This window comes from Petromyzon marinus, chromosome 13 (genome assembly GCF_048934315.1).
Source record: "Petromyzon marinus isolate PM22_M1 ecotype Great Lakes invasive population chromosome 13, UKy_Petmar_22M1.pri1.0, whole genome shotgun sequence".
Lineage (NCBI taxonomy): Eukaryota > Metazoa > Chordata > Hyperoartia > Petromyzontiformes > Petromyzontidae > Petromyzon > Petromyzon marinus.
The window spans coordinates 10,078,264-10,150,352 of NC_133679.1; the positions used below are offsets into that span (position 1 = coordinate 10,078,264).

The 72,089-nt window shown below is 42.6% G+C and overlaps 2 protein-coding genes across 4 annotated transcripts in view; both read right to left on the minus strand.

The window, feature by feature from the left end:
• Positions 1 to 2,126: 2,126 nt before the first annotated feature.
• RASEF (RAS and EF-hand domain containing) lies at positions 2,127 to 34,630 on the minus strand. The gene is made up of 17 exons (XM_032953454.2): positions 33,323 to 34,630; positions 27,304 to 27,453; positions 24,762 to 24,852; positions 23,650 to 23,745; positions 21,923 to 22,000; positions 20,099 to 20,214; positions 18,529 to 18,597; positions 18,328 to 18,418; positions 17,240 to 17,337; positions 16,023 to 16,323; positions 13,549 to 13,689; positions 11,571 to 11,718; positions 9,502 to 9,583; positions 9,142 to 9,256; positions 8,723 to 8,842; positions 7,932 to 8,008; positions 2,127 to 3,887 (listed from the first exon to the last, which is right to left on the minus strand). The coding sequence occupies exons 1-17, from the start codon at positions 33,805 to 33,807 to the stop codon at positions 3,788 to 3,790; spliced, it is 2,358 nt and encodes a 785-aa protein (XP_032809345.1). The 5' UTR covers positions 33,808 to 34,630; the 3' UTR covers positions 2,127 to 3,787.
• An 8,551-nt stretch (positions 34,631 to 43,181) lies between these two features.
• The window catches only part of LOC116941990 (uncharacterized), a 29,837-nt gene continuing 929 nt past the window's right edge, over positions 43,182 to 72,089 (minus strand). The window contains exons 1-16 of one of the 3 annotated variants that reach the window (XM_076066850.1): positions 71,331 to 71,638; positions 70,526 to 70,606; positions 67,308 to 69,900; positions 67,041 to 67,146; positions 66,372 to 66,451; positions 65,910 to 66,146; positions 64,661 to 64,725; positions 63,878 to 64,019; positions 61,432 to 61,601; positions 52,153 to 52,307; positions 51,868 to 51,945; positions 50,147 to 50,336; positions 49,233 to 49,360; positions 48,619 to 48,735; positions 45,127 to 45,237; positions 43,182 to 44,987 (exon numbers count right to left, since the gene is read on the minus strand). In XM_076066850.1, the coding sequence (XP_075922965.1) occupies positions 44,879 to 44,987; positions 45,127 to 45,237; positions 48,619 to 48,735; positions 49,233 to 49,360; positions 50,147 to 50,336; positions 51,868 to 51,945; positions 52,153 to 52,307; positions 61,432 to 61,601; positions 63,878 to 64,019; positions 64,661 to 64,725; positions 65,910 to 66,146; positions 66,372 to 66,451; positions 67,041 to 67,146; positions 67,308 to 69,900; positions 70,526 to 70,561 (4,317 nt within the window). In that variant the 5' untranslated portion in view covers positions 70,562 to 70,606; positions 71,331 to 71,638 and the 3' untranslated portion in view covers positions 43,182 to 44,878. Of the gene's footprint in view, positions 44,988 to 45,126; positions 45,238 to 48,618; positions 48,736 to 49,232; positions 49,361 to 50,146; positions 50,337 to 51,867; positions 51,946 to 52,152; positions 52,308 to 61,431; positions 61,602 to 63,877; positions 64,020 to 64,660; positions 66,147 to 66,371; positions 66,452 to 67,040; positions 67,147 to 67,307; positions 69,901 to 70,525; positions 70,607 to 71,330; positions 71,639 to 72,089 lie in introns of those variants that run through there. The other 2 variants (XM_032953456.1, XM_032953457.2) reach the window with 2 other exon arrangements.

Sequence of the window (72,089 nt, forward strand, 5' to 3'; positions counted from 1 at the left end):
TTAACGCAAACGTTGCGGGTGCGTCCTATGGTCTGACAGGTGTGTGTATGATTTGTATATCTTATGTCACACCGGACAGGTTCAGGACGCCTCTTACTTTCCAGAGCGTTTTTTTTTCTTACTGTATGGAATTTACAAACAACGTGTACATCGTCTTCTTTGTGTTGTATACATTTTTTTTTACGTAATTCGTCGGTTCTAAATGCATTTGTTTTGGGTCACTGAAGGTCAGAGCCACCACTGTACATCATCCAACGACAATGCACACGGTGACTGCGTAATGGCACCACGCTGAGGCACGCGCGCGCACACACTCAGTCAGTCCCTGCAAATGCGAAGGGTTATTAGAGAATGGTTTGCCTGGAGTGGAACACTCACGGTCAACGCCATTCCAATCCCCCATTCTTATCCCGGAAAAACCCCTGGTAAGCCACTTTTACATTCGTGCAGGCCAGATGGCTATTTGGAGACCAGAAGAGGATCACAAAATATGTACGCACTTCTTCATGAAGCATGATTAACGAACGGCCTGTTCTTCGAATTCATTATTGTGTTACAGACCCACGATAATACGTCTACATCAGATTTCCGAGCAGGATATTCTACTGAAGTAATCCGAGTTCGTATCAATGTAGGATTTTTAATATCAGTATTAATAATCTACGTTAAAATAAAAAAAATATCGCAAAATTACGGATGCCAATAAAACACATGGATTTATGGAACGGATTCCTAAATTATCTTGGGAATACAGGTCCAATTATGACATTTAAATTAATAACAATGCAATTTCTAAAAACATATTTATCTGAGAATTACATATCAGCTCATGCAATATTAATTTTCGTTTAACGAATATTGACAGATGCACATTCAATATTCTCTTTAATACTTCTAGATCTTTATCGTAACACAAAATGGTCTTTTAACATTTCTCGCAGCTAGCAGCACATCACTGTCGAATGTGACACCAAAGTAAGACTTGGAAATAACTACAATTCTCTGGGCCTATCTCACAGAACGCAGTACCAGATGACATGCCGTCAAGCCTTCAAGTTGTGTAAAGCATGTTTATTGTATGACAGTAATAGGCTATATTTTTATTTAAAATTATTCTCAAAGGCGAGGATATGCTGAAGTACGTGAAGTGAGTGGTAAACTAAATTTAACATATTTAGTAAAACTGCTGCTGATCAGACCGAGACCATCAATTTGCTTTACTCCAAAAACGTATCTCACCCCCCCCCGCCACCCCCAGCTATTTTACTCTCAAAATTTGTGGTACCGACACGAATTTTTGTAATACTAATTTATCTCTCGCTTTTTACGGCACATTGTAGTCTGACTTGCTACATTAAACTAAACGCAACGTTCAACATGAAGACGTCATCGTGGCCGAACTTATGGTTGTCAACACCAGCATTTCGCTGCCAAAGCCATCCTCCCTATGCCAGATCCCGCAGCTGCTGCTGCTGCTGCACTGGAGACACGTGACCTCCGAGATATGCCCAAGCAATATCATCCCACCATCTGGTAACATTAGCATATTACTTGCATAACTCATAATCGATGTGTAAATGCACAGTTGTATGCGTGTATTGTGGGCATCATTTTTTTAAATAGATGACAAAATAAATAAGCAGACAATTCGCCTCCACCTATCTTTTTTTTAGACATCCCATCGGGCGCAAAGCCTCCTGGCAGTGTATAATTTCAGCAGCATTGCTTTTCTACAAGCAAACTCTGGACCAATTTTGACATTCAATGGAAAGATTGATCCATCAACATCATATCTGGTGGCTGGTCACATTCGAAACGGATGTCTCAGTTGTGCCCGCTCCGTGCTTGGATATGGGCATTACCCACAAAGTAACCATTCGTTCAATGTGCTTTTGTGATGATGCAAGTTCACGTGCGTTGTTAACTGCTCCTTATTACACAACATACATGGAAGAGGTTTATATTTTGTTAAAACAACAAAATACTTTGGCAGTTCATAATAACATAACCGCCATAATGGAGGGAACATTGTCATAAAAGTGTCACTTCACCGAATAGAACACATCGTAAATAAAAAAAAACACATTTACGTTACTTTGCAGACAAATTGCACAGTTAAAAACAAATAAGCAATGCGGTTTTATTTTTTTCAACTTAAACAACTGTTTACCTGTATGCTTGAAAGCATTCGCAATAAATAAAAACTTACATTTTAATTGAACCAGCACACGTTTCTGTTAATATTATAAAATATGCATAATGGCTGAAATGTGCTATTTGTACCGACACATCAATTCAGGAGGGTTTTTTTTTGCATAATTCATGTTAAAATTCCAACGGTGTGAGAATATTTCAAGGCAAGTAACAAGAGGAATAATAATCAAGCCTTGTTGTATGATTTACTGATACAGTTTGTAAATCTCTATAGGCAATATGCCAGCACGGAGTATTTTACGGACATCTTAGGCTCATAAACAGCCACGCAATTAAAGGAAATTGCGGGGTACAACCAGTGAAGAAATGCTGGCCTGTAAATTATTGGCATCCTCATTATCATCACTCTTGTGTCGGCCACCGCGAGCATGCATTACTGTGGCCCGTGTTACTACGGCCCACTCGGCTCTGGTGACATACGGGGCCGTGTGTATCTGTTCCTGCCAGCGTGTCACAACTTCTGCACCGCAGCGCGCCTCGAGGACATTTGGCCGCATAATAGAGCAACGCCGTCAATTGTCTTTTGTTCGATTTTAACGCAATCCTTAAAAAAAAACAGTGGCGATGCGAGGAGATTGCCAAATAAAGCTCATTCCTCCCACGAATCAAAAGGTAAACTTGCGTATGGCTTAGAAAACGTTTCGCGTCTTTTCATTTGTGTAACTGAAACACAATGCGTTTCTTCTGAACCAACGCACTGTTACCTTCTCAACCATTCTGGGTTGCTATAAATATCGAAATGTGTTTTTAACGTGCAAGCACTTTAGCCGAGCATGGAATCATACCCCCATTGAGTGTGTTGTACCTGCTCAGGCTGCTTTGCTTAAATGTCACAGTTCATCACGACGTTTTAACATTGGTAAAGGTGCAGCCCTGCAATTTCCTGCTCACACCACTGCTAGCAGAAGGGCCTCCGCTAAGAGAAGCACAAGAGATCCCCTCTTAGAGGGTACTATGGCCTACTCTTCCACGTTGGCCAGACATCTCGTTAATTAAAAAGTAAAAGTTTATCATTCCAAAATATTTCATAATCAAGAAACGATTTACATATTAATGACTTAGACTTTAAGGTGCATGTTAAAAAAAATTACTTTATTAAACAAGTTACATTCAATTTCGATTTAAAGCTTTCGTGACTGCAGGGATTCATCTTCTTGGTTCTTTCGGTAAAGTCACCACGTAGAAGGGAAGTAAAATAATAAAAATAAAACATAATACAATTATTATTTTATTTCCACGTGACTTTACCGAAAGAACCAAGAAGAAGTTACATTCATCAGATATTTTTTTATCTCCTAAAATATGCAACTTTCAAACATTTCTAAATCTATCTGCTATATATATTACATTTTTTATTGCACTTTGATCATAAACTTTTATTTATATACAGTACAATAGCAGGTCGGAATAAGTTATTTGCTGCAGTGAAAACATATTTAGAAGTTTTTTTCTTCCAGTTTTAAAATGTATTTGTCATCAGACTCAAGGTTAGAATTTCTACATCCATGTGTGAAGCAGCCGAGAAGCCCAGAGATCAAGTGGAGCGCAGCTCTCATCGAGTTCCGTGGAAACCTTATAATTTACAACACTTGTGTTTTTTATTTTCATCGTCAACTTCGACTCCTTTGGCAGGAGGTTCGCTGCCCGAAGAATTGGCCCTCTTTTTGACCTCCCTGTAAATTGCGGAGAGGAGACAACACGCTTTTAGCCACGATTATAATTTGACAATCCCGATAAATATGCAAGCACATTTCAAAAACCTCTCAACCCTCCCCCAGCCCCCCCCCCCCACTCAACAATGCAGTGTGTACACTTCCAGAAAGGCCTGTGGCAGCAGTACACACACTTCACACAGCTTCCATTAGCGTTATTGATGCATCGTTATCGAAATTAGCATCATGAATCTGCCATAAATATTAAGGAGTGTGCAGACTACACAAAAACAAAGCAGACTGATGCAAGCTATATCAACAAATCACTGGACAGATTCAGAGATGCATCTCCTCCGGCCTGTTTAGGATTCATAATTAAGTCTGTAACTTAAACATGGCACACTGATGAGCCCCAATATAGGCAAAAACGTGGACATTCGGCAGGCTTCAGAATGAAAGGTTGAGATTTATTTCTCAAACGTTATACGTTTTTCAGTTTGTTCATATTCATAGCAGACTGATGCAAGTGTTTTTTTCGGAAAGAGATGCTCTTGTCAATTCTAACATTCTCTAATAAAGTCTTAGAATTGCTTGAACCTTTAGATTATGAAGCCTAAAAACGCAGAACATGGTCACACAATCAGAAAAATACTATTTACAAAAATAACTGAACAAACATGCCAATAACACGACCTTAAAATGAAACAATATTGAATAACTTTGGGCTATTACGTATTATTACATTTTATAGTTTACCTTTTAAGGCTACAATATTGTATTTTACCTTGTAAGGCCACAGTGTTATTGATGATTGTGTTGATTTTTTTTACTTCTTCTTTAAATGATGCTTGTGTACCACTGCCAATGCAGCAGCATCGCCAAATACATCCATAGGAGTATTTTAAATACGATTTGCAGCACGGTTTGTGTTTGCACAGCATCTAAACCAGTGGTTCTTAACCTTGACTGCATCCTTGCATCTCTTTGTTTCTCAATCGTTAAAACATGTACAGTGTTAATAAACACACAGAGGGCTTGATGAAACAAAGTAGTTGTACTTAAGTGCCCGTGCTTAATTTGTGTCGAAGATTTACCTCCTAAAACAATCTGGCCTTGTCTAGCACCCCCAGAAAGGGCATGTTGCACCCCCAGGGGGTGCGTGCACCCCAGGATTAAGGACCACTGATGGAAACGCTACCGGATGTCAAGTCGCCGTGTAAAGCAGAGAGGGCCATGTTCATCGTGGGTATCAAACAGGGTGGCGGAGTGGTGCAGTGGCAAGGCTCGTGCCTCACAGCAACAAGGGCCTGGGTTTGATTCCCGGCTTGGGTGCCTTTCGGTGTGGCGTTTAGTATGTTCTCCCCCTGTTCTGCATGGGGTGCTCTCCAGTTTCCTTCCATAGCTAAATGAAACGCACAGTGTAGCTTGTATTGGCAAAACACGCCGAATGCTTAAGAAAAAAAAAAGACCTGCAAATTTCTCAATTTGGATTACACAGCAACACAGCTCCCGACTGTGAAAGCCTGGCAGGACCCTCCTGAAAAAGGGTCTTGAGACTCATCGAGGTATTGCTGGGTAAACAAGCATAATCATGATATTAAAATTGGCTCTTATATATGGTATGTATTTTAAGAGTGATTTGTCTTGCCGTGTTTTTTTCGGTTATTGCATCCATATAACAATGTAATGATGCATAACATTGCTTTTGCAAGTCATGTACGTTATTAAACTCGACCACTGTACTCAATGCTTTGCTTTGCAATTGCCAACATTTGCTCGCTCAAGACAGGAGTTCGAGCAGGGTGGAATGAAAAAAAAAGTAATACAATACTACGATAAATTGCCAATGAAAATGTACGTGGATGCCAAAATCCACCTATCAGACTGCATTGCAAAAAATGTGACGAAGAGTTGAGGTTATTCTTTAAACGTCCTCCCAATGCTGATGGAAGCATTCAGAGCAAATGCCCCTTTCTGACAATTGCTTTGCGTAATCTTGCGGAGAAGAATGGGAGCCTGGGAGTAAATAATTTAATCCTCCACAACTAACAATCACCAAGGGAAGCCTCTATAAACCTTCAATTTATTGATAATGGAGTAACCAGTTTGTGTGTATGTGCGTATAAGAAAAAAAAATCCTCATTTTTGTCGTGCAACAAAATGGATGCATTTTTCCAGTGTGACATTAATCTGCGAATGAACGTCAGGTCAATGCATTATTACTTTGACAGGATGTTTTAACACAACTGCATCCCAGCAAAGTAAACAAGTTGATTTTGAAAAATCGCTGCCGTCCAGGGGGGGGGGGGGGGCAAAGGAAGCGTTGCCTTGATCAGCCAATGAAATTACACAGCCGCTAATTGTCATGTGAGCAAGCCTGTCCAATCTAAAGTGCACGCATATCGCACTGCGCTTGTTCACAGTAACGGGTTTTCCCTGCTAGGAGCCCATGATTATTTATTCGTCATTGACCGCTCGCAGCAGCCGTCTCTCCTGACGATTTTCTCACTTAGCATCAATGTGCGGTAACATAAAACACCGTCACACAACACCACTTAGCGGGGCAGGTCAAACTAATTTGACAAAACACCTCACGGTATCATCGGGCTAAACCCGATGATACAAGGCCACACAGTACTCGGCGATACCCAGAGGGGATTGCAAAAACAATGCGGTTACGAGAGTGTCTCTCTGGTTCAAAACAGAGCTTCCAAAGCAATGATTGATGCCCAGGGTTACCACCGGTCCTGGTTTTCCCGGGATCGTGTCGTCTTTGGGAGGTTACAAAATCATTCCTCCCTCCCACATTCGTCTCTCCACATAGAAGTGAAATGTTTTGTTCTCGTTTCAAGCAACACACTGGCCAACACAGCCTTCTTGGAGTGCATCCTAGGAGGAGCATTGGTCCAACACACAAGCAAACTCGGGACCAGTTTTCAACATGCGGCGTTTCATCAGCAGAGACGAGCTTGCTTGAAGCAAAGCAGTTGAAACCGCCTGATGTTTTAAATGGTTCCATTTTTTAAGGTAATTGCCCTGAAATATTTGCGAGTCTTCCTGGGACAAAAAAAAACTAATCTCAGTTTTTTGTCAGTTGCATGTCCTAGTTTTGTTTTGTTTTATACCTTAAGAGGTGGCAAACCCTCGTGGATGCCCCCTGAAAGAGAAATCCAGGAATCTCGCAGGGGCATCCGGGACTGGGAGCGTTTATGGCGTCACGGTGCAACTTGGGTTTTATTTATTTCTTTGCAGAATGGCGCCATATGGTGCCATGCTAAATCTTTGGTCGCAACTTGGAAGAGCCTAATTTCGCATTAAAAACGCAATCACGTTTGTGCGCGTTTGCGTTTTTTATTGACTTGAAAACACAATTAAGGGACGTGCACATTGGCACCCATTAAAGGAATCAAATGCATCACGTTTTCCGTGTTGCACGCCGACGCGTTTCTCATTTTTACCGTTGTTTTAATTAATGTCGTAAACTGAATTGCAACCCGAGCAATCACTTGCAACAAATCAAATCAATTCAGCTTCATGTGTATGGGGGGAAAAAAAAATGTACGTAGCAAACAACACGTGTCTGAAACCTGTACATGTACCCGTGTACAAGGTAATCCACTGCCATACGTGGCCCTACCCACGCTGTGCGGGTTTATCATACTTCGCCATGCTTGTCAGAGTAAGTTTATCAAGGCCGGGGGGGGGGGGGTGGCATAGATATCGGCATGTAGGGGTGTCAGGGGGAGGATTCCCACCAATAGGAGGGTTGGTGGGACGGTGACAGGAGAAGGGGGAGGGGTAATCGAGGAGATATAAGGAGAGAACTGGCGGGAAGAGGGGGCCTTGGGCGGGAACGAGATTGAGAGACGGCTGGAGGGAGGTGTGGATGACAGAAGAGGAATGAACACCGAACCCCTTGCAACGCTTGTGTGTCGGCTCTCCTTTACAGCCACATAGAAATACGGTACAACACCCGATTTTGATGCAGCGCTCTTTGCTGCACACTTGCAGCGCGTATGCCTGCAGCCGACAACACTTGGCACTGCAAAGGTGTGTGGGACATACCGGGCCAGGTGTAGCACCGTCTCTACCACGTTGGAGCCATCCTTGGCGCTCGTCTCACAAAACAGGGCATTGTAATTCTGAAAAAGTGAAAGAGCGTGAACACGTTAACGGTCGTGTCTTTTTTTCCCACTCGTGCACCAACACACGCGAGATTACAGATGAAGCCACGGTTTTAGAAAAATGTGAAGACCGGGCCCCTCTGTAGTGTCAGAGAGCCTTGGAATGGGCGGACCCCCCCCCCCCCATCCCTCTGCTGCCAAAGGCTTAGCCCCTCTCTCCCAAGATGAGCATCAAAGCCGTTCCACATATATATAAAAACACAGGGAACCAGAGCAGAATGCATGATAGATACAAGCAGATTGTATCGTTACTCATTCTTGTTTAGCATCCAACAATTCTTCTTTGGTTCTTTCGGTAAAGTCACGTAGAATGAGAATAAAATAATAAATTGATAAAATAAAATAACACAATAATATTCTCACGACGTTTAGGCCACAAAACAAGCGGTCTTCATCAGGTGAAAGGACAGCGCTGTCCTACCAGACAGTCTCGTCCCTTCACCTGATGAAGACCGCTTGTGTTGTGGCCGAAACGTCGTGAGAATATTATTGTGTTATTTTATCAATTTATTATTTTATTCTCATTCTACGTGACTTTACCGAAAGAACCAAAGAAGATGAATCCTTGCAGTCACGAAAGCTTTAAATCGAAATTCATCCAACAATTGTTTAAAGTTTCACGTTGACCACATTGTGAGTTTGCTGCGTGCCCCCCCCACGTTTGTTGAATACCATCGCGAGCTTCTCTCCAAACGTGTGGGCCACGTATTTCTGATCGGCTCCAGGTGACATGTTCCTCATGTCACTCTTGTTTCCAACCAGCATCACAGGAATCGATTTTGGTGCGGAGTCCTGCGGGAAGGATTACGGGGGAGGTGGGGGGGGGGACCCGCGGTTAGCATTTTCAGCCGTAACCAAATACAGCGAATGAAAAACAGAGTCACCTTTATATTCTGGAGACGTTATGTAAAGGTGAAAGTATGCCGGGCGCATGAGGCTCATTCCACGGCTTGTGGAGGAACCTCTAATTTCCACGGGCATGAAGCCTACACATGCACACTGGGACAGATGGCTTCAATGTGATAGCAATGCCAACACGATACCAGATGCTTCATAACCCCGATATTAACCCTCTAATGACAACACTGTACCTCAATGATGTCAATCCAGTCCCTAACGTTTAGAAAGGTCTTTTCACAGGTCACATCATAGAGGAGCAACACACCATCTGCTCGCCTGAAGTACGACTTAGCAATGCTCCGAAACCTGGGGACAAAAATAAATGCAATGAGCTTAAATGCATTAAAGCGATATAAATGCATTCTAATGCAGTTACCGTCGGATGTGAAATGCATTTATTCTCTGAACACAGCACGTCAATGCGTATTAGCAATGCTCCAACGTTCAAACAACAGATTCTGCATTGGGTAATGTCACGGAATGACATTTTGTCAACATTGAATAAACATCGGCTAAGCAGCCGTAATCAATTCATGTAAAACTGGGCTCACCTCTCTTGTCCAGCTGTGTCCCAGAGCTGAAGGGTCATGTGCTCTCCATCTACAATCAGCGTCTTCATTTGAAAGTCCACTCCTGAAACATAGGATTTACACCGCATTATTGCACTGTCGGTGAATTATCGCCCGATGACACCGTGTGGCCAACACAGGTGGAAGATAGAGGAAGGATCGTTCCACCTGTGGCTGTGGAGGATGTAGCCACCTGCTGCTTGCCAATGAAGTCCATTGAACGGTGGGCAACCAAAGCAATTCATCAACTCACGAGCAGTGCAACTGGATGGCTACAGAACCCAGACATTGATGTTATAACATTTGTTGCGGTTCCAAAAATCAGTTGCTTAATCTCTGCAATGCTCCCAATACTAAATAAGAAGAAAGGCGCTATTAAACTGGGAACCCGTGTTTGATTCCTGACCGTAGCTAAAAGCAGGAGTGAGTGATATCTGAATAGTTCCTGGTATCCCGCCAACTATGAATCCCCACTGACCAATCTAGTGAGGTATGGCCAAATGACCCATCTGACGAAAAGATAGGAGTCCTTCACCAAGCAACGTATTGACAGTGGGAAGTAATATACAATTACTGTACACGTGATGCTTTCATACAAACGATCTTTGAATAAAAATGTTTTTTTTCTCTCCAAACATTATATCCACACAATCCACGAGCAGGCCAAAGGGTTAATGGCATCAGAATCAAGCATAACACGAGAATGTTGTTCTAACACCATTCACACCTCATTGCCTGCAATTGTTTTTCGAACACAAAGGTGAGTGATGATGTGGATGTGAGGACCATTTTTAATTCACAGCCCACAGCCCACACATTTCCACTTCACGTCAAAAAGTCAGCTAAATATTATCGTGTCCGCAAGGCCATTATCCCCCCCCCCCCACTGCCCCCCCCCACCTCCATAAAATATGAGTGTTGCAAATACATTATGATGAGTAAACATTGAAAAGCTACTGCTTATGGCTAAATATTTACTACAGTACAAAAAAAATAATGAAAAGGGTCATGACGCTATTTTTAAAACAGCACATTTCCTTTAAAGTATCACCAACTACAAGTCGCCACGTGTCACGGAAAGGGATGCGTTTTTGGAGAAACGTGTCCTTGGTATTGCGAAACGGCGTTGTGATTTAAAAAATAGTGTGAAGATGGAGCACACTTGTAAGGTTACATAAGCCCCCATGTGTTCGCCTCATTTAAGTGAATTTCTAGAGAATTTCAACCGCCGTGCCAACTTTGCTCACTTTCAGAGAGCATTGGGCAGCATCGCAGCTCGCACCACTACACACGAGGCTTGGAAGGAGGCCTAGTTGGGTGGCTGCCTTGTTTTAGATAAAGCTAAAAAGGGGACTGATCTACAGTGATTATTTATCTTGCCCGGGAGGCCGGCTCCAGTGGCACAATGCAAACGGTGGCACGGAGCGTAATTCTGCAAGCACAAAGGCAGCAGACACGGATGACACGAAGGCCTATAACCTGCAAGACACAAACATGCAGCATGTGTTTTTTCTCATGCAAAACACGGCGCGGTGTAGATGATAACGTTGCCTAGGGCACAAACACCAACCGTCACACCCTTTGATATATATATGCATGCAATATAGGGCTTCATTTGTCATGGAATATTTTCTGGGACACTGCCACAGTGGGTGGGAGAGGGGGGGGAAGCAGCAAAATATTTCTGGAGCTTAGCCCCAGACAGCTCCAGCTTAAATCAAGCCCTATATATACAATGTTTCAGTTCAGTCGGAAGAGTTGAGAATGCTGTTCTGGGAATTATTTTGGCATGCCGCATCTCACCTCGCCCTAGATTGTTCTCATTATTTATGAACGTGTTCACAGGATTGCAGGAATACTAAGTGCAACAATGTAGAATTATTGTGAAAGGGCGTATCTTGCTTTCTAGTGGCAGTGCCTTATGATGATCATCCCCAACAACAAGCGAGCCGAGCAGTGCTTCGTACGATAGCGATAAATGAAGCCCGATGTGTGAAATACTGTACGAGTGTTTTCTTATTTCGGCTGTGCGATGATTGTGTTTGGCTGACCCAGAGTAGCGATCGTGTCCTTCCTAAATTCGTTCCTGCAGAGGCGTAGCAGGAAGCTGGACTTGCCAACTGCGGCATCTCCAGCCAAGACAAGCTTGTAGACACGGTCTGAGTGGGAGGGAGCTCCTGCCCTCTGGGAGCTCTCTTGCTGACACAGTCAAGGAGCCAAAACAAAAACACGCTCGTTAGCCCCTCTCCCCGAGCAGCGCCCTATAAAAAGCATCTGTAATTAAGCCATAACATTTGAGCAGCAAAACACACACACACACGAATACACAAACACCACGTGCAAAGAGAGCAGAGGCGTGTTATTATTTTGTCACTCTTTATAATAATAATTCAACCATAAAAACTGTAATATCGAAAAAAATTCTGCAACAATAAACAAAAACCCCAGTGATTTTGGGGTACGTGCTTGTTAATAATTGGGTTTACAATCTACATTAATGCAACGCCCCCTGCAGAACATGTCTGAAAATACAAGTGCCATCAGACTGGATTTTGAATATCATTAAAAGGGAACAAAATAGACGCCCACAGATTGCAGACAAATTAAATTATGTAAAACTTTTGATTTAAATCTTTCGTGACTGCAGGGATTCATATTCTTGGTTCTTTCGGTAAAGTCCCGTAGAAGGGAAACAATAAAATAATAAAAATATAAAACAATAAAATTATCACGACGTTTCGACTGCAACACAAGCAATCATCAGGTGTGAAAACCACAGCAACTTTTTTCAAATTTTCTTGTTGTGGTTTTCACACCTGATGATGATTGCTTGTGTTGCAGTCGAAACGTCGTGAGAATTTTATTGTTTTATATTTTTATAATTTTGTTTCCCTTCTACGTGACTTTACCGAAAGAACCAAGAATATGTAAAACTTGTCGAATGTACCTACAGCTCTACAGTTCAGTTGCTAAAAACCAGGCAACATAATGAAGTTTAATCCGATCTGAAGTTCCTGGAGAGATGTTTATATTTATTTATTAATAAACCCGCAACCCGCACATCCCTTTGAACTTGACCGTTCGTCGCTCCCAGTCAGCCAGCCAGCAAATATATAGAACCACACTTTTTCAAAATGCCCCTCGCCTTCTCTGTACTGTTACATCCAGTAGAGGCACGACCTCAACAAGAAACACAAACCTGGGTCCACGCTGCGGGATGCGAGTGACGTCATCCAGACAGGAATCCAGCGAGCAAGCTTTTTCTAATATAATACGAATTGAAACACGGCGCTGTACTGGGCTACTAGGCAACCAGGAATGTGTACGGTCATCCATGTCTGGAGTTGGGCCACCACAAATTCAGCCCAACATAAAACGCTCAACTCCAATCAGCCAGAAAATTAGTTAAATTGGGCCATGTGCACCATGGTCCAACTCCAGGACCAGCTGACCTGGAAAATATCATCGTGGCTCAGCCCAGCCTTAAATGGATGCAATTCAACCCCTCTTCCCACTGGCACCTCCGAGCTGATATGGTGCAGTGTTCGCACGGCACAGATCGCCTTCCGTTGGCTATCTTCCGTGCTGAGCAGTAACCAAACGGTGACCCCAGCTGGCCTCGCCAGCCGTTATGAATCTACCACGGGACCAGGCAGGGCCAGGGTCGGGGCCTGATGACACGTTCAGCGAGCCTGACGTCGTTCAGTAGCACCGCGAGAATGGTCCGTCGCCGCATCACCCACGTGAGACTCTTTCCGGTCATCCTCACAGCAGCGGCTTGTGGCCCGCCATCGAACAAAGATTGTCACTGCATCGCGCACTTTCAGATGCGCTTCTGCGGCCGTCTGGAATGTTCTTCCATCCGATATTAGGAAGCCACTAAAACTATGCCCTTTAAAATCATTCAGATTGAAAACTCATTTATGAGCGCCTGGCTTGGCATGGCTCCGGGAACGCGGCTCAGGATGCGCCAGTGTAAAAGGAGCATCGGGGGGGGGGGGGGGAGGGGGGAGGGAGGGGGGGGGGTACCCGTTTGCGGAACGCTGGGATGAAGCGGCGGGACGAGGCGTTGGAGCCGCTGCGGTTGACCGGCGCCGATGGGGCCCACTCGCCGTGTGATAGGGCCGCGGCCTTCGCCGTCGCGGGCGGGTCCTCGACAAGCTCGGGTGCCTGCGATGGAGCCGCGCGCTTCATTAATTTCCGTGCCCTTTGCTCGAGCACCGAGTGCTCTCTGCACTTTGTATTGCACCGCGCGCACGCACGCATTTTGTTCCGCTTTTATTGTCTGCGCAGAGTGCCCCGCACGCACTTTGAGAACTCATTGTGCTTATGGCACTGGGGTGGGGGAAAAAAAGATTGATGAGTTTATGATAATAAAAGAAAATATACCCCGCTTTGAGAAATGAAGCAATCTGCTGACATTATGGATTGCGTGCCGGGGTTCACTTGGCCTAGATCTGAGAGTGCAGGTGTAAGCTCTAATTTTGTTTTCTGTTTTAGGTTATGAATGTTCAATTTCGGTTCATGCTGAATGTTGATCATACGTGCAATGTAGGCATGCTGCCTTAATTGTAATTATTATTTTTAAACTGCTCTTTGTGCCCGGTTGACTACGTACAGTGCGAAAGAAGTTCAACATACATACATACACAATGTGGAGAGCACTGGACTTGCAATTCAGAGTTCTCCGGTTCAACCTCCTGACGCGGCAGTTGAAACTATGCTACGAGTTTCTTAAATCTCCCTAACCTGCACACCCAGCAGTACGAAGGGGTACAGCACAGCGAGTCGATCGGCAGGCCGTCTGGTCAGTGTGGGAAGAGGAGGCCAAATACCCTGGTCGAGCGGCTCTCTAGAGCTCCCTCTGTTGGAGGCTCTTGCAGCAGCAGTGGGAATTAAAACATTTAAATGCTGGGCCGCACATTGATCTTTTACCTTACAAGCCACGTAATAGTATGTATTGCCGTATTGTTCCAGGTCACTTACAGATGACGAACGAACATACAGGGTGCTTCAAAAATGTTTTTAACACTCATATGGAACTATCGTTTTTAATGGAAAAAAACAAGGGATAATACACTCTAACATGATAACACATGTAATGTTAATAGCTTCAAAAACTCAAGAGTCTCCCACTTGCTCGCCATCGTTGTCAACGTGTGGCCTGGAATCTTCTCCAGGTGGTCTCCAGAGCCCGGAGGTGGCAGCACGTGCCATGTGGTGTTGTTACAAATTCTCTGAAGTGCTAACATTGTTTTGAAGAACCCTGTACTATACACCGTATATTTACAATTATAATAGATTTCAAGAAGAGCTGTTTTATATATGTTTGTAACAAATATTGTTAATTAAATGTGGTGTTGAAAGGTATACCATGAAAGGGAAACAAATCAAATCCACACTGTATTAACAATCCAATTCAACGGATGTAATTTATAACCTGTAAGAGGTAAATGCGTGAAAAATATCACACTTTAAAATTGTCAACATATGTTTGTGTCCGTGCGTCGCAGTTAGCGCGCTGGGCTACGAACCCGGTGACCCGAGTTCAATTCTCACTCATGGCCAACACCAGTGACGATTATCTGAACCGGTCTTGGGCCTCCCCTAGGTCGTATCAGCCTCATATGAGGAGCTGCTGTAGCATCTAAATATTGCAATTTGGGCATGGTGTTGGCCACTCACCTCCTCGTGTGCCGTCTCAGCCTTGATAGGTGCTCACTAACAGCATTTGCCCCAAAAGTCTGTTAAAGCTATATGGGGGAATCTTGTGTGTGTACACATATATATTGTGCATTTAACATAGCAATATTGAACCCTTTGGACACTTAAGGGAAACAAAAGAGGCAGGCAATGAACATTTTCAGAGATGTGTTTGGCTCACATTCACATTACATGTCCATAAATTTACAATTGATGATCCTTCTTTTATAAATCGCCGAGCCACGTTGCAGCATGGCTGGCATGGGCCCTGGCGCGAGGAACAAAGTGGAGCACCTCGTGCAGGTTCCCACCACAGCCCCTACAACCCTCCCCCCACCTCTCCACGTGGCCCGGCTCCTGGGCTCCTCCGACCCATGGGGCTCTCCAGCCGTGGGCCTCGTGGGCAGTCTCCCCAACCCGCACACTCGGTCGCTCCGCTGCGGCCGCGGGGCATGACGGCAGCCACTTATTAAAGTCTGCCAGGTCCGTGGAACTTTCTCTCGTGCAGGGTCCCCACATGTACTAGCCTCCGTAAATAGAGGTTTTTGGGTTAGATCGTGTAAATATATAAATGTGTCGTTAAAACCCGCCACCACCCGACACCGGTGTGTTGGAGAGGCCAAGCCACAACATTTACAAACTGAGTACGACGTTTCGCCAGTAATTACAACTAGCTTCATCAGGCGACAGCCAGATTTGTGGAGAAATGTACTATCCTGTAGTGCTCTTTCCACGTGGCACGTACTGGGCGCCAACCCGTGCCACCCTCACAACATGCCATGCAGACGAGCGGCACTCACATCGGCGTCGGACGAGTGCCCGGCGTCGACGAAGCTGCCGCCGACGTCGGCGGCAACGCGCCTCCTCGTGGCGGCCGCCTCGCGGGCCCGCGCGCCGCCCTCCTCCCCGTCCGTTCCGGCGTCGCTGTCGGCGTCGTAGCGCGCGTCTTCCTGCTGCGTCGAGAGGCCGCTGTCCGACCAGCTGACGGCGCCCAGGCTCTCCGTCTCGCCGCACACGCTCGCCCGCCGCGGGCGCAGCATGGGGTCGCACAGCGCCAGCGAGTCCGCCTCGTGCTCCAGCGGCGAGGGGAAGCGCGGGGACCTTGGGGGGGGGGGGTTGCAGGAGCGTTCGTCGGGGTCAGCGCGCCGGTTATTTTTCTTTTGTTGTTGTTGTTGTTGCGTAGTCCACGTGACGACAACCCATGGGGGTCCGGGTGGATTTCGTTTCGTCGTTCCAATATGGGCGTGATGGACGACGGGCGTCAGGGGTTGAATTTAGTCAAGCACAACCGCACTCTTTTGTGCCGGGCCTCGCGACGCAGTTGCCTTTGTACGCTTTGTACTCTGAATCCAAACTCTTACCGCACACCTGTGCCGAGGCCGAGAAAGACATTTATTTATTTGCTTCTAGTCATTGTTATTACACAAATAATAATTGGCAGCCCCCTTTGTCAATCCAGTGCTGGATGAACGCACATGCAGAAATGAGGCACAAGGCTTTGGTGTACCATCTTTCACCATGCTCACCGGTAAAGGAGGGCGGGGGGGGGGGGTGCCCAGAACCGGCTCTGACATTGCAGACCCGGGTGCAACAGGCACATAAATTCGGGCCTCTGGGTTAATTGCGGCCACCGCTGCTATAAATTGCCACGCGATAAGCCACTTGCATTGAGCTACCATTTGTGGCCAGGTCGCTTCTGAAAAAGAAGCTAACAGCTCATGGGGCTGGCTTTACCTGGTAATATAAAAGCAATTGTAAACTTTTATTTGTGTATACATTTTCAAGCTATTTGTTTACCCTTCCTATACTTTGCGCTCCGATCGAGTGCTTGCGTTGTTTGTCGTTGTAACGTTCTGGTTTTCACCCGCCCCTTACTCGAACATCTGTGGAAAAAAAAGAGAGCTTCGCAGCTCATCGGATTCCCCCTGCGGTAGAAAATCAAGATTCCCATTCTGAATTGCACACACACCGAGAGACGCGGCCGTCGCGAACGCCCCGCTCGAGCGAATGGCCTCACCTGCTGTCGTACGGCTGCGGTGATCGCCGGGGGCTGTGCTGGCTGGGCAAGAGCGGCGTGCTCTGGAAGGCCGTCGCATGAGGTGGGGGCGTCGAGTGCTGCCGCACACAAAAACAAAGATAAAGATCCCCCCCCGCCACGTGTAGCCTTAACAGACTGCTGGGGGCAAGTGCCGTGAGCGAGCAGCACCTATGAAGGTCCGGCACGGCACGCGAGGGGGGGAGGGCGGCCAACACCACGCCCGACCGCCTTTGTCTCCCCAGTGGTGATGTCTTTACACAATGCACCAGGTACTAATTTGAGGCTGAGTCGACCTAGGGGAGGACCAGGACTGGTTCAGATAATCGTCACTGGTGTTGGCCGTGAGTTGGAATCAAACTCGTGCTGCCGGGTTCGTGGCGCAGCGTGCTTACCGCGACACTATCGCTTCCCATCATACACACACACACACAACCCAAGTGATGTCCTGCTCAAGTGAGCATTGAGGGAGAGCTCATCTGTTTACAACCCTGAAGCCAGTGGTGGAAATTCCACATTCCTGTGCTGGCGGAGAGCCTAAACTAAAACGCGAAAGTAATTTATTTTTATCTTTTGTAAGTGACATGGCCACAGATGATAGCCCAACGAAGTGGCTTATCACGTGGAAATAAACTAAACGCAGTCATCACTCCTTACCAGGCAAGGGAGTTAACATCTCACCACAATGGCACCCCAAAGGAAAACTAGTGTTGACTTCCCTACAAAGTGGTGAAGTCAATTGTATCGTCATTTTATCAATCCCAGAGGGATGATGGGCTGGGTCAACCCTCATCTAGGATTTGAACTGAACATTCTCATTGCGAGCCCCTCACTTTGCCTCTAAGCCAACTGGATTCAACATTTTCCAGCAGTGCAATATTTTTGTCACAAGTTATTATTTTTTATGTAATTTTAAGTCGAAAGAGAGATCAATTGTTTCAAGCGAAACTAGCGTTGCTCAGGCATTGTGCGAGGCGTTTGTTTTAACCGTTAGAACTAATTTATATTGCCAACTGGCATATTATAAATTGGATAAAGATTTTTGTTTTATTCAACATCAAAAACCTTACATTGGAAGCTGATCTTCTTTGGGACGAAAAGCTGCTTTCCACCACGGACCTCATGCCATCGTTGCTGTCTTGAATTTTCCGGTTCGTTGCCCTGGGAGAGGGAAAATGTGTTCAGGGTTGATCACACCATTCCATAAATGCCATTTCCAGCATCGACATTGCGCGAGGCAGGAGCGCGCGCGGTAATGGGCGGTTTCTCACTGGAGGACTTCGATTTGTCGAAGAAGCCCGATCCTCTCCTCCGCCAGCTCTTTAATTGTCATCTGCTCCCTGGAAATGACAGATAACAAAAAAAATATCTGATATTAAAAAGGCACGAAAAAGAAGAGAGTGGAGCTCTCTCGAGGCCATACCTCTGCGTGTGCCACAGATGGCCCCGTCAGAAGCGGGCCCCTGCTATGACGAGCCGTGAAAAGGGGGATAAAGTTAGCACGTGTCCTCCAGCAGAGGCAATTAACTCAAAAAATCCCACGCAGCAGGATAATGTCGGAGGGTGGGCTCTTAACTCTCTCTCTCTCTGTTTCCACGACCCAGTCTGTGACCTGTAAAAGGGCAGCGTGAAGCTTCGTGCGCCGCTAGGACAAATGAAAGCGTGAGCCCTAAAGCGCTCGCTCAGTTGGTAATGAGAGCATACCAATGGTGAATGTGGTATTTGTTGCCTTGCGTATGATACACACTCGGGGAAAGAAGGCGCATAATACCACTTACATAGCGTGGCTCCTGCCAGATCCATATTGTGATGCAAGACTTCAGATAGCAGCAAAGCCTAAAGATAGATCAATTGCCATCTAATCTTTATCCCGCTGATAATCCATTATTTAATATAGAGCACTGTTGGCAATAACATCTTGTAAGCTTGCAGGATTGGTTAAAACTGGTCTGACTCTGCTGATAAGACCCTGAACATCAAACGTTTTCCAGAGTTTGCTTGCTTAAAGAATTGCTGCTGGATAAAGTTGATCTGAAAGCCAATCGGATGACAGTCTTATATTTTTTTTCATATGCGTGCAGAAACTGAACCGAATTCAGTTAATATTTGCATTTGAATACATAATATTTTCGTCATGTTATAGTTAATAACATAGTTCACATTGGAATGTGAAAAGTATGCACATTTATGGTTTTGGATGTGGGTTCGGAATCAAGATGTATTTATTTCAATACTTTTAGCGATACAAAAATGTACATATATATGAGCACGAGTCGGTAACATTATGAGGAGGAATGATAGCCAACAAACGACACTGGTCGAGGAACGGCACCCATAGGGGCGAACACAACCCAGAGAATGACCACTATGGAGATAGAGCTATGAGACCAATCCTGCAATGATGATGATAAAGACTATAAAACCAAACTATTTATTTTTATTTTACCAGGTAAGGCCCACTGAGTTACATAGCTGTTTTACAGAAGCCACCTAGCCACACATGATAGTTCATTGAAGTGGCTTAGTCGTCTAGGAATCTATAGCAGCCAAATACTCAAATCGCATGTTTCTAAATGTGGAGGGGAAACCCGGAGAAAAAATCCACACGACCACAGGGAGAGACACATGCAAACTCCAAATATACAGGCGTCAGGGTCGGGATCGATCCCACGCACTCCTGCGTAGGAGGCGGGGCAGATAACATCTCGGATGATTAAGAACAGCTAATCAACAAAAAATGCACCTGAGCCGGGAATCAAACTCAGGTGCTTTTTGGTTTGAGGCACAAGTGTTGCTGCCGTGCTGCCCATGACGATCATTGGGTGCTCTGATGCCATTTACTGTTCGAATGTGAGCGTCCGGTTCGTCATCTCCATCTTGAGGGAGTCCAGCTCGCTCTGGATGACCAACACGTTGGTCTGGGCCTCCAGAAGATTCTTCTTTAACTTTTGATTTTCCTAAAGAGGGAATGACATCGTATACAATACCATCACTGCTACATAAAGACAATGTTTTGTTCATGTTATCGGAATATATAAAAGGTAAAGGCGCAGCATCGCAACTTCTTACATTTCGATTTAAAGCTTTCGTGACTGCAGGGGATTCATATTCTTGGGTACCAAGAATTTGCAACTTCTTGTTCATGTCACTATTGGCAGGAGGGCCTCCACGAGAAGCGACTTCCAGACAACATTCTCGAGAGGGCATGTGGCCTGTACCTCCCTGCTGGACAGACGTCTTGGAAGAAGTGGCAGTACCCACACTTTACCCCACCAAAACACAACTTGTCGTCCGACTAACTGTGCTGTGCCTGTTTATACCGCTGCGTGGAAATATTTGAAGCAAATGTCTCAAAGATTGAATGTATGCTGCAGGAAAACAAACCACCTATTATCCTTTTTATTTAAAGCTTTCGTGACTGCAGTAATTCATATTCTTAGCTCTTTCGGTAAAGTCACGTTGAAGGGAAACAATAAAATATTTGTTTATTGTTTTATATATATTTTATTATTTTATTGTTTCCCTTCAACGTGACTTTACCAAAAGAGCTAAGAATACACCCATTATCCGACGTGCAAACCAATGCTATTTATGTAAAACACCTCAGCACGTGTTACTATGTTAATATACGTTATATACAGGGCGCTTACAAAAATGTTAACACTTATATGGCGCTATCGTTTTTAATGGAAAACGAACAGGTAATGCACCGTAACTTGACAACAAATGTAATGTTACTCGCTTCAAAAAGCCAAAGAGTCTCCCCACTTGCTCGCCACCGTTGTCAACACGTGGCCTGGAATCTTCTGCAGGCGGTCTCCAGAGCCCGGAGACACACTTCTCGTGGTGTTGTTGCAAATTCTCAGAAGTGGTAAAAAAAAAAACATTTTTAAGCACCCTGTACAGGTGATTATCGTTGCTTACGTTTTCATTATCAAAAAGGTTTGTTTAGATTTCACACCTCAAATTATTTGCTCTTCCCCTCAACGCTATCCCCCCGGCATGCTCTCAGCGCCATGTGATGGGAGAAGGAATCCATTCAGGGATCTCTCAGCGGCGCTTGATCCTCGGTCACGCAAGGCGTCTTCCGAAGAAGAATCCCTTCAGGTCGTCTTTTTTTTAGCTTCACGCATTTGGTTCGAACTTTTCCGCGCAAATCTCCTTGGAGGCGTAACACCGAGAAGAAATGCACTCAAGGAAGGCCGTTGGGCAGATGGGTTGGATACAAAAAAAATAGTTATATATTTTTATTTTTACGTGGAGGCACAGATGTGTGAAAGAAATATATTGTCCGCTTTATCATGACAGTTAAAGCGATATTTTAATAAACTATTTGGAGATGCTGCGTGATGACAGATGGCCTGAGTTTTTTTTCTCATATATTTTAATTGTCAGCGCTGTAATTCAGCCAAATTAGGTAAATAACCAATGTTACAATCGGGGCGTCATTAGGCAGTCATTGGCGAGCGGGGCTGAGACCACCAACTTACTGCACTTTGAGGACCCGGTCTCATCAGAGGCCACTGCCTGAACTTGAGCCCAGGTTTCTCGACGATGCTGGCCCCAGCGCTGTGACCCTCGAAGCTGACCCCACAGGTCTTTACTTTCCACGGTTAACGTTCAGTGTGTGTGAATCACACACGCGGAAGGCCAAGGGCGACTCACGAGAGTGACCTCGCCCATTCGCCTCTTCAGTTCCATCACGTCCTCTGCCGAATCGGTACTCCTGGCAATGTTTTCTAACTGCAAAATAGCACAGGAAATACATGCGCATTAACATTTTAAACACGTAGTAGGCTTTCGTGCCCAATATTATCCACAAGAAGGTTTTTTTTGGGTTAGATTGCATAAATATAAACGTGTCGTTAAACCCCGCCACCAACCGACACAGCCAAATGGAAAAGTTTGTCACGCAAACAAAATATGCCAATTCGTTGGAATGTTTTTGAGTCCTCGAAATGTAAATGTTGTGGGTTTACTCACTTTGCCTCTAAGCCAACTGGATTCAAAATTTTCCAGCAGTGCATACCGGTATGTTGAGCTAGTAACGAATTGGCATGTTTTGTTTACGTGACAAACTTCACTAATTGGCTGTGTCTGGTGGTGGCGGGTTTAATGGATTTCATATTTACGCTATCTAAAAAAAACTATATTATGAATGTATTAACACGTTTCTATATACACATACATACATCATGGTGGCCTTTGTGTTTTTGGAGACCTCAGTTGTGTGAACATACAGAATTATGTTTACAATAATTATTAAAATAGCCTCCTGCAAAACCATGACTGAATGGAGGGGAAGCCTCCCCATGGAATATGATTTACCCTTTCTGGCAATAAAACAGGTGTGTTAAGATGTTCAAACACCAAATAGCTCTTTGGTTCTTTCGGTAAAGTCACGTAGAAAATAAAATGAAATAATAGAATACGACGTTTCGGTTGCAAAACAAGCAACCATCATCAGGTAAGAATGAATGATTAAACACAGACACGGAAACAACACAGTCAGACACACATGCAGAGATAGAGAGACACACAAAGACACACCGAGTGAGACACACACCAAGACAAACCTTCTCTCTTCATGTGTCTGCCTGTTTGTTTCCGTGTCTGTGTTTCATCATTCATACTTACCTGATGATGGTTGCTTGTGCTGCAACCGAAACGTCGTATTCTATTATTATTTGATTTGATTTTCCACGTGACTTTACCGAAAGAACCAAAGAGTAATTCCTGCAGTCACGAGAGCTTCGAAACCAAATAGCTGCCTATTGCAAGGCATCAAGTCTGCATTAACCACACGTACTTGTGGCCAAACATTCACACAAACAGGGTCTGATAACATAGGCATCTTAACACCTGTTTTTATTGCCAGAAAGGGTACGAGCAAATTCGTATATTTTTCATTATTTTGATACTGACCAAAAGTTGCGAAAGATAGCAAAGATATCACTCGCGAATGACGGTCGGCCGCGGTCACAACTTGAACGGCTCTCATCAGGTTTGCGGCGTGGTTGACTCACCACTACACCACCACTCTCCTGCCATTACATTTACATATTCTACACATATTTAACGTATACAGTTCAATGCTGTAAATCAATCGTACATTATTTAAGGGTTTTCCTCTCCCAAATAACTTGCAGACAGGTAACAGCATCCCGCTTTAAAGTGCTGCTGTAAGAAGCATCAAAGGCAAAGATGCCCCGTATAGCCGTAACAGACTGTTGGAGCACGTGCTGTTGGTGAGCATCTATTAAGGCCAGAACGGCACACGTGAGAAACATCATACGAACAGACACACGCGGTGGGATTTGTTTATGGCCTCTTCTATTTTAAAGGGTGGGGGAATACATTGCCTTAGCTCGCGGGTTTATCAATCTGTGCACCTGCTTGAGCTTCTTGATTGCCAGCTTCAAGTCAGTGGCTTCACCCTCGTAGTGCCGTTTCAGGTCACCGATCACGTGCTCGGCACGTGCGCGCTCCTGGCCGACACAGACAAACACCCCCGACACGCTCGTCAACGACACCACCCTCAAAACGGAACGACGACGCTGACGGGCGAAGTTTCGGGCCGTTGGCCCTTCTTAGTAGCAGAGAGATTGAGAGGCCAGAGAGAGATGAGCGAGTAATAGTTGTAGGAGACTGCAGGATAAACACCATGGGGCCCCTGAACTAAGTGTCATTTTAAGATTGTTTTTAGGTGAACGATGTTAATCTTAAATTCGAACGTGAACGGTTACCCGTTAGGAATGGACAACCCCTTCAAAAATGTAAATATGTGCGCATAAACTCGGGGCACTGGAAAATGAAACCACCATCTGCAGATCGCGAGTTGGTGCCGTCATTTTACGAACTGGGGGGCTCAATTACTCCATGTTTGAGAATGGCCTGTGGAAGCAATGATCACAAAACCTCTTATCTATGCTAGGGGGTCATCAATTTCACACACACCTGCTAGGGAGAGTGAAATGTTCATCGCATGACAATCGAAGCAAGATGTTACATTTTCAAAGCCAGATTTTATCAAAATTAAGAGCAAAACTACATTTAATATGATTGGGTTTTTTGTTGTTGTTGTTCATTGTGCATTCATTTAGTGATCAAGCTGGGGCACTCAACTCGCTGTGCTTGAGAACAAATGTTATAATCACGGGTGGCTAAAACCAGATTCAAACCCAGGATCTCAGCGATACCAGCTTAGCACCCTGAACTCAGTCTGTGGGTCTCTCAACGAAGTCTGTGTGTTTTTTTTTTGTGCAAGCAAGCCAATGGGGTGACCAGGTTGAGGCCATCAACTCACCACACTTGACAATGCGATTTGACCGTTAGTTGGTAGGCTGAAATTTGTATTCAAACCCAGGATCTCAGTGATACTAGCTCAGCCCGTTGATCTCCGAGCCACCCGGCCCACTCGGTCACCTCTCGAAGCTGTCGAACTTAGCCCGGTGACACGAGGGTGGCACGGCAAGGCCGCGCGCTGAAAGCACCACGGTCTTACCTCTTTGCGGATCTTCTGTCCGTGCGCCTCAAGTCGCTGCTCCATCTCATCCTCCATCTCCCCCAGCCGTTCCGCCACCTGCTCCTGTGAGCTGCACCATCCCATACACACAAAAGACAAAGATCCCCCATGTAGCCTTTGACCGACTGTTGGGGCAAGTTCTGTCGGCGAGCACCTATTAAGGCTGGCACGGCACACCAGGTGGGTATCTGACACCACACCCAGCCACCTTTGTCTCCCCAGTGGTGATGTTCACACACCACTCCAGGTGCTCATTTGAGGCAGAGTCAACCTCGGGGGAGGCCCAGGACCGGTTCAGATAATCGTCACCGGTGTTGGCCGTGAGCGGGAATCGAACTCGGGTCGCCGGGTTTGTAGCGCAGCGCGCTGCACTACCACTCCCCTCATACACCCATACATGCACACACACATACGTTCAGACATACAGTATATATACACACACACATACGTTCAGACATACAGTATATATAAACACACACAATCTTTTTGCAAAACCAGGCAATAGCTCAATAAGACCACGAGTCTCAAAGGAGAACTGGGATACAAAAGAAAATACAAAAGCAGATATAGGGAAACAAAACAGTGAAAATCATTTATATATGTTTCCATGTGAAATATAAACCCTTAAACTGTACATCAGTTGAACGTTTTATAGCTTCCCAGTATATAAGATACCGGGAAGCAGTGTTAGCGCGCTGCACTATGAACCTAGCGACTTGCGTTTGATTCCTGGCAAAGGCTAACATCAGTGGCAAGTGATATGTGAACTGGTCATGTCCTCCCTTCCCTTCACCAACCTGCAACTAACCGAGTAGCATGGTGACGTATGACAGAAAATAGCCCATAACTAACAATGATATGGGGAAGCCTTGATCCATTGGTGGACTTAGAATGGCTGTAATTAATTAAGAGAATCAAGATATAAATTATTTTAGGTGTAAGACAATGATCAAAAGCATTTGCATTCAGATTGTCTAAGCGATGTATCAAAATGATCACAGGGACCTGGCCGATTAGGAACACGTTGTTTAAATGTTGAATACAGAGCTGTGGCATTGTTCCAGGTTTTGTGACGGTGAATGATTGGATATTCACTGAAGGCCCAAGCAGTCATTAAAGTGACGGCTGTTCCTTCCGCTACTCCCATCGCTCACTGCTGGAACAGCACAAGCTGTTATTACTCGTTCATTTATTCACGTCATGTACATCATTTTACTGACTTGCCTGGAGAGCAACATAACTTAAAAACACATTATGTTTTAGAGGTACATTTCCTAAGCCAACGTCTTTTGGCGCTTTTATTTGACAACACTTTAATACTGTAATTGTGTCTTAAAAGTATATTTTTTTCTAGAGGATGCTGCACTCGGACCGGTTGGCCACGTTGCTTTTTAAGAGGCATTTCAAGCGGCGTGAAAACAGGCTCTCGCGAGCAGACCCACGTAGGGAATTACACTCGAAAGTCTGCACAGATGGGTTCATGAACCCGCTCTCCGCACCGACTTTCCCTGGCCACATTGCAGCCCGGCGGAGTTCGAGAGTTTCGCCAATCTACGTGATCCAGCCACTTGTGGCGTCGCCTGCCCTTTGGGGACAAGAAGCGGAATTACTTTGGGACCCCCCCCCCTCACCTTAACATTTATAAAATCTTGCCCTTTGCTTTTCCCCTTTGCTTTTCTCGGTAAAGTCACGTAGGTTAAAAAATTAATAAAATGAAAACTACATTTATTTCATTCTTTTTTTGTACCTACGTGATTTTACCGAAAAAAACAAAGAGTATGAATCCTTGCAGTCACGAAAGCTTCAAATCTAGAATTTAGAAAATCCTCAGTGATATTACAGATGAGATATAAACACGAGAAAGGACTGTGAGAGAGATGAGAGACATGTGGACAAAATATCGAGGTGTGATGCACACGAGAAGAAGATCTGATGCAGGCAGCGATGAGAAGGAAACTATTTGGACACGTATGAAGGATGAACAACAACAGGAAAATGTAAAGTGTGTTGTTCGGGGAAAAAATGGAAGGAACCGGAAAGAGGGAATACCTCGCAGAGAATGGCTTGAGGATAAAGAAGATTGGTGCCAGATATATCTATCTGTGTGTGTGTGTGTGCTACTTGAGCATATTGGCACAAGACAAATGACGAAATGTACAGCGGACACCTACGGGGCTATCAGATGACAGAAGAGAGCTTCCAGATGAGATATAAATGCAGCGGCAGAGCGCAAATAAAATAAACACAGAGCGAAATGAGAGAACGGAGCTGCAGACAAGATAGGTATCCAAGGAGATGAATCAATTTGTTCATATTAATTGTCTCTTTAATGTTTCTTACGATCCAAATTCAAGATGATATCTGGTGAATGCCTACCCATGTTCACAATTTCTGGTTGTCCCCAAGCGTTTTGCTCGGCTTTCATCGAAATCGCAAGCGCCCTTCCCTGCCCGGCTCGGGCATGCCAGGCATCGACGTTGGACCCAGGCAAGCGGCAGACGTCGCGCGCCGGGTGTCGTACCGCTTGAGGATCGCCGCGACGCGCTCCGTCTCGGCGCCCTGCCTCTCGACGGCTCCGAGCAGGTCGCGCACGACGCGCTCGTAGCTCTGCAGGAGGTCGGCGTCCGAGGTGGCCACGATCTGCTGGTAGAGCTCGGCGATGTTGTCCTGGCTGCAACATTTTTTTAGTTTTTTGTTTTTTTTTTTAAACAAAAGCAAGAGGAACAAAGCGGGTTATTGGGGGGCATAAATGACGTCACGCGGTTTTTGGACGATTTTTGACCCACCCCCACACCCTCGTCGTCACAAAAAGTCAGACCCCCCCCTCAAATATGACGTCACAAAGCTCTGACCCCCCCCCAAAAAAACATGCTTCAAATCCCTTTAAACTATTGTCATTGCAGTGCGTATTTAATGTGCCGCTGCACTCTGATGTTGCAGGAGAAAACATTTATTAAAATGTCTATTTAATTAAGTAGAACGTGTTGTCTGTATTTATTTAAAGTTGCGCATTTTGATGTGACGTCACATTTCTCAAACCCCCCCCCTCGTCACACATCGTCACAAATGTCTGAACCCCCCCCCCCCCCCAGGTGCGTGACGTCATTTACGGACGGCCCCTTATCCACTCCAGTACTCAAGACTCCACCCTACTACCATGGTTGAGATTTCTGCGGTTACCAATCTCTTTTGTAGTCAAATTAAGCCAATGCACACTACACGCACCTGATGGTTGGAGATCGCAGAAAGCTGTGCCCGTACAGGGGGGTGGGGGGAACACAAGGACTGGTTTGGAGTGACCTTTAAGTTGCGTCGTTAAATTGCTAAATATTATCAGTAGAGGGCAGCAGAATTTCTCATTCCGTAAAGAGGTAACGCTGACCAATTCCATAAAATGCATTTCCCCTTAACTAAGCAATTTGTGTGCCAGCGTCTTCCGGTGAAACATCTGTACACATTCGGCGCAACACATCGAAAAGCACTTTTGGTCTGCGAGCATTCCTTCACCGTCACCATAATTACAGCAGCGGCTAACAACACATCATCAGCTCCTGCATGACTCCTTCCAACTTCACACCACGATGTTATCCATTTACGGTGTCCGTGAGTCAACAAAGGCTCTGCTCACACCATCCTATCTCACCCACACCCAGTGACAGCGTTATTGTTTGGAGCGTTTCTCTCCTGCTGTGCTGTTGCACTTGTAAATAGCAAGGGGGCAACACATTGGTATCACTGGGAATTAAAGTACACAGTCTGTTCTCCTACAATGCGTATTTGCATAACGCGGTTTGGTAATAACGCGATTCATGTAATTATGGAACACAGTTTTTTTACGACGCGGATGTGAATTGGACATCACGCGATTGAGCGAATAGAACTATGCCGCGCGAGTAGGAGCAAGCGGTTGGTTGTACGGCTGCCACGGCGCAGCGTCGCACAAGGCGGGATGCTGCTGGATGCTTCCAGATGCTCTCCACGCGCCTCAGTCTTTGTACAGCCTGCGTACGCATCTCACGCGTTATCGCGGACTGTGCTTTCACCCTATGGTATTTATTATAAACACGATTTTTTCACAAAGCGGTGTTCTTCAGGAACCACAACGACTGCGTTATAGGAGAACGGATTGTACCGTATTGGACGCACAAACGTTCCAATACACTGTTGTACGAATGTGTGAGTAGCAGGTCACAGTGCGGAAAAGTTCACCGATGTGCTGCTGTACTTCTATGCTCCGAACCTTCACCGAGCTGTTGTAGGGAATTGACAAGAGGGTGCACGCGTTACTACTCTGCAGTTTGGACATGGAACGAGAACAGACGGTGACAATCTGGAGTAAGTGGTCATGAAGGAAGAATTGAAAGGGAAACGAACTCGAGGTCGAACTGAGACGAGATGGTTGGATGATGGAGTGAAGAAGATTATTGGGAAAATACTGGAGGGGCGGAGGAAACGGAGAGACACGGAGGAGGGATGCTACGATCGTGAGAACTGGAAGGAAAAAAAACCTGCCAGAGAAATCGCTGAAGGTTGAAAACGACCTCCGTAGAATGAGCGGACGAGAGAGTGAGCATATAAAGATGAGGCCTTACGCTTAAAATTGGAAATGTCTCAACACATTTGGCTGCCCCTAATGTATATATACTGCTTTAGAGATGAAACCGACGTTGACATTATATAATAATATTCCATTCCACTGGACATCATTCAAGGTATTCTGAGGACATTTTGCCGATATGTGAGGCTGTCCCTGACTTTACACCCCCACCACGCTACAGCCACCGCCTTCCCACCCTCTACACCCCCACCACGCTACAGCCACCACCTTCCCACCCTCTACACCCCCACCACGCTACAGCCACCGCCTTCCCACCCTCTACACCCCCACCACACTACAGCCACCGCCTTCCCACCCTCTACACCCCCACCACGCTACAGCCACCGCCTACCCACCCTCTACACCCCCACCACACTACAGCCACCGCCTTCCCAGCCTCTACACCCCCACCACACTACACAGCCACCGCCTTCCCAGCCTCTACACCCCCACTACGCTACAGCCACCGCCTTCCCACCCTCTACACCCCCACCACGCTACAGCCACCGCCGTGCCACCCTCTACACCCCCACTACACTACAGCCACCGCCTTCCCACCCTCTACACCCCCACCACACTACAGCCACCGCCGTGCCACCCTCTACACCCGCACCACACTACAGCCACCGTCTTCCCACCCTCTACACCCGCACCACACTACAGTCACCGCCTTCCCACCCTCTACACCCCCACCACACTACAGCCACTATCTTTTGGACTTTGCCTGGTAATTTCTCTCTCTTGTAACCCCTCCTAGCAATGTTACCTCGGGTGGAACCTAGCGACCAGGGCTGTTAGCCTCCAAGCTCATGGGAAATGCCCACCGCACCCCTTTTTTTTCTAGAAACATGCACGCGTTTCACGAAGCCTATAAAAAAAAACGTCCGTGCCCTGTACGTGTGTTAAACCCATCGTAAAACCACGCGACGTCCATGAGCACATGCTGCGATTCCCACACCTATCTTTGTCGGCTACGTACGGCGCGTAAGAAGTCCAACAAACACGCAGTGCACACATTGCGAGGGTGAGGCATGCACTTTGGAATTGTTCATGTACACCGCTAGTTTCAACCCTGGCAGTGTTACACTAAGCGACAGATGAAGGGAACCGTGGATCCATACGTGTATTGTGACCTTATTTCAATTGGGGGTCATGCCAAAGCTCAGTGTGGGGAGGGGGGGGGGCACAGCCAGCGTTAAACAAACGCTGTGCAGGATGAGCAACGACACGACCGCTGATTTCACATATCAACGCACATTCCGCTCCCGGCTCGCATTCCCCTGTGTCTAGCGAGGGAATGGCTGCCACGCACATCGCCTACTACATTTGTGATCATTGCTTGACTCTAATAATTTAGTAGGAGGGCTGATCCTTCAGCAGGGGGCATAGCCCCCTCCGCCTTACCCTCCGCCTCCCCTCCATGCTGTGAGGCTGTTCATGGATCAGTGGGGGGAGGGGGGGGGGACACAAATCAGAGACATCAGGACTACAATTAAGAAAAGTAAATAGGTTTGGGCAGGGCACATCACGAGATGGGATGAAGTCCCCCCCCCGCCCCCCGATTTGACTCGGCTGCTGACGGAGAGACTACCAAAAGAGTTAAGGCATGCAGTAGGACGACCGCTGCGTGGAGATGGGATGATGATATCAGTTCCTTGAGCAGGAGGAGTGAGATGGATGGGAACGAGGTGAGCAAGCCCTCGTCCAGCAGTGCATAGACAATGGGCTGATGAGCATCATTATTATTATATTACGCTGTCCGTGCAAGCGCATGCATTGGACATTTTGCGGAGGCCGTTTCTTGCAGCTGTTTCAGATGTACTGTATTATCCATTTCACGAGCAAAACGAGAATTATATAATCATGATGATCAACTGCAGCAACTTTAAGCGGAGTAAAAACATTTAAATTATGGAAAGTGGCGACTATCTTGATCAATCATCTGTAAAGTCTGAAAAGACAATCTGGAAAATTGCCTTCAAATCCCCAAGTGCAACAAGCAAACGGTTGTAATCCATGCTGCATCTATCCAATTAATAAATAAATTCCAGCAGTGAATTGAAATGTTAAATCTGTCCTAAGTGTTATATTAACTCGTAACGAGTGCTGCCATCTGTCCAAGAGCTGCCCATATATCTATTTTTAAGGATCTTTTATTTGTTTTGTTGATCGTGGGAAAATTACCAAGTGTGGTGTGATGTTTGCTTTACTATGTCCGTGTACTGACAGATCACTTTTGCGTGGTTTCCAGATTTATATTTTAGTCAGATTGTGCCCATATTTGTATATTAATTGTATGTAAATAAGTATGAATATACAATTACGTGTTTAAAATTCCAATATTCCGCATTTTGTTAATTTTCACAGTGACCCATACTGACTAAACATTTAACATATGTTACTTAATTCGGGGAGTAATTTAACATTTCTGAATCTGACATTGTTATTTTGCGAGTAGGGTTTTCTGACCCAAAGCAAATAAATCGCCAAAACCTCTCAGAAGTGTCCCAAAAGGCAGCACGAAATTGGATGGTGGATTTGGCCAAATACAACTCAGTTGCAAGCGATTTAACCATTCAATGGCTAAATTACAGCTCCAAATGCCGCCTTCAAGTTCATATTTGAGGCATCGTCCATGGTCTGGCGTTCTTGGCCACAGTCGCACGCTGGAGAGATTCTCTTTTATGTATTTTCTCCACTAGTGCATTAGGTACCCTATCTTCCGTGGTGGCATACGTAACCATCATAAAGAAGAGCACACAAATACTATCAAACACTACAACACCAGGCAAATAGCATGCCATTGCCCAGAGTGGTATCAAGAGTACAGCGTCAACATATATGTTGGGCTTCTTTCGCACCGTACGTAGCCAACCGTGCAACAACAAACTATATCATTCTATCATCCACAAGTGATGCTGCCGTGGTGACATGGTTTGCAAACTTCATTTGTAGTCCAGAGCATGCCAGTTTGATCTCCCGGCCGGTATGGTACTTAAAACAAAGAACACGACAGTTTTAGTGCTCCCGCCTCCGTTCACCCAGTCGTATACATATGTACGCCGCAATTCGTCCATAGAGAGGTGACATGATGTGGGATAAAGTGTGGGTAATGCCACATCTTTCGAAATGCTTAATCAGCATAGAAGAGTAGGCCAAATATCCTCCATATGGGCTATTCTGAGCTGCCTCTGGAAAATATACAGGGTGCTTCAAAAATGTTTTAACACTTCTATGGAACTTTCGTTTTTCATGAATAAAAGAACGGATAATAGACTGTAACATATTCTTGGTTCTTTTGGTAAAGTCACGTAGAAGGGAAACAATAAAATAATAAAAAATATTGTTTCCCTTCTACGTGACTTTACCGAAAGAACCAAGAATATGAATCCCTGCAGTCACGAAAGCTTTAAATGAAGACTGTAACATGATAACAAATGTATGTTAATAGCTTCAAAAGGTCAAAAAGTCTCCACTTGTTCGCCATCATTGTCAACGCATGCCTGGAATCTTCTCCACGTGATCGCCAGAACCCGGAGACACATTTCTCGTGGTATTGTTGCAAATTCTCGGAAGTGCTAACATTTTTTTAAGCACCCTGTAGTTCCAGTCAGTGCAGCATCAAAAGTGATATGCAGCACCGTAGTTACATATCACAAAATCACTTAACCAGTAGTAGTGGCATTCAATCAAATAGCGTTGAACTCTTGGAATATTTTTTGGTGGAATTCAGGCCAAAAACAAAAAATTGGCCTATGAACCAAAATTAATACACATTTCAATTTATATGTGGAGGCAGAGCACCGAGTTGTGCTTAGATTCGTTGTTACCAATGACCCTTGGCTATGCTGCTGGCTCAGTGCTCATCATCCCGGAGCGCACATGGGGCCACGGGGCCAAATGAAATTCTAAAACGCCAAGGAAAAAAAAAAATTCCACCGACCCGCTCATCGTGCGCAGTCCGGTCAGTGTGTCCGCGAAGTCGTCCCACGCCGCTGGGTCCTCCAGGCAAGACGGCGCACGCTCGAGCCTCTTACAGGGGTCTCGGGGCGACCCGGACTCGCCCTTCCCCTGGCCCAGGGACGCGGCGATGCAGCGGAAACCCTGGGAGAACTCGCGGAAGTCGATGGCACCGTCGCTGTCGGCGTCCAGGTCTCGGAAGAGCGCGTCTGTCTGAGCCGGCTGAAGCCGGAGCTCGTTGCAGATGTCGGAGAATTCATCGTAATCGATGTCCCCCGAGTGGTTGGTGTCGCAAGCCTGGAAAAGTGAGTTGAGGTCCACGTCCTGTGGCTGCTGCTGCTGCTGCTGCTGCTCATGATGGTGATCGTGATGGTGGTGGTGCGGTCGAATCCGATCATGCCCCATCTTCGCTGTGTCCATGTGCCCATTGGCTCGTCGACTCCGCTTAGTTGAAGGTCTGTCTGCCATCAGAATCGAGTAGTGCTTAACGTAGCGTAGCGTATGGGCGATTGTCGTCGGTGCTTGTTGTTGTGTGCGCTGCGTAATGCTCCAATGACTTCCTTTTACGCAAGCGGCGGTTGGATTCACGGATCCACGTCGACTCGCGTCCCTTAGCAGTCCCACCGCGTTCAACTTCGCTCACTAAACTCTACAGTTGCTGGACTTCTTACACTCTTAGACAACCCCTCCGACAGTACCCACGTACACCAGTTGTGCGCGAACAAGGCAAGCGTAGCGTTGTTGCGGCAATTACAACTTTGAAAACAGTTGCTGCTTTCAAACTCGCCGCCTTGGCCGAACAGCGCCGTCAAATGTTTGCCTGTCTCATAAAACAGCCTCTTGGGGGGGGGCGGGGGGGGGTGTCCCTGTCTGCCTCTATCGTTTATTTACAGTTCAGCTCAAGCAAGAAGCAGCAACAACCCCCAACCACCCACCCCACTCTCGCCGTGAATGCGAATTTGTGACAATTCTCGTTGCTGAACGCTCGTCTCGAGTGCGCATCGAGCCAAGCCAGCGAGTCGTGGCGTTGTTGTTGCTGTTGCTGCTGCTGCTCCTTAGGTCCACGAGTGCTAAATAATAGCACGACACACACACACCCACTCGCTCCTTGACGTCAACAATCACCACGCAAACAAGGGGTGTGGTGTGATGCACGGCGCATCACCCCCCCACCACCACCTCCCCGTGCCCGCTGAAGACGGACGAGGAGTGGGAACCTGGGACGGAGTTTTAGTCGACGGCAACGCGGTGACATTTATCGTCAAGGGGCCGTTCATAAATGACGTCACAAAGCTCTGCTCACCCCCCCCCCCCAAAAAACATTTCCATTTAGAAAATAAAACATGCTTCAAATCGCTTTCAACTATTGTCATTGTAGTGCGAATTTAATGTGGCGCTGCATTCTGATGTCGGAGAAAACACTTCTTAAAAAGTCTATTTAATTAAGTAGAACGTGTTGTTTATAAAGTTGCGCATTTTGATGTGACGTCACATTTCTCAAACCTCCCCCCCCTCGTCACACATCGTCACAAATGTCTGACCCCCCCCTCCCCCTCTAGTTGCGTGACGTCATTTATGGACGGCCCCTAATAGGGGGGGGGGGGGTGCACGCAGAGTTTGTTTCAGTGCGGGGGTGGTAATGTGAGTCAAGTGCCTAGCGGCTGAGCAAAAAAGCAAATACGGGGTAAACCGATCATGGCACGACCCCCCCCCCCCAGCCCTTCCCACCTACCCCAGCCCTTTTACGGCGAGGCGGTTCCACAACTGGCCCGACTTGCCAGACGTGTTCTTGGTTTGTTTTATTGTTGTCGAACAGGAAGGTCTCCGAACCCACGTCCCCACGCCAACCTGCGCGTCTCGAGTCGCGAGTTCCGCCTCGCGCTGCTTGTCCACGTGGCCGTTGGCGGGTCAGCCGCCAGAGAGACGAAACGTTGGGACAATGCCCGGTTCATCACGTAGGAGTGAGTTGTAGGACGAGGACTTTCGCGACCAATATCATCCATAATAGAGGGGTGGGGGTTAGATCGCGTAAATGTAACAGGTCCCTGCAGGGTGGGCTGGTAGGACAAGTCTCTGCGCTGTCTGTTGCTGATTTTACACCCAACAGCACGAGATTTCACTTCGTTACAGTATTGAAAGAGGACGGACGGACGGACACATTAATCTATTGCAGGCTGGTACACTCAGTTTACAACTTCGTTCCTACCAGTATAAATATGTCATAATAGGGGTTTTCTCTATTTTTCTGGCAACAAAACTGAAACCTTTTTACAAGGCTCAAAAGAAAGCCGTGTCTGGTGTGGACCAATCCAGTTTCAAGGACAATGCATATATTATCAGAGTGTGTGTTTTTGTTTGCATTTTGACCACAAGTATTGTGGTTAATGCAGTAACATGATTCCTTGTAAAGGGGTTTCAGTTTTGTTGCCAGAAAAAAAGGGGAAAACCCCTATTATTATATTTTGGTACTGGCAAAGGAGGTCTAATGATATGAATGTGTCGTTAAAACCCGACACCACCCGACACAGACAACTAGTAAGGGTTGTCACGTTAACAGAACGTGGCCAATTCGTCACTAGTAAAGCACACCGGTGTGTTTGAATTTATTACTGTAATTACTGGCGAAACGTCGTACTCAGATTGTAAATGTTGTGGCTTGGCTCTCCAACACACCGGTGTGCTATACAAGTGACGAATTGGCCACGTTCTGTTTACGTGACAACCCTTACGAGTTGGCTGTCGGGTGGTGGCGGGTTTTGACGACACATTCTTATATTTACGCGATCTAACCCCCACAAAAAAGCCTCTATTATAGGGACAATGCCGTTTAAATTTTAAATTTAGGAAGTCAAAAGGCGTATAACAGCTTTGTCGGCGCACACGCATTCCATCACAGGCCACGGTTAATCCACTGCTGGATGAAGACCTCCCCAAACTGGTCGCCACCTTCCACGATGTGACTGATGATCGAGCTGCAGCTGTCGCCTCTGCATGCACGCAAAATGATTTCATCGCTTCATATACTGGGGGAAAGTCCTCGGTACAGACGTGTTCTGTTTCTTGGATGTCCGTGACGTGAATTATTGCTGTTGTCGCTGATATGAACACACACTCACAGTAAACACAACTTCCGTTCGTGTTTATGAGGTTTATTTGCATGAAACCGCGGATTACAGCTCTGCTTAGTTGATGGTTAAGTTCGGTGTTGCACAATATAAGTTTATATTAGTCCGTAAACGTGTGAACAGCTTTCAACACTTGCGCCTCATTCGAAACGGACACGGGTTGAATATTTTTTTTACGTTTAAGATATCTGGATGTTAACGTTAATCAGGGAACCTCACTTGCCGGCGTGATCAGGGTCGCGTACGGTGCGAAAGAAGTTCAACATACACATGGTAGGGGACTAAATACACAAACGTTAACGATTTATAAAATGAAAGAGGTTGTCATAATTATGAACACATGTGGCCGGATGAGAAATAGAACAGGTTGTGATAATTAAGAGCAGGTGGCCGGATGGCTAACATCTGGAGAGGTGTCTAATTAAGGGCGCTTGTCCAAGACGAAGACACCAGAGAGGTGACCACAGAGATGTGACAACACCACAGAGATGTGACAATACTACAGAGATGTGACAATACCACAGAGATGTGACAAGAGAGATGTGACAAGAGAGATGTGACAAGAGAGATGTGACAACACCACAGAGATGTGACACCACCACAGAGATGTGATAAGAGAGATGTGACAACACCACAGAGATGTGACAACACCACAGAGATGTGACAAGAGAGATGTGACAAGAGAGATGTGACAACACCACAGAGATGTGACAAGAGAGATGTGACAAGAGAGATGTGACAAGAGACATGTGACAAGAGAGATGTGACAAGAGAGATGTGACAACACCACAGAGATGTGACAACACCACAGAGATGTGACAAGAGAGATGTGACAAGAGAGATGTGACAAGAGAGATGTGACAAGAGAGATGTGACAACACCACAGAGATGTGACAAGAGAGATGTGACAAGAGAGATGTGACAAGAGAGAGGTGACAAGAGAGATGTGACAACACCACAGAGATGTGACAACACCACAGAGATGTGACAAGAGAGATGTGACAAGAGAGATGTGACAACACCACATAGAGGTGACAAGAGAGATGTGACATCACCACAGAGATGTGACAAGAGAGATGTGACAAGAGAGATGTGACAACACCACAGAGATGTGACAAGAGAGATGTGACAAGAGAGATGTGACAAGAGAGATGTGACAACACCACAGAGATGTGACAATACCACAGAGATGTGACAAGATAGATGTGACAAGATAGATGTGACAAGAGAGATGTGACAAGAGAGATGTGACAAGAGAGAGGTGACAAGAGAGATGTGACAACACCACAGAGATGTGACATCACCACAGAGATGTGACAAGAGAGATGTGACAAGAGAGATGTGACAACACCACAGAGATGTGACAACACCACAGAGATGTGACAAGAGAGATGTGACAAGAGAGATGTGACAAGAGAGATGTGATAACACCACAGAGATGTGACAAGAGAGATGTGACAAGAGAGATGTGACAACACCACAGAGATGCGACAAGAGAGATGTGACAAGAGAGAGGTGACAAGAGAGATGTGACAACACTACAGAGATGTGACAAGAGAGATGTGACAAATACCACAGAGATGTAATAAGAGAGATGTGACAAGAGAGATGTGATAAGAGAGATGTGACAAGAGAGATGTGACAACACCACAGAGATCTGACAAGAGAGATGTGACAACACCACAGAGATGTGACAAGAGAGATGTGACAAGAGAGATGTGACACCACCACAGAGATGTGACAACACCACAGAGATGTGACAAGAGAGATGTGACAACACCACAGAGATGTGACAAGAGAGATGTGACAACACCACAGAGATGTGACAAGAGAGATGTGACAACACCACAGAGATGTGACAAGAGAGATGTGACAAGAGAGATGTGACAACACCACAGAGATGTGACAAGAGAGATGTGACAAGAGAGATGTGACAAGAGAGATGTGACAAGAGAGATGTGACAAATACCACAGAGATGTAACAAGAGAGATGTGACAAGAGAGATGTGACAAGAGAGATGTGACAACACCACAGAGATGTGACAACACCACAGAGATGTGACAAGAGAGATGTGACAACACCACAGAGATGTGACAACACCACAGAGATGTGACAAGAGAGATGTGACAAGAGAGATGTGACACCACCACAGAGATGTGACAACACCACAGAGATGTGACAAGAGAGATGTGACAAGAGAGATGTGACACCACCACAGAGATGTGACAACACCACGGAGATGTGACAAGAGAGATGTGACAAGAGAGATGTGACAAGAGAGATGTGACAAGAGAGATGTGACAACACCACAGAGATGTGACAACACTACAGAGATGTGACAACACTACAGAGATGTGACAAGAGAGATGTGACAAGAGAGATGTGACAAGAGAGATGTGACAAGAGAGATGTGACAACACCACAGAGATGTGACAGTAGAGATGTGACAAATACCACAGAGATGTGACAAGAGAGATGTGACAAGAGAGATGTGACAAGAGAGATGTGACATCACCACAGAGATGTGACAACACCACAGAGATGTGACAAGAGAGATGTGACAAGAGAGATGTGACAAGAGAGATGTGATAAGAGAGATGTGACAACACCATAGATATGTGACAAGACCATAGATATGTGACAATTCCACAGATATGTGACAGGAGAGAGGTGACAACAGAGAGGTGCCCACAGTAGGGCTCTCCTCATCGCGGAGCTGTGAACAATCTCCACCTACGCAAATAAAGACTGACAATCGTCTCCAAGGAGCTGCTGAACACCTACGTACACCAAAAGGACACAAGCAAAATCGTACAGTAAAATGACGCAATTTGAAATCGGAGCAAAAACAACCGCGTCACAGAAGAAACAACACAATAATAACGTCCATAAGAGAGGCTTTTTGGGTTAGATCGCGTAAATGTGTCGTTAAACCCGTCACCACCCGACACAGCGAATTAGTAAGATTTGTCACATAAACAGAACATGTCAATTCGTGACTAGTACAGGACGCCAGTGTGTTGGAGAGTTAATCTACATTTACAATAACGTAATCATGATGATAATAACGTGAGTGGCAGCCAAGGAATGGAAGGCGTCCCAGAGGACATCAACTGTGGAGATGGAGCGATGCGATTAGTTTCGAGTGTAGATATTAAGTGGATTGAAACACAACTTGGCAGAACCCTGCTGGAAAAAAAAATACTTGAGGCTTTCCTCGGTAAAACAAACGTGAATAAAGGGCCATCCATAAATGACGTCACACGATTTTGGACGATTTTGACCCCCCCCCCCCACTCGTCACACGGCGTCACAAAAAGTCAGACCCCCCTTAAATATGACGTCACAAAGCTCTGCCCTTCTCCCCCCAAAACCATATTTCCATGCTTAAAATCGCTTTAAACTATTGTCATTGTAGTGCGTGTTTAAAGTGGCGCTGCACTCTGATGTTGTAGGAACAAAACATTTATTAAAAAGTCTATTTAATTAAGTAGAACGTGTTGTCTATATTTATTTAAAGTTGCGCATTTTGATGTGACGTCACATTTCTCACCCCCCCTTCCCCCATCGTCACACATCGTCACAAATGTCTGACCCCCCCCCCCCCCCAGGTGCGTGACGTCATTTGTGGACGGCCCCTAAATAACAATATATGGATCATATTCTTGGTTCTTTCGGTAAAGTCACGTAGAAGGGAAATAATAAAATAATAAAAAATAATATTTTTATTGTTTCCCTTCTACGTGACTTTAATGTTTTTTTAATTATTTTATTGTTTCCCTTCTACGTGACTTTACCGAAATAACCAAGAATATGAATCCCTGCAGTCACGAAAGCTTTAAATCAAAATATATGGATCGTGAAAAGTGACGGCGGTTTGGGTGGGCCTTCATTGGTTCATCCAGCAGTGGATTGACGATGGTTCACGAGCACGTGTTTAATGAACACAACGAATGCCAATCATAATATGAAAGCGACTACACAGTAAATCGGCGGCAATGAGCGCTGCTTTCAAGTAATGTAATGCACTCAAGCTGTGGTTTGTGCTTGTGTGTGTGGAGACTACGAAGTCGAGCAGTGAACGGGCTATGGGTTAAACCATTGGCACAGCCTTTTAGGAATCAGACTCTTTATTTGTACTGGGGCCATCCGATGAGCGAGACATCTCCTTTTCACAGATGTCCAGTAGGGGCGGGTGAGAAAGTTACAAGAACAAACAAAACGAAAACACGACAGGAACGCAGAGTATAGAGGAAAGATTGCCAAGTATTTTATCAGTGCACTGCTGGATTAAGAACCTCCCCCCCACGCCGTGCCGGTCATGAGGCGTTGTTTTACCATTGGGGCGGTTCATAAATGACGTCACGCGATTTTGGACGATTTTTGACCCCCCCCCCCCATCGTCACACGACGTCACAAAAAGTCAGACGCCCCCTCAAATATGACGTCACAAAGCTCTGACCCCCCCCCCAAAAAAGATAAAACATGCTTCAAATCGCTTTAAACTATGGTCAATGTAGTGCGAATTTAATTTGGCGCTGCACTCTTATGTTGTAGGATAAAACATTTATTAAAAAGTCTATTCAATTAAGTAGAACGTGTTGTCTATATTTGACGTCACATTTCTCAACCCCCCCCCCCCTCGTCACACATCGTCACAAATGTCTGATCCCTCCCCCCCCCTAGGTGCGTGACGTCATTTATGGACGGCCCCATACTTCACCACACTGGTTGGGCAAAGGGGTCAGATATCGCTCAAATTGGTTAATTGAAGTATATGCATTCGCAGGTTATTTTCAGATACTCCGAGAGGCTCGAAAGTGGATTTGGTGAATATGGGTGACGTGTGTTGTTGTGATGCTGCAAGTTTGAGCCATAGAAAGAGTACACTAGTCATTGGCGTAAAATAAAATAAAAAGTTTCGCTCCGGATGACCGCTGCAAAGTATTATCTGTATTTTGATTTAGTGTGCTGATCTTAAAGGTGCATGGAAAAATTTGATACTCCGACTGATGCTTCTGTTGTTTGTGGAGTGACTCATGCAGCCAGCTATGGCTCTAGGGTTTGGTGTTACATGTTATTTATGCAGTTTATTGTAAAAATTAGGTCAGAGTCCCTGTGATCACTGTTACGTTGCAATTATGGCTTTGTTTTTGGATTTCGAAAAGTTTTTTGGTTTGGACATGTTTTTTTGTTGTAGTACGGAGTTAGACTGATGGCCTTAATCTAAGTTTTTCTTGTGGTTGTTGTTGTTTGACTTGCATCCCACTGGGATTTTTGCACACAGCGTTGGTGTACGGTGCTATTTCAGGAATATTTTACTGTTTTTTTCATGGATTTTCTGTTTGCACAGTCACAGTCACATAGGTACTTTAAGATGTTTTCTTGTTCGTGTTTTTGTTTTTTGTTTGGTGTGGTTGCACCCGATTCAAGAGCCGAATGGCTCACAGGGCTATACCAAATAAATCAACTAAATAAAAAAATAAACACATTGACCATGGGCTCTCGTGCAAGGCAATTGGAATAAGACAAAGCAGGTGTCCGGTGTGTGTTTGCATCGCTATTACATCAGCTGAGGAGGAGGTTGAGCCGTGATAGCGTTTAATGGAAACGCAATGTTTAAAGTGGTTATAATTAACGATATCCATTTCGCCTAGATGAGGGTATTTAGTAACAAGTGGATCGCGAGAAGGCTACCGTTTCTCATCCACCTCATTCGAATAAACATCTCTGTCCCACGTCCTGGCTTTAACATTCCTCGAACACGCTGGTGGAAACCATTAACCGCATGAGAACATCAACTCGCCCATGTGGACATCTCCTTCTTACGTGGAAAATTAAAGACAAGTCACAGCAGTGTGCTTGTGGTCATGCAACCCACACTACGGAGCATATAGCAAACCACCTTTGTCTGCGCTGCTTTAACGGAAAAGCAAAACTACACGAAACCTCTCCTGAAACTCTCTCGTTACTACCTCGACATTGGCAATTATCTCCTGAACACATTGCCATCATACGCAAGAATAGAATGAAAGTGGCGAAGGCACCAGGGTTTGTGGAGAAGTGGGGAGTTGCTTAATAGGGAGTGTACGAGGCGGCCGTTAAATAATTTTGAGCCGATGACTGGAAAGCACGCCAGTGTTGCCTGTTTGTCTTAATGTGGATAAGCTAGAAGCGTTTGTGGGAAGGCAAGTAGGATGGATGGACAGGAGTGAACGAGGGATTGGGGATTTTCAGCATAAAGATGGGAGGTTTGACTTCTGAGGACTGAGATGATGAATGATCTCGGGGAAGACATGGAAACCTGTGTATCACAGAGACGGGCAGACTTGAGTGTGAGTGTGCGGGTAAAGTGGTTGTTGTGAAGACGTGCTGTCTAGTGGTGTGAGAACACTGGGCAGATGGGGTTGGGCAAAATCTGGAAGCTGTGATGGGAGTTATGGTCAGAACTTTCTCACACAGGGCTGTGCAACAAAGTCATTGTTAATAAATGCAGTTAAAGCTTATCCATTGCTGTGGACGTTGAGGTGTTGGGTCTGATATGGAATGAAATGTGAGTGTTATGTTAAAAATGTTCATGCTCTCAACGTTATATTAAAAAGCACAACTTTTCCAAACAATCAGACATTTTACTGTCATCAAGGAAGCATGCATTAACATATGTTGTGAGACTCAAACAGATTTAATGAAAACAGAAACATTTGAGATTTTCAAACTTGTTTTAAATGTTCCATTCCTTTATTTTGCAGCACTGGGTAATATAATCAGAAGTTAATGCAAAGTATACAATCATAATTTAGTATTTAATATTTTACATAGAGATGCAAAACACTACAGCTGACAATGAATATGTAAAATCTTTCCTGATTCATGTAAAAGTATATTACGATATCAAGCAATTGACACATTAAAGTCACACTAACCACACAAGCAACATTTATATCTCGGGCAATGTTTCGTTTCTAGATAAAGCACACGCTCTTTACAAAAATTGGTTCATTTAACAGTTTTAAGATGCAGATGCAGTACACATGTAGATATACCCCTTTAAAGAGTTTTGCGACGTTTCATCATATTTCCCAATGAGCTAAAAGTGACAGATGAAACTCAGAAAACTTGAATTTTTTTTAAATCTAAGGCCAATTGATGGCACAGACGATGTCGTGAATAAAAAAAAACTGATTTTCACCGAGTCTGCTCCATATAGCCGTGTAACAATTAGCCCCCCTTTGAACTCCATGAATTATCACAAATCATGGTCATTACAAAAAAAGTTTTTTTTCATGAATAGCATAACTGAATAGAAAATAATGAAGTCGTGCAAGCAAAATTAGATGCACTAGCATGAATATTGGATCTCATTTAAATCGATAATTGATGCATTGTTACATACCGAGCTCGGTCCTATTTGCATCTTATAATCACAGCAGCCTGAGAGAATTTGCCGAAGTGGCTCCAATCAGGGGCCATAGGCTGGGTAACATTGGCCCCATGATGCCCACATTCCCAAGTGTCAACAGCCCATTAAGTGGGACATGACACATCCCATAGGGCAGCGAATGTGCCTAATTACTGAATATTCTTAATAATCCTAATGGTGCTCTATTACTGCTATTGTTGGTGTATCCACGTTTATATCTTGGCTTCTCCATTTCAGATTGTTCTGCCTCCCTCTGTTCTCTCAGTGCTGTGTCTGTATGCTCTCTCCTGGGTTCTATTATTTATTATTTCAATTGTCATCTGGGACCCTGGATCCATCAGCAGGTCAGCCAAATTTACAAGACGTGAACTGCAACCAAATTATCGTTGCATCTCAAAAGCCAAATAAAGGGCGCATATGCTAATGATGGCCATGTGTGCAATTCACATATTTTGCTGCATCTCAAGCAGATATGACAAAAAAACAACTCAGCCAATTTCTGCCCATGTGACAATTTACCTCCCAATAATTGTATGCATTGTAACAAATACCTAGCTTACCTTTGGAGATGCGAATTGGGCATAGTGGGCAGATCACAAATATACTCAGTACATATGTCCAATGTTTGAATTAGACTTAGATCCACAGTGATTAAAAGCCCAATTCGTGTCCTTACGCCTGATTTGGCTTAATTGCTTAAAAACAGACTGCTCTGCCAGGTTTAAATGGTCCTTTGCGAAAATGTGATTAACATCTCTGTCTTTTATACACTGCTGAACAACGATTGTTTCCAAGTCATTATAATAATAGTGAAGATATCCATTGTAAAGTTGTCATATGTAGAACATGGGGTTGGTCATTATATTCCATTTTAGTGATAGTTATTTGTGGCTCTTTAGCAGAGCGTAATCTGAACATCATGCTAACCTATGCAACAGACTTCATATCAATTAAATATGTTTGGAAGTAATCTTATTGTAGTGTGCTCTTAAATCATTTTCTGGACTGTAAATCGTGGTGGATCTCGAGAGAGGGCCTTTCTCTCTGGATGCCATTGAGGTCTTTGACAGCACGGCACCCATACAAATGGAGTAGCTTTAGCCTAAACACAAATCCACAAAAAGAGAATAAATATCATAAAACAAAAAACAAAGTACATCCATGCAATTATATACTAAATATGCTTAATATAATTATGTCAATGCATGTGTGTATATGTTTTACTTATATAGAGATTATACCTATGACAATTCTCCACCAGTTTATGAACTGCATTTTCTGTGATGTCCTGACAGAAGCTGAGCTTGACACTCTGCAAAGAATCACGGCAGTAGGATCCTAGGAGGCACACACTGCAGGGGATGGGCCCACGCACAAGCAGAACATTGAACACAGCAAGCAGAAATGACACATAAGTAATGAAATGCAATTGATCTTTTATATGGCGCATACATTCCAAGTAAAGGTATGGTCGGAATGGTCATCTGATAAAAGACTGCACCCAGCCCTTATCAAGGCCTCAACTATTTAGTGGGGTAATTGCCGAACTGGTAATATAACACAAGTTGTATTGGTGCTGTGATGAAGCTTAGACTTTGCCTCTACATTTGCAAAATAAATAAATTAACGCCTACTTCCGCAAGCTAAAACACTGATAAGATATTATGTAAAAGCATGCATGATCCCCAACTTTGCATTTAGGAAGTACAACACAAAGGACAAAGGTAAACCACGATATTTGTTGCTATGTTTGCTTCTCTTTATATGATCGATTTTCGACAACATTTAATAAACATACTTCAAATATAAATTATCAACAACATCAAATAACATTTAAATGCAGCATATTTATGAATTATGTTTCATTATCGATAACATTTCATGCAACATGTTTAGATTTGTTTGATAATTGTACATGTTTGATACCTGTTAATTTGTCCTCGATTATCAAACATATAAAATATTATTTATTGTCGATAATCAAACATAAGACTTGTTATTTATATTAATATGTGCAACAAACGTAACATTTTTTTATAATTGAAATGTATTTAATACGTTGTCGATGATTGAGGATATACGATTATTAAATATTTTGTCGATGTTTGAACATGTATGAAGAATCAAACGTAGCAAGAAATATCACGCCAAATAAAATGAAAGTCCGTCGAGCCAAATGGCTACACCAAGGTGAAACTCACGGAGGTTTGTTTTGTGTTTTTTTTGCCAATACTGTAATGACATTACCTATTCAGACAAGGGAATTAGATGTAAAATTGAGAGGCTGTGCTGAAAGTGAAAGGCACCATTGAGAATGAAACACCGATTTCCATGACAATGCTAAAAGCATACACTTCTGGCATCCTGGGCAGGAACACACTAATTACTGGCGGAATTTGTAATTTAAAAAATACGTATATTTCTCAGTCTAGGTAGTTACAACAGTACACTCTCCTTAGATGACAACACACATTACAAATAGATACCACATTTTTGCACGCACGTGTTGTTTAGGTGACAAAACTTACTAATTGGCTGTAGGTTGGTGGCGGGTTTAACGACACATTTATATTTACACGATCTGACCCCAAAAATCCTCTATTATGCACGCATTTCCGTTTGCATTTGTCTGCATATTACACAAAAACAGTGCATGGAGGCAATGGAAATTGTTGTCAAATTGAGTCAAATGTCAGAGGTCCTAACATGAGAGAATGCTTTGTGGTCTAATTGAACACCTACATACATTATGCACATTGACAATGAAGGCACGTTGCAGCCTGCTTCTTGACAAATTATGATTTGTAATAGGATCATTAAGGCTTACCATAAATTTTACATGCAACTAATTCGCTGATATTTTAATCCGAGTAATATAATTAAGGTACTCTAAGGAAAAAAGACGATATTTTGGAAGACGTTCTTTATATATATCAATTATAATTATTTATAAACATAAAATACTAAATATGCTTTGGAAATATAGCATGGAATTTAAAAGTGAATATTGTAAAATATATATCAAGCCAATTATAATTAATTTTAAAATTCAAATACCTTTCATTATAAACCTCAGATTGCATTAAATGGGTGTCCAGCTTCTACCAAAATTAACATGCTTTATACAATGAAAACAATGTATATCTGTGACTATAATAGACACAAAGTAAATGTATCAAGATATTCAAGTGCTACATACATTTGAAACTTGATAAACATTGAACACCAGCAAATATTATCCAGGGTGGTCCAAAAGTCAGAACACATAGGGTTATTTATTTTAATAAATCATAAAGGGTTCTTTTATTTACATATATAAAAAATGCTCAAACTGACTTCCACAAACATGAATGCATGCATGAATTATATTTTTAAAATTAATTTAGGATGTTGTTGTATTTTAAATATTACGAGTGTCACCTTTGAAAGCTCATCAATTACGTTTTGTCTGAATTAATTCGGGGTCCTTGGTCGAGTTTTAATAAGCAACGGATTTGAGGTGACCCCAGAGGAAAAAGAAGAAGAAAACTAGATATTAAAATAAAGGAAGTAACCCTATGTGTCCTGACTTTTGGGCTACCTTGTACATCTCACTTGTGTAATGTCTTCATAGTTGTTGAGGTGATAAACCAAAGATAACTTTAACCTTAAAATAAACACCGTTAAGAAGTGAATGTAATATGTTCTCCTAGCAACAAATCAAACAAACTGTAAACTATATGTACAAGTATATAAATTACAACCTGTCTGGTTAAATCCCATTAACAAGTATTGCCCCTTCAGCTAACACAGTTGTCACCATTAAGGCCACGTAATATTGTGATTTTTTTTAAACAAACATGTATTGCGATAATTCCTATGAAAAGGGACAGACTTGGATTTTAGCACTTTTATGTCCACACATTCCAATTTCATTGCTTTCAAAGCAAATGTTGTAAAGCACTGTTCAAGAAACTTTCAAATATTTATTAAATAATCCATTAACTACTGCCTACTTATATTTATGTAAACCTTTACATGCACTGTTCAAGACCCCCACATTCTCTATCTTTTGAAATTCAATTTATCACTAACTACTAGACACTTATTCTTAACAACATGTGCATTGAATTGAATGCCCATGCACTTTTTTATCTGCCCTCTATTATTCTACAACACACTTTAGTTTGAGCGACAGTACTAAAGAGTTTAATGATGCAACAGCATGCACAATAAGCATACCCAATAATAACAGCCATGTCAAACGGCCAAAGACATTACCTATTAATTACACGTATTCCTCTTTAGAACAGTATTATTGATGAGATTTATAATGGAGGAAGTGACCAGGATTGCAGTTAACGTGTTTTAAAGTGTCTCTGACATACTGAGAAAATACTGAGGGCAGAGTTAGTATAACATGGATATAAAAAACGCCCCTTTTTCTCAAATTTTCTTGCTGTGGTTTAACACCTGATGATGATTGCTTGTGTTGCAGTCGAAACGTCGTGAGAATTTTATTGGTTTATATTTTTATTATTTTATTGTTTCCCTTCTACGTGACTTTACCGAAAGAACCAATAATATGAATCCCTGCAGCTACGAAAGCTTTAAATAAAAATTGCTAGAGTCGTGAACAGCTCCTTAAGTTAAAAAAAAAAAACGAATTCCGTTTTACAGCTATAGATCTCAAGCCTGTAACATATGGAGTTCTACACCCCGAAGGATCTCCATGACCCAGTAGGACGAGGTACCCTCGTTTGGAGATGGAGGTGGAGCTTAGGTCCAGGGTGTTTAAGAGGCGGCAGTTCATGGCCAGAGCCTGCACTCCGACATCAGAAACGCGCCTGCATCCACTCACATCCAAAGAGCTGCAGCAAGAACAGAGTACAAAGGAGCCAATTTACTGGGAATTCAATAGCAACGTTTGACACCACTATTTTATTCGAGATACAATTGCTCTCCTGAGCTTATAATCATGGTGAGCAACATATTATAACTCAAGGATATCATGAACAACCCCACAAAAGTACATATTTTGTTCAGAGCTATATTGAATGCAGATGTACAATTAGTATATTTCCACCATTCTTATCAAAACGTATTTTTTGTAAATGTTTAAGAAAAATAAACCTATTGAGGATTATTAATATTTTCTGACGGTCATTATCGTTTTTTACTTGTATTTAATAGTGTAAACACAATACAAGATAATTTGATATATTGTTTCATGTTAGATGTTTATCACGTGTTTATTCATTCAAATAAAATGTAAAAACAAATGTGTTGTGCCTTTGTCATACTAATGGAAACTGAAGCAATGCATTTAAACGTTTTATCAGCAGCTATTATAATTTGTAAACATTACCATATTTTAGGAAGGTAAGTTGCAATCTCCACCAGCGATTTATCCGTTATCTGGAGGCATGATGTGAGGATGAGATGTTGTAGATTTGGACAGTGTTGAGAAAAAATGTGAACACTTTGATCCCTGACCTACAAAATATGACAATACAGTAACACTATCAAAACAAATTCCATTATGCTTCACAAAAATGTTTCACAAAAACATATATAAAATAAACTATGTTCTTATGATCAACTACAAGCAGTCCATCATGACTCATTACAATACACAGTTTAATACCACAAAATATATTCTTGGGTCTTTCAGTAAAGTCACGTAGATAGGTTCAAAGAAAATAACCTATCTACGTGAGTTTACCGAAAGACCCAAGAATATTAATTCCTGCAGTCACGAAAGCTTTGAGTCAAGATTTAACCACAAAATATGTTGCAGTATTGACTTGTGTTGTTATATGGGCAGTGACACGGCCTAGTGGTAGCGGGTAAGCCACTTGTTGCAGAGATTCAGGGTTTAATGGCAGCGGTTGATATGATTATTACTGTGGGTGCAATAGCCATAATACTAAGCGCCGTCTGCTTCACAGTGGCCGTCAAAGATTCCGACGTCATTCGTAGGAGTAGGCCAACTACGTGCCTGCGTCAGTGTAAATTTGCAAAATTCGAACAACTCAATTAGGAATATACAGAGCAATTATTGTTCACTATTGGCAGACTAATGCCCGTTTGCAATCCAGGTGCTGAGTCACCTTGTGCCCACAGGGACTGCTGCCACTGGGCATGCCCTTTTAAATGGGTTGAGATGAGATGTGATGTCAAGTGCTCTGGGCCGCCTTGACGTATAGGGCGCTATATATAAAAAAAACAATCATTATAACCGTTAACGATGTGAGCAAGAATGAAAAAAGTATCACCAACAGCAGTAAGTGCAGTCAGGTTTAAAGTCTGCAAAAGCTGCATGCTGGTGGCCAGTCGCATCAGGCAGGTGTCCGTAGCCTTGGGCACTCGGCCCAAATTGAGGACCCGCAGTGAGGGGCACTTCTGTCCCAAGTGCATCAAGCACGATGGTGTTAGGGCCTGGCACCCAAACAGCTCCAACTCTGTCAAACTGCAATTCACAGGCAGAGATAATGTATTACTTCAACAAATAAACTGATGAGTCGATTTCCCAGATAAAACGCAAAGCTAGGTTAGGATCATCGCCATCCTGATGAGCTATAATCTATCCACTGCTGGATGAATCCTTCGGTCACCACACTCCAAGCCATGATTGGCATCGGGTTTGGCCGCTGGAGGGAAACCCATCTCATATACGAATCACATCTCTGTAGACATGGGTTGAAATAATAAAACACTATAGAATAATAAAATTGCTTTACATAATCCTTAGCAACACCACCACAGGAACGCTGTTTCCCTTTCCCTGGCAGGTGGTGGTGTTGCTAGCTTGTGCAACATCCTTATAGTCAATAGTTTAAATAATGATGAACAGTATTATGAAGAACTATGAAAAATATATCTGCTGCAGGAGCTAAACATTTACAATATATTAGAAGCCTACTTTGTTGTATAAATGTATCCCCTCAATCTTTTATGTAAAACGCTAAATTAATATAGGCTGATAATTTTACTCTTTGATATCCTGGATTAAGCTAATTCATGACTTTTCGAACGTTTAATCCACAAACAACTTTACCAGCTCTCTGGAGAGTATTTTGAAAGCATTTTCCGCTCTCCTGCTGTCACCCATACTCAACCTGCAGAGCTGAGTGCATCTAAATCAACAGAAAACACCAATTCCAGACAGATTTTATGTGCAGTCATTTGTAACCTAGCTGAGGCCATCAAACGTGCTGCACACAAGAACAATCTCAGACCAAAAATGACAACATTCATTTTTCGCTTCATCGCTTCAGGGTTTTAACCCAGTCACTTAGGTGCCAGCTCTTAGGTAATGGCTTTTAGGTGACGGACCACTCAACTTTCTCAGTTGTGTTTTTATTTGGAGCAATCGTGAGAAAAAAAGGAATATGCATTACTTGCATGCATGCAAAAAGTCTCTACCAGAACAATGCTGTCGTAACAAATACTATCTAGAATTGACAGATAGGCAATAAGCATTAAGCATTTCAGTTGACATTTTTTTGACAAGAACTGCATTTTGCAGAATTTGAAGATACAAATCTTTACAGGCTGTTCCATTTTCTAGAAATCCATATTCAAAAACTTTGATACACAATTGGTGGTCTATTCACATCATGTCACAAACTGCAGACGATGCCATGGTGAGTATCCTGAATAACGCCTTTTATTTACCGTTAAATAAGGTCATGGAGCTTATTTTATGTGCAGTTATTGCTAAATCATCTGAACATAGCACATTTATGTCAGGCTGCAGGATATTAAAAGTGGCTTAAATATTATTGCACTGCTTACGTCAAACAAGTCGTTAAATCTGTCGCAGAAATTACGCTCATCAGACATGACTGCCATTAAAAACGAGATGCTACAGATAAACATCGAATATGAATGAGGGCATGTGTACTTAACTTTATTTATATTCTTTGATTAGACAATAACACATGCTATATATTGTCCTTTAAATAACCAATCACAGTGTACACTTCTTCTCAGCTCACCACTGTCCGTGCAGCTCCAGCAAAATGTTGATGGCTTCATCAGTAACCGGACATCCGTTTAGATTCACCTTCTCCAATCTACACGTGTAAAGTTACATAAAAACATATATCCTTTATGAAGTCAATGGGAGGAAAGCCTCGTAGATTAGAGCAAATCTGCTAATTTGTAATATTACAACAAAATAGAGTAAACAGCTGTTGAGCGGATCGAGAGCAGTGAGTGAACGTGAGTGAGGAGGTGTGCGTGTAGAAGAACGGCAGCGTGGGCGGACGATGGCCTCTCACCGGGACACGGAGCGGGCGAGCGCAGTCACCCCATTCTGCGTGGCTGCACTCCAGGCTAGGTTCACGGTGGAGAGGTTTCTGCAGTGCGTGCTCGCATGTAGCAGCACCGAGTCACCCGTCAGGGTAACGCCAGCAGAGTTACTGACATCCAGCGCCTACAAAATACAGCAGATTGTGATAAAAAAAACCATATATTTTTAAAGCAGCAGCCCCACAATTGCTTGTTTATGCTGGTGCTGCCAGCTATGCCTCGACAAGAGGGGACAGAAGAAAAGCCCCTCCAAAAATATATTTGGCCTCCAGTTCCACACTGGCCAGACATCTTGGAAGAAGTGGGATTGTCTCCACCTTTCTCCACCACGCGTGGCCTGCCGATGCCTTAACTGTGGTGCAACAATCTATACTGCTGGGTGGACAGAGGTGGGAGGAATGAAGACACTTGTCCATTGCTTCAAATGCCGTTCTGGGAGATCGAAATGGAAATCTCTGGATTGCAAGTCTAGTGTGCTAACCATCATACCATGACAGCATCCCAAAATGTGATAATCGTTCAAGAATTGCAATTTTTTGTATGTAAATATCGTCACACGTTGATCTGCGTGTTTCATCTCTAACAAAAATACGATGCATGACACAATGTCAACAATGCGGTGTTGTATTTATGTATAGATGTAACTGTGACATATCATCCACACGATGAGTCATGTGAAAAATATCTTTAAACGGTCACACAGAGATTTCCAAATGGATGCTTTTGTCTCAAGGGCATTATGCTGACAGCACAAATGGAATGAGCTGCTGAGAAAACAACAACAAAAAATGTCCCCCAAAATTGTTCCACGTGTTGGTATTATACTTTGTAATGTCATGGACAATTATGTTTTTGTGGGTGTCCATTTACTTTTGTTCACACATAATAAACAAAAGACTGACAATATACTTAGAACCTTTTAGCAACTACTCTAATTAAAAACAAAAAAGCATTTCACCTTAAACAAAATGCATTATTGTACATGTAAACACGTGCAATGTATTGATATAATCCTACAGAAATATACAATGTGCATCATACAAACATTAAATGCATTATTGTAGATATGCCTAGCACCACCTTTCTATCCCACTTGAGGACAAGATTGCAGTGTTGGCCTTCTAAAACCTTGATGAAATTAATTCTGTCATTTCGAGATATTGAAGAATTTCAGGACATTCTCTTTAAATCGATCAGTCTTTGATATATTGTGGGTATAATCAAGGATGGAAGAATAATTTCACTTCATGAGCAGAAATATTTCCTTAAGCTTCAAATCTACAAGAGATATGCTTCACGAACAACATGTGGTTTTCCACCACGACCACCCCTAAAATTGGTAACATGCTTGAATAAATGTATTTGCATACTGACAATGCACAGAAGCCCAGCCATTACATTTCCTTTTCCGTTCGTGAATGCCAATTATAATTAGCAATCTGAAATTAAAGAGCAATTTTAATTAACACATCACTCTTTGTACATTATGCGCAGTGTCAATGTTCACACATTTTCTCAACTTGTTTTTTCTACTGCAGATTTGCTAGCTATTGTTATTTCACAAAGATAATTAAATTGCGTTAAATACTAAAGGTTCTTTTGAAAATGTTATATTTAAGAAACCATGTAAAACCCCATTGAAATCAATCCGGAAAGTAACCATCCAAATATCTGTACCTTTTACCAAAGAGGAACAAGATACATGTGTATAGATATTTCCAATATTTTTTAAATTAACCTTACAAGACGTATTTTTAAAGTTATAATGTGTCAGTTTAACACATAGGCTTTCGTGACCAATATCATCCATAATATAGGTTTTTCTTCTTTGGTTCTTTCGGTAAAGTCACGTAGAATGAGAATAAAATAATAAAATAAAATAAGGCAATAAAATTCTCACGACGTTTCGGCCACAACACAAGTAGCCTTCTTCAGGTGAAAGAACAGAAAGACGCTATGGTTTACTTTATAATAGTTGGTAATTGGAGGCCTTTAGCGTCCATATACTTAATGCCTCTGTGGATATGTAAACTTTGACTTTAACACAGCTATTTCTGTCACAAGCTAATCCCTCAGTTTATTTTCAATGCTAAATTCTCCTGCTTTGATATGTGAACTCCTTTTTCAAGGCTCGCCACGCCTCTCACCGAGCTTAAAAGACGCTGCGAATCTTAGCAGCGTTAATTGAAGCTCCGTCGTCCCGACAGTTCTGTTCTTTCACCTGAAGAAGGCTACTTGTGTTGTGGCCGAAACGTCGTGAGAATTTTATTGTCTTATTTTATTATTTTATTCTCATTCTACGTGACTTTATCGAAAGAACCAAAGAAGATGAATCCTTGCAGTCACGAAAGCTTTAAATCGAAATCTAGGTTTCGTTTGCACCCACAAATCTGGCTGACTGGCTGATGATGCCGGTTTGTGATTACTGGCGAAACGTCGTACTCAGATTGTGAATGTTGTGGATTTGCTCTCCAACACACCGGTGTGTGCTGTACTAGTGACGAATTGGAATATGTTTACTTGACAAAACCTTGTCTGTGTTGGGTGGTGGCGATTTTAACGACACATTTATGTTTACGCGATCTAACCCAAAAACCTGTATTATGGAGTTATAATGTGTGTTGGCAGGCAGCTGTAAACGCCTCTGTTGGAAAACTAAAATGTCAAGAGCTCAACTTCTAAGCCGTCATTGTGCTTTCACTGTTTACAGGCAAAGTTCAACAACAAATAAAATATGGGTGCAACTAATCAGGAGACGGAGCGGCATTGTAACATAATAATACAGAACTTGAGTGTCTTAGGATTTACAAAATAACAGCAAGACAACAAAGTGCACTTATAACCAGGGTGTTTTGGTGCGGTCACAAACTACGCAACATATCCATGGGACCCTTTTACCCGTGTTAAGAATTGATGTCTTATAATAGGCGTCTATTTGGCGTTTTGAACATCTTAGCGCCTGTATCAGGCAATACAAACAATTCGGTTCACCGGATACAACATGGATACATGTCATGTTGTTTGGCTTTATAATATGCCTTGTAAGGTTCATATTAATGACAATAAAGCGATGACCTCAACGACTGAAATCATGTCTTTAGAACTGCTTTTTAGGTTTAGTTTGTTGTTTTTTTCCCCCTACACCTCTGATTAGCACGGTTGTCTACGTACGGTGCCAAAGAAATTCAACATACATACATCTATATATTATTTAGGAATAAAATGGGAATTGCTATTATATTTTAACCAGTGCTAACGTAAAAAAAAATACATACCCTGGAGTGTCTATTAAAGTGATTTTAGAAACATAAAAATAGTTATAGGCAAGCTTGAACATTAGAACACTAGACCTCCAGCATTGCATAAGACCCCTCGAGTCAGGAATCACACTGCCACAAGATCAACTGCTTTTCCAGGACAATTGAAAAAAAAATCCTATATATAAAGGAAAGCGTGTTTTTTTACTGTATTCGAGCATTATTTGTGCTTGATTTAAATGCATGTTAGACCATGGATGGATTTTTTTCATGGTAAAATGCCGGACAGAGTAAGAGAGCAGCAATGTCGGTCTTGTCTTGATGCAAAAAAAAACAGTTCAAATTATCCGAGAACAAAACGTGTCGCATGTCTGGCAGTTATGTATGTGACTGTACCATTTGTGTCAAATATAATTTGCACAGCCAGGAAAATATTTGTGAAACAAGGCAAATATAAAATGGAGGCACAAAACACCGGGTTTCCCAGGCCATTGTGTATTTTTTAAGTGTTGTCTTGCCTCAACTTGTCCAGATCATTTGTATTCAAGAGATCCATTCAGTGCCATCCAGCATAACTATTTGCACACGAATTCAGAATAGAGTCCACAATATGTATGCCTCATGAGATGACAGACAAGAAACGTCTGCACCTCCGATAAGCACTGTCAGCTACCTACGGTACTAAGAGGTTCAACATACATACGTATAAACACCCAAATGATCAATTGGTAAAAAACTTTATAAGAGTCAAAGAGCAGCTCTTCAAAATCACAATATGTATTTATCCTGGAGGAATCCGATGAGCTATGAAACTCTTTGTCCCAGATGTCCGGTAGGGGCAAGTAAGAATGTTACAACAACAAACAATCTATCAAAATCTTACAAGAGCGATAGCAGAGACTGCAACATAAAAAAACGTCCTAGAAATACGCAGGACCTGAAAACTAAGTGTATGAATAATGTTAATTATTTAGTGATTCTGAGTTGGCACTGAACATATTTGTCAATATCACTGTGGTCTTAAAATGAAAAAATATATATGTAATTGGTGACGTTTTGAGGTAATGGATCTTCTTCATAGAACACAAAAACACATTTTAAACTTCGTCTATTATACATGTTTGTGTTAATAACAAATGAGTAAAGTTTTCACATGAATAACACGATCATTGTTACATTATTTGGATACTGCATTCTGAAAAACATTGACCCGACAAATAATTGACAAGCATTTGATATTCAACAACTATGAATGGAAGTAATATTTTTAGAAAGCCATTAAACAAACAAAACACATACACGTAGACACATGTCATTCTGCCTTCGTGCTTTGAATGGTTACATAGAAATGGAGAACATATGTTAAACATTCACAACAGACTTGTTTTTGTTGCAAAAACGTACGTTCAGTGTAACGTTTGGTACCTAGGTCCCACATTAGAGGCTTTTGGGAGTTTGTTTTATTACCAGTAACTCATTTTCCTTTTTTCCCTGGTTGATTGTGTCACTGAACAAGTTAATTTTCACCGTGCCATTAAACAAAGTCCCTTTCTGCCTCCAGATGGTCTCCATGGGAGCAGCCTCCCGTTACAGCTGAATGTCACTCTTTATGAGAAAATAAAATCACTGTTCACACAAAGCCCTTCTGTTTACAAACCTTTATGTTTATTCCATTAATTTAACATTCTGATTTCTTCCGCACATTTCAATTAGTCCCCAGCAGGCATATAACATGCATTGATTTAGTGATTGCAATAGATGCTTATGTTCAAGATACACGTATTAAATTGCGCATCTAAGAATCGAAATTCACTATTTAAGAACATTAGATGCACATGTTATGATAATGATATATTTAGGCTTACGGAACAAACTAAAATGTATGAAATAATATTATGAAAAAATAAACAATGCAAATTACATGGTAAAATGAGACGAAAAATAGTCAATTCTTGAATCAAATCCAACTCATCCCATCACTACATGGATAACTATTCCATGCCTTGTGCTCAGTATGTAATGTACACGGTAGACATGCAAACAATTGTTGCAGCTGCATGTTATATTTGGCAGAGGAACTAGAGAAGCTGAATACAAATAATTCTAGATTTGAAGCTTTCGTGACTGCAAGCATTCATACTCTTTGGTTTTTTTCGGTAAGTCATGTAGGTAAAATAAAAGAAAAGAAAACAATCAAATCACGACGTTTCGGAGGCAACACAAGCTTCCGTCTTCAGGTGGAACAGTCACAGCAGAATATCTGTGTCAAGTGCACAGCTCTGAGACGATCGGATTTATATATATAGGTTAAGGGGGGGGGGGGGGGGGGGAGGATCCAGAAAGGAACGTGGTTTTCAGTGGTGGTATGCCAAACTTTAGCTGCTTCTTTCGTTTTCAAAAATGGGGCGTACTCGCACGCCATCGTCTCCCCCCGAACCTCCCTGCAGCATAACAAAAGGGTTTTACTCGCATGTGTTGGCAGTCCACCACACCCTCCCCCGAAACCCCCTGCAGCTTAACAAAAGGCGGCTTAACTCAGCCCTCCCACCCACCCATGTTCCTTTCTGGCTCCTCCCCCCCCTTAACCTATATATAAACCCGATGGTCTCAGAGCTGTGCACTTGACACAGATATTCTGCTGTGACTATTCCACCTGAAGACGGAAGCTTGTGTTGCCTCCGAAACGTCGTGATTTAATTGTTTTCTTTTATTTTATTTTACCTACGTGACTTTACCGAATAAAACCAAAGAGTATGAATACAAATACTTTAGGAAAGAGGTTGTTTTTTCGTATTAATATTCACACACCGTTACCTACATCTGATTAAGTTATTTCTGTGAACTTTGTCAATCAATTCGTAAATTCAGTGTGCTCTTCCATGTCACACTACATCTTTATCAGAAGGTCATTGCAAAACACATTATCTTATTGCTAGACAAACTTGACTCAACCTACATGAATTTGTAAGCACGTATTTTATTGCCAACAAGGACATTCAATTGATTTTGATAACGTTGAAGTGTTATGCAGAACCAATTATTACTGGCCAAGATTAGTTAGAGAATCAATTGAAATTGTGAATAATTCAAATCATTTTAATCGTTGTGATAGCTATAGACTCAGCGCAGCCTGGAAGCGTATTATTAAGTAATACACAACACATTTCAATTCCTTACAGGTGAGTCACATGCTAAGTGGCTGATTATTGATCTATTACATAATTGCATACACCCCCACCTCCGCCTTTGAACTCGAATCCTGATGGTGTTCAACAATGATGACGTTATCCTGCACGATTTAAGACCGGAAGCAGGTGGATGGCTTCACTATTCTGGCAAATGGCCCCGAGATGCTGGATGTAATTTCCAGCGAAACACAGTACTCAAATTGTAAGTGTTGTGGATCCTCTCTTGAACACACCGGTGCGCTAAAGTAGTGAACTATTTGTCTTTTGTCAACGTGACACATTTTTTACTGATTGGCCGTGTCGGGTGGTGGAGGGTTGCGACACATTTATAAATAACCGCGATCTAATGTCTTGATTTGAAGCTTTCGTGACTACAGGAATCCATACTCTCTGGTTATTTCGGTAAAGTCACGTACATAGAAAAAAAAAGAAACACGACGTTTCGGTCGTAACACAAGCGTCCATTATCAGGTGAGAAAATTATCTGCTGTTGTGGCTTTATATAGGCACGGGAGGGGGAGGAAGGAGTTTTGTCGAGTCGTGGCTGCAGGAGTTCACAGGGGAGAGGGTTTGTGGCATGCAGGGACGAGTGGGGCTGGAGAAATTAGCATGTCAATGAGCTTGAATGAGTAACCGAAAACAAAAACGGCACGGGTGGGTGAGTGAAAATCACAGCAGTTAAAACTTGACGTGGTTTATCACGTCCTTCCAATGATTGCTCAATCTGAATCCATCTTCTCAATTAAAGTTTTGTCTGTGTTTGTATATCTGGATGGCTGCATGAATAAATCTCTGATGGTAGCCCAAGGGTTTGCAGAGTACCTTGGTCTCAGAGAAAATAATGTCATGTGTACCCACAGCGTTGAAACAATGATCCGCCACCGCCGAGGTGTTGGTTCTACCGTGTTTCAAATCCGCTTTGTGTTTGCAAACCCGGTCTGAGACATGTCGCTTCGTTTCACCAATGTAACTGCTGCCGCAGATACAACTCAGCTTATAGACATCAGGACATTGCATGTAAGGAATCGCATCCTTCACCGATGGGATCAAATCACGGATTTTGTGTACTGTATTGAACCGAACTTGGATCTTGTGTTTGTTCAAGATTTTGGAAATCCTTTTGGTAACCCCTGCTATGTATGGCAGGGTGATAGTTTTGTTTGGGTCCTCAGATGGATCTCTACTCATGGTTGGGGATGCAGCTTTGCGGATTGTGCGGTCAGAATATCCATTCCTCCTGAGAGCCTGGCGTACGTGCTCAAGCTCACTGGCTTGGTGGTGCCGGTCGGAGATGCAACGAGCCCTATCATTTAGTGTTTTGATGAGGGAATTCTTCTGGGCTGGATGGTGGTGGGAGTCGGGCTTAGGGTAGGAATCCGTGTGGGTGGCTTTCCTCTAGATAGAGTGTCCCAACGAGCCATCAGGTCTCTTCTCGATCAAAACATCCAGGAATGGTAGCTTGTCATTTTTTCCATTTTCCACTTCCATGGTGAATTTGATAGATGGGTGTATGGAATTGATGTGGTTGAGAAATTGGCATAGTGCCGTAAGGCCATGTGGCCAGATGACGAACGTGTCATCTACGTACCTCTTCCACAAGGAAGGACGTCGGGTGGATGTCTGGAGGGCATCTGTCTCAAATTTCTCCATGAAAATATTCGCTACCACTGGTGATAGGGGAGAGCCCATTGGGGCACCTTCATTCTGTTTGTAGAAAGTACCATTCCAGGTGACCCAAAAACCTTTATCATGGACGGATTTCATAGCAAAATAATGGGAATAAACACATGTAATGTTTTTCCAAATCAATTTGTGAAGATCTTAGAACGAGATCAACATGAGACTTAGTTAATTACTATGTTATTAAAGCAGGTTCTAATAACATTGTATCTGTAATTATTGCTTTTCATTGCCCATTGATCTAAATCAGTATTCTAATTGTTCAGTGTGCTGCATTAATAATATATTATTTCTGTTTTCTTGACAATCTTTCATAATTGAAACCAAATTAGCTCCAAGCCTTTTCGTAAACCACAGGGGAAAATGATGCTTCACTCACAGGAGTTTTTTTCTTTAAAGGTCACCTTCCACTCCATCAATACTCAGCAGAACAAAATATTTAGCTGAAATGGCGGAGCCAGGATTTTCAGGTAGGGGGGGCAACCCCTCCAGAAATTAAAAATGATAGTTGTTAGTAAGTAAGGACTTGTCCCTTGCTTTTTATTCGACGCGTGTGCGGCGATGACACAGCCATCGATCGAGGGTCGAATTCGAACCACGTTGTATGATCGACATCGCGCTCGCTGAAGGTATGCCTTCAGGGAAGTCATGTACTGTATACGCAACTGTGCACAATTCTGTGAGTCACTTATAACTGCTTTGCCGTTATTTATTGGCAATTATGGACTCAAGACTATTGTCCTATCATCTCATAGAGTCCCTGGCACATAATAATATGCTACACAGTGGCAGTGGGGGTCACAAAATGCCTATTTATTACTAATAAACCCTAATGATCTGATCGAAATTAGGGATTTCGATCGGATCATTGGGGGGGCATGTGCCACCCCCCCCCCCCCCCACTGGCTCTGCCAGTGTTCAGCTGTGTATGGAGTCGCTTATTCGTGATCCAGTGTTTAGAAGCTAGGGTTCGTCGAGCACCTTTGAGATTCTTAGGCATTTGACAGTGCTGCATAGTGGGTTTGTAAACTTTCTGTGCAGACTTTTCAGTGTTATCCCATAATAATTATGGAAGAAGGCAGCAGCGATTATTTTCATATCCGTGCCAGGATTGTATACTCACCGTGATGCGGTCCCCACACTGCTTGAAGAGGGCTCGCAGGCCAGCCGCGGTGACAGTCCCCCGTGTGTCGCGACACCTCGTGAGGGACAGGCCCTCTGGGCGTCGGCGCCCCACGCTGGCCAACCACGTGTCGCTCAGCCGCACGCTGCCCTCAATCCGCACGGACCTCCCTGTCAAAAAACGCATGTGCAGGGCACCGCCACACACACTCACGGCTGTGTCCTGCCCAGGGGCTTTCTGCTACATTTTGGGTATTTTCTCAAGTGTCGTTTTCAGGGTAATTTTGGATGGCATATACGTTGTAAAATGCTGAGAAATCACCCGGTTAAATTGTGCATTTAAATTGCCATATTCGGGAACACAACTGAAATACCAAAACATCACATCTTAAGTCATCCTGTCCAACCACTACTGGAAATAGATAAGATTTACACATTGAAGTAATGAAGATAAAAAAGGTCTACATGTATAAAATGTATGAAATTTAAGCACACATGATAAATAATTGCCACGATTTAAAACCAATTTTCGTTGGCATTACATTAGATTAAGGTTTTTGAATTGAACACGGCTATCAGGGAACGCTTTACGAGTATTCATTTTAAATCATTAATGCTGTGGAAAAATATTGCAATGAGTGAGATGTGTAAACGCTCATACTTATGTGAAATTAATCATCTCCACCAATTCATTGAGATGGTAATTTGTTTTTATCATATGAAGGTAATAATGATGAATGCAATATTACGATTTTAAGTTCAGTCAAGGTTCTCTTTGGAAGTTATGTTTTGTTCTCCAAATTAAATGTAAACATCTTATTTTCAGAGACTGAATGTGGGTATTGTTGGTCGTTGATTAATAATATAAGCAATTGAAAACCTGAGACTCAACTATTTCGGTTTCAAATATCAGTGGAGCAACTTTTTTTAGTTAAAATAAATGTTTATAACATATGGAGGTGGCTGGATGGCTCAGACGTTAGTGTACTGAGGTGGCATTGTTGAGACTGTATTCAAATATGGGCATCCACCAATGATAATATTGTCCTTTAGTGGTGAGCTGCATTTTTCCATCCCAGTGATTCCAAAAAATATCACACTACGTTTGTATATTCTTTACTTAAATTGGAAACGGTTTAACCAATGCAAATTAAAGGTTTTGGTTTGACTGCTATAAATTGACCATTTCTAGCGCATGACATATGGGAAATTGCATCACTTGAAGACATTTCAAAAGTAGTTCTATTTTAGCGCCTTCTCCAAAGAGGGGTGATCGACTGCTCTACCAGAGTTAATAATTACACCACATTGTGTCAAGGTAATGACACACAGACATTAAATGTAATCTAGCATTGGGAAAAACATGGCTGACTTGTTATACTTCACCCTGTGAAATTTGTGTGCTTGGGTATTCAGCATAGAGACCACAATGACAAGGGGGTCCAAAGTATATGGGTTCTTAACCCTGATCTCAGCACTCCTGATAACTTGTACAGAGAACGTCATTCAAACAAATAAGGGAGCAGTCATTCGGAGGGGACGCCCAGTCAGTTTACAGACGCACATTCTACAAGAATATTTAATTTGTTTTTATGCCAGTATGTTAATCAGTTAAATGTAATTCAAGCTAAGCGATGGTGACCGAGCAAGCCTGTGACTACGTGTTATGCAGTAATTCAATGAATTTGGATGGAAAAAAACCCTCGATGATCAGTTTACTTCTATGGTAACACACTGCATGCAAAAGTAAAATACATAACAGTATAATACATTTTCGATTTAAAGCTTTCGTGACTGCAGGAATCCATACTCTTTGGTTCTTTCGGTAAAGTCACGTATTTTATACCTACGTGACTTTACCGAAAGAACCAAAGATTATAATACATATTTGACACAAGTGATACTTCCTATACATTCTAATCAATATTTCGTTAACATACAAAGCAACATTATATAAATATATAAAAGTATGTACTTTACGTCTATCCAGCAGCGGATAGACGTATTCTATCCACTGCTGCATGAAGGCATCCCCAACCCTCATCGTCTCTCATGATCTTGTGATATAACAATCCATCTGTCTCCTGCACACAAGCTGATTTTATCACTTTATTTTCACGGTGGACACCCTATTTAGCGTGCTCCTCCTGTAGCTGCCACTGTCATTAGTCTCGATCAACAGCCATCGTTCGTCCATTCTAGTGATGCATCCTGCCCAAGTACACTTAATTTTCTCAACAGCCAATGTGTCTAGAACTTGTGAATGTTTTCGCATCGATACATTGCTCTTCCTGTCTCTCTGTAAGGGTATAGCTCTCTACGGTTTTTGCTTTCTTTTCAGATTTTGTTCCATTTCATATACAAAATATATTTTTATTTATGCATTGTACAGTGAACATTTTTTTTTAATGAAGTGTCACTGAAATAAGACCCACGAATGCACCTACAGAGGGACTGGTCAGAAGTCAGGCGGTTGAAAAGATGACAGGTGCAGGCAGCTTGTGTGAGGTCACCATGTGACAGGAAGGAAAAGACTCGAAGCCACAGTTCCTCAGGTAGGTAAATCCACCTGGGGATGCAACTTGCACCCTGCACATCACCAGCACAGGACATTCAGCACCAAGCAACAATGTAATTCGTTTATCTGGGAGAGACTTACCAGTCTCAAGAAAAACATTTCAGGATGGTCCTGCATTGAGATGTTTAGCTAACATCGTTTTTGAAGGTGTTGTGTGAGTGTGAATGAGGAAACCAATCAAACTCACACATCGGGAGGGATAACACTCACATGGTCCCACTTGCTTTAAAACCACTAACAGACCACCTTATAGGCAAGCAAGATTATGAACTGTGGCGTTTAATTAATCTACATGATCCAATAATGTGGATATGCATCTCCAACAAGAAAACCATTCCAGTTTATTTTAAAATTAGGTATTTTTGAAAGGATAAAAGGAAATACACTTTTCGTTTAACAATGTAAATTTTATTACGTATTTGTTTTTTACAATTACAAACATGTGAAGGTGAGTGAAATTACTTTGTCAAAATCCCAGGGACCTCGTGATTGTCACAGTATTTCTGAATGCACTGGATGTTATAGACTATGATATACTGTGCGTTCAAAATCATTACAGGAGATGCTGCATTGTGAAATACCTGTTTCTTTATATTATTTATATGCTTATTTTTATGCTATCGAATTAAATATATATTTATATGTATCTCACCATTGTGGATGCGCCTGTATAAGCCTGGGAGTCAGAATTGTTTGCCATCCACTCGGTAATTGTCCCTTAATCCACATATACAAATACAGAAAGTAGCACAAAATCAGAACTGCATTGCCAATGTTATTTCCTATTTACCACACTATGATTGACTGTCACACATGCGCATTACGACCACCGCCACTCGCAATGTTGCTTCATCTCATAATCGTGAATTGCTTGTGCTCACGAATGTCCTGGTCAACTTGTTTGGCCTTTCCTTAAATCTGTAACTTGCTGACCCGCCCCTACTGGACATCTGTGAAAAAGAGCTTCACAGCTCATCGGATTCCTCCAGTCTAGTAAAGATTCTGAATTTAATTTTGTGGAAGAGTAGGCCAAAATTCCCACTAAAAGGGCTATTTAGAACTGCATCGAGTGGAGGCCCTTCCATCAGCAGTGGTGGTGAGAACAAGCAACAGCAGTACAGCGATGCACCTTTACCATAATTCCATTTACAGGGTGCAATGTTTTGTAAACGTATTAATCAGACATCAGAGTAGACTTGAAAGTAGTATGCTGGTCCTCTCTGCTATGTGGTGGGCAATGCATTGTAAACTATCCTTCAGAAAAGATGCACAGTTGTCGTGACTGTAAGGCTGGTAGATGGATCCAATTACTGAAATGCATGCTTATTGTATGCACATACTGCTGTAATCAGGTTTCACAGCCAAAAAGTCTTTGTTATTTGCCACAACCGGTGTGAGTGAATTCTCATAAACACAGGAGTGATCACAACTATAAAAGTTCACCATTACTCTATAATTATAAATGTAAACATTGTTACAGTATTGTATTTAATACAACTTGTAAAATACCATCCTTTAAAATTAGACTGAACTTATATTTGCATACACACTATACGAGGCATATTGTATTTGTACCACATGGCAATTACACTGTGCCTGCATAGTGAATCACATAATGACAAAACTCTGGGAAACAAACAGGGCTGCCTGACAAGAGTAAACATTATGAATGAGAAAACAGACCTCAAAGTTGGTATGGGGAGCCGTTAAAGCACTCCAAAAACTCCCGTACACGTTAATCAAACAATATAATAGCACCACTATAGTGCTGATAATGGTTTTAAACTTCAAACCCTGTTAGGCAGCCTGAGACACATAGCGTAACAGGTAATTGTGTGTTTTTTATTTTCTTAGATTACATCTGCCTGTCAACACACAATTATTTCCCAGCATTAACATACATGCATTTTTCGCCTTCATAAAGGAAGGGATAGTTGACAGTTGATGCTCATCGGAGACGCAGTCACCCGCAGGTCGGCTACTGACTCTCTTCACTGCACCTGCACCCTTGCTTCCAAGAGTGGCATTGGAGCTGGCCGGCCTCTGAGGCAACGGTTTCAACGAGTCCCGCACAGCTCTCTGATTCCCGACTTGCGACTCACAGGAGGAAGTGGCAGTGGGACCCTTAGTGCCTGTCACTGTCGTTTACAGACACGTACACATTAGGCACACAGAAGTAGAATATACATTTATGGAACTTATGCTGTATTGTTTTACACATTAGGCATACAGAAGTATAATATAACGTTATAGAACTTCTTAAGTTGTATTGTTTTGCACAATCAGGAAATTTTAAAAAAATTGCCTGGAATAACAAGTTTAGTCTACGGTGCCCCAAAAATACAAAGGTCTGGTGTTCTTACATGGCGTTGATTTTTGTGAAGTAGTTGTTACTTGATGCAGTAGAATGTTTGCTGTTGCTGGTCTGTTTTTAACTGCTGATCTAAAATGTGAAAATGAGAACAATTACAAAGCCATTATTATACAATGTTAATGAAGCAAAATGTAAAGTTTTTCAGAATGAATAAGTAATTTGCTTGTTTACGCAGCAAATAGTCAACATGTACTACCTATAAAGGGGCATAGCATTTGCAGTCACAATCTGCCAATCCAGATTTGTGCTGAATGCAATTCACTTTGCAGGTATCGATCTTTCAATCTAGAAAAACCAAAGCCGATGGAGTTTAGTTTGTTCACTGTGATTTGTGGGATTCCTTTTACCGAGTAACAATGAACAGAAATCTTGACATGCATGTGAATAAGAGTGCCCAATGCAAATTGACTTTAGGACTAAACATGTTGTCTCTAGCTGAAGAAACTGCCATTATTGTAACAGCTGAAAAACACTATCCATTATGGTAAAAGCATGCCTGCATTGTGCAACAGACCCACTTTTATGTAGCAGTGACACACATGAATGATACTTGACATAAATGATTCCACTTTTTTATCAACTGTGTAAAACAAAAATTTATAGTGCTAAATATAGAATATAATATATGAAACTCTAAATAATAGTGTGATGTACTTACTTTGGTTTTAGTTCTCCACTTTGGTAGGTTGACCAATCAATGCTAGACCTGTCCCAGTGCCTCCTGTAGCCACTGCGTCTGATAAATTCGGTGGTCTTGCTCTTTCCTACAAATACATGGAAGCTACAAGATTACATATGCATTCCAATGAAATGTACAGAACTGTAAAAAATATTAATTATAATTTGTCAGTTTAAACCCTGTTTTAATGGCAAATAATTTAACAATAAAAATATAACTAAAATGTGTTAAAGATTAAATGTTTACCTTGTATTTTACTTTTTCTGAGGTTGCTGCCATCACTTGATGTAAGCTTTCCATTTTTTTGTTTAATTTTTGAAGCCTTTATTCTAGGATTGGAGGATGGTGTAGGGCATGCTAGTGATTGCATTTTTTTACTCCACTCTGCACTATTCTCACATCTTTCCTCTCCCTCGTCTGATCCAGGTCTGTTGGAATCTTCATTTAGCTGATCAACCACTGCCTGCTTCACATAAGAGCCTTCATCCGAAGAAGTGTCAGAGTTTATTTCCACATTTATTGATCTAAACTCTGCCTGTGGTAGATATGAAAGAGTTGAAAAGGATTCTGCAAATTTCATTACCTGAGCCTTCCCAACTTCGCTGGACTCGGCAACTGCTTCCAATTTACTGTGGCTGAATTCTGCAGGCCTCCTCGAAACATTGTTCACAACACCTCCAGATTCCACATCCCAATGATCCCTATCCTGGCTGTTGTTAAAACATTTACGATGCATTTTGTCATCTTTATCAGTATTCCTTTCTGAATCGACATGTTTATCAACCACATCATGTAAAAATAAATTGCCGAGATCTGGTGAATATATTGCTACCTGTTCACTAGCCAACTCTGATGATGCATTGTGCATGTCATCTCTTTTTGTTTGACCTTTTGTTGTCTTCTCAGAGGTCAGAATAGGCGCATGAATCACTGGTGATGAATGATTGTTGCCATGTTGCTTTCCATTTTCTGTCTGGTGTTGGCGAGCCTCTGTTAGGCTACTATCACATTGACATATCTGATAACCTTCTCTGTTGCTCTGTTCATTTTCTTGGATTCTCAACCTGTCTAAATGTTTTTCAATGCTATGTTTGTGCCGTTCTGACTTTAGACTTTTCGTGTTGATGCTTCTTTTAGATTTCCTAGATGTATCCAATGAGCTGCCTACATCTTGGTCAAAAGACTGCAAAACAATCTTTGACGCTAATGGTAAATTTGGGCCAGTGTCCTCACCACGCATAAAAAAATGTTGAAGACTTTGATTTTGACACCAATCTGCAGTGGCATCTTTATAACTGGGTACCATATTATTAAAGGATGAGAGATGGCTTTCTGTGATGCCACTCGTACATTTATATATTTTCTCACCATTTTCATTTATCTCTGAAGTGATGTCATCCCGAATATAAAGTTTATCGGTATATGGGTTCTCATTGACAGAACTAATGTCACTTTCAATCTCATTTGCCATAATATCAGAATATCGAAAGCAATACTTAACAGGGATTCTGTCAAAATGTTCATCTTCAGGATGTGGGACCATTAGATCACTATGTCCATTATCTGTAAAACGCTCACATGCAATATTTTGCATCACCACAACAGCATTGTCCTCATCATCACTAGAATCGGTTAGTTTCTGATAACTTTTCTGTAAAATGCATTTACTATTTTCCTTCGAAGTGTGCTCATCCTCTACATTTTCCACACATAGAGATGATTTGCTGACTAAAGCATTTCCTTCAAAATTCAAATCTTGAAACGTTTTGGTGTCACCTACCTCTTTATTAAACTTTCTTGGTGAAGCTAAAAATGGGGGTTTCATTTGTTTTTTTTCCAATGACTTAGAAGGAGGAATATCGGCCCGAAATGTATCACTTTCATCAAAGCTGGTATTGCAACCGGAATGAGATGAATATTTCTGAGAATTTAATTTACCACAGCCATAATTTCCATCATCTACTTGTGTGGTGAGCAAAATATCTGACTTGCTGTTACATTTGAGCATACCATCACCTTCTTTGACACCAATGTGGGTGTAATTTTTTGACAATGGTGAACAATCATCTCCATTCTCTGTGATTCTTGAACCAGACCCTGTATTAATACATAAAGGCACCTCCAATTTTCCCACATTCAAATCGTGATTTGAATTCACCCTTCTCAGCTGCCGATGTTTTAATATCTTACTTGCATAGTCAAGCACATGCCTCAATTTTTGTGTCTCAGAGACACTCTTGTCTTCTAATATGTGATGTAAATCTGAATCATGAATGAGCAGGTTCTGGTTAGCTTCAGCTCCGCGCTTAACAGATATGTGGGGATGATCTCCTGAATTATAACCAGAAGCTTGCGCAATTTGATAAGATTCTTCTGTAATGGTGTCTTCTCGAGCAATACTATTCATTTCACTTAATAACCCACATTTCGATGTTTCATTGTTAAGCATGTTCGAATCAATGTCTAAGTGTATAACTGCACTTTTGCACTGAGAATCTGACAGACGGTCACTATCGTATGGGTTATCTACTTGAATAACTTCATGCCTCAATTCATCACCTCCTTCCAAGATCGTTTTGTCTAAATTTGGTTCAAAAAAGGATTCAGTATTACTTCCTGAACACTTATCAATTTCTTTTGGTGTTGGTTTCTTGCATTTATCTGCCTGTGGAGCCTGGAAATTTTGTGGATCTGTCGTAGATTTCAGCATCCTGTCATAGTAGGCAACTCGCTTTGATCGTAGACTTTTTACATCTCGAGTCCGGGGTGTGTCAGTTTCAAGGATAATTTCTGCCTGCAACCGGCGTAAAGTCCGTGCTGTGGCAGCTCCGTTCTGCATCTGCAAACAGGCAACCATTAAAATGGTCCGTACAGTACTTTATTGACTTGAAAGATAAAGTTGAACTTTCTGTGATGTCAGGTTGCTTATTGGTACGCTCTACTTATTTTCCAAAGCACTTTTGCAAGTGGTATTAATATCCATGTTGTCATGTCATTTTAACCAAATGCTTGATCTAAGAGATTATAACAAAATGCACTCAAAAGTCACGTAGGGAAATGTGGGGCCATGGTTTACTTAAAGGATGATGCTTAGTGAGTGGGTGGAAACATCAATAAAAGTTAGATGTTTTAGCAGTCCCTCACCCCTTAGCAGTTCATCGTCCCTTGAATGTCAGTGTGCTGTGCATTATTCCTCAAAATTAGCTTAAAAAATTATAGAGACACAAAAAGACACCAAAAACAACCTACTGCCAAAAAGATCAAACGTAGAAAAATACAAACTGAATGTACTGTACTGTATTGTCATTTGTGTCACCTACAATAAGAAACAAATGTAAATTCATTAGGAATAGTCCTAAGAATTTCACCAACCAAATGAAGCCTCCATACGTAGGTAAATATATAACAGGGCTTGCATACCTAAGCACACATGTGTGAATGAACATGTAACGTGGCTCACGCACCTTCGGTGACCCATTGGTTGCAGCAGATGAAGCCATGTGTCTCGAAAGGTCTGTTATGCTCAGAAGTCAAGCATAACCAAACTGAAAGACAAGGTTTTCATATTTTAGGCATGTCCTCAAAACAGCTTTGAATTGTTTATGTACTTTTTAGGCATGTCCTCAAAACAGCTTTGAATTGTTTATGTACTTGAATTTCGGCAGCCGAGGACCGGCGGGGCTTGGTGTACGGTGCTATTTCAGGAATATTTTGATGTTTTTTTCCCCTGGATTTTCTGTTTGCACAGTCACGTAATCACTTTAAGATGTTTTCTTGTTCATGTTTTTGTTTTTTTGTTTGTTGCGGTTGCACCCGATTCAAGAGCCGAATGGCTCACAGGGCTATACCAAATAAATGGAACTATGAACTATGTCGCGAATTGCCCGTCGCCACCACTGATGTCCTCTACTGACTAATGTAGAGTGTGTAGACAGTAGATACTACTGACTATTGTATGTAGGGTGTGTATGCATATATACTTACAGTACCGTACTGTATAAACTATATACTGTATGTATTTATTAATTACAATACTGTATTGCACAGTAAAATTTTAAGTAAAAAAACAAGGTAAATTCTTAGCCTACCTATATGAACTGCAATTTCATAGAAAGTTTTTTTCAGGAAACAATCCTATCTGCTATAAAAACTTTTAACATGCATTGATCGTATGTATCGTATCGCGGTAACCCTAAAATGAAATCGCTAAAGCTACGTATCATACATGCATTGAACGTATCGTAATGTATCATAGTCTACTGTACTCACAAAGATTCTGTCCGTCGTCTGCATACTTGAACGATGTTAGGTTGTTGATGGCTACATTAACTTAGTTGTCGGAAGAGGAGGATGGCGATCATAAAGTTACAGTATCGTACCTCGTACGCTGCTGCGTTTGCCTGCCGCGCGAAATTACAAATATTTTACAATTTTGTCATATCGCTATCGCCATCGTTAAGATCGAAATATCGTAAGTCGGGGACCATCGTAAGTCAGGGACTACATGTACTTACAAAATAAATATATTTTGGTGGGGTGGGGAGTGAAAACAAATTGTCGACAATTTTTGTAAACATTTTGGATAATCGTTTTACCCCCACATCTGGGGGGTGGGGTCCACTTTCTATAACTTTATTGTTCAGGCCTTCTGAAAGGCTCTCATAATTTAGTTGACGGACAAACGCAACGCCGGGCTTTTAGAAATATATTTTATAATCCCCAAGCTTCCCAATGCAGTGTAGGAATAGACTAAAGAGAATACAGTAAGAGCGCCACCTCGTGTCTCAAAATCATAATACGAATACCACGTTTAATTTTAATGCTCTGGCTGGGCAAAGTCCAGTCAAAAGTCTTTATTGTTCATCCTTACCAAAGTGAGCGCATCATTACGTGGCTTAGTCTAACCTTAAACGTGACAATCGCTTTTAGGTTGGCGAAGCTGTTGCAACCTCACCGGGTACTAGTCACTTTACCGAACCAGAACTCATGATGGTTTTTGGATAAAAATGTACTTATGTTATTGTAAAA

Bases quoted from the DNA above. Each gene is read 5' to 3' on its own strand.
- RASEF (XM_032953454.2), bottom strand. From the start codon at position 33,807: ATGGCAGACAGACCTTCAACTAAGCGGAGTCGACGAGCCAATGGGCAC. The intron at 16,324-17,239 runs GTGAGGCCATTC...CCCCCCCCCAAG, and splicing joins CCGCAGCCGTACGACAGCAG to GTCCCCGCGCTTCCCCTCGC. The intron at 11,719-13,548 runs GTACCCCCCCCC...TGACTGTGTCAG, and splicing joins TCCCAGCGTTCCGCAAACGG to CAAGAGAGCTCCCAGAGGGC.